The sequence below is a fragment of the Chenopodium album genome, chromosome 10 (assembly GCF_948465745.1).
Source record: "Chenopodium album chromosome 10, dcCheAlbu1.1, whole genome shotgun sequence".
NCBI classification, from domain to species: domain Eukaryota; kingdom Viridiplantae; phylum Streptophyta; class Magnoliopsida; order Caryophyllales; family Amaranthaceae; genus Chenopodium; species Chenopodium album.
In genome coordinates, this window is record NC_137843.1 from 389140 (window position 1) to 442879 (window position 53740).

The following is a 53740-nucleotide window of genomic DNA, read 5'->3' on the forward strand; positions in this document are numbered from 1 at the left end:
CATCATTACTAATTACTCAAATTATCAAAACTAAATCACAACAACAATTAAAAAAAAAAATAATTAACTAAAAAAAAAAAAACTGAATAATGGGACATCCGCCCAAAATTTCTGGATGTCCCATGGTGGATCCGCCTAAAATTTCCGGATCCACCATGGAACATCCGGAAATTTTGGGCGAATCTATACTTCCGCCTAAAATTTCCGGATGTTCCATGGTGGATCCGGAAATTTCAGGCGGATCCACCATGGGACATCCGGAAATTTTGGGCGGATGTCCCATTATCAGAAAATTAAAAAAAAATTACAGAATGTTCCGATGCATTCTCCGGCGTACGAATGTTCCAGTCGTCCATCATCCAAGACCCGTCGGAAAAAACTTGATGATTAATTTTTTTTTAAAAAAAGATTTAAGGTGGTCGTGGGGACTGATTTGGTTTGAAGGTTGTGGGGACCGATGTGGTGGGCTCGGGATTCACGGTGTACTACTTTGAGGGGACCGTTAGTATGTAAAATGTGCTTGAAGGGAACAAAATCCTTTTTAAATATTACAACTTGCATAAAGGGCATCTTTGTCAATTGAAATTAAAATGGGAGCGTTACTATGTAAAATGGGAGCGACCAATAGCAATTCACTAGATTATTAATGTCAGATATTAAATTATTAATGTCATACATTAGAATATTATTGTTAGACATATTAGACTCTCGATGAGCCCAGTCTCACGCAAAACCTTCTAAGGAAAATATAATTTGTGAATCTCATTAAATTCGTTTCAATTTATACTGTCGTAATATGAAGGTTTAATAATTTTTACATATTGATTAAAATAATATATTAACTAGTGTAAAATGAGAAGTAATCACAACGAAGTGACTAGTGAGTAAGTTGTCAAATTTGGAGTATCTTAGGGTATGTTCCGATTTATTGAAAATAACTAAAATGAAGTGATTTGAGCTGAACTGAACTGAATAGAGATGAAATGAATTGTTTATGAGGGAAGGAAATTAGGAACTGAAATGAATTGAAATGATTGGAGCTCAACTGAAAGGCCCTTATACTCCGTATTATCATTTCCTACCAAAACACCAATGTAAGAGTATTACTCACATTAGTCACATAGTCAAATACTCAAATGAGTTTTTTTTTTTTTTTTGAAAACAACTCAAATGAGTGATTGCATCAAAATTATTCAAAAAAACAGTCATATGACTCATGCAGGCAGCTCAGCAGGTGCCGTGTTTCATTATCAACGCAACGCTAATAATACAAGTGACAGAAAATGGAGAAACGACGAGCTTACGCGCTGCTATGGCAATGGCGTGCTTCTTCAAGGCCTCTTTCCTCCAATCATCGTTCTTTACTTCCCAACTCCCGATCTTCCGTTTCAGGTTTCTTCTCTCTCCATTGATCCTTGCTTCTTTTCCTACTATTGCTGTTCAAATTGCTCAAAATTGTGAAATTATATTTTGCTAATCAATTTTTGTTGAAATGATTCAAATTTTGAACTGAAATCAAGTAGTATAACAATGATTATTCTTTAATTTATCGCTTACTCAATTAATTTTGTGTGTTTTTTGGAATTATGATGTTTAAATTCAGTAGCAACTATTGGAGAAAAGAGGGGAAAAAAGAGGGCGGGTAAGAAGAGGGTCAAGGGTCTGCGTTTTATGGTTAGGCAGTGGTGTGGACGAGATTCGATTTCATGTCTCGGGTTTTGCCCTCGATACTTTTGATCAATTAAGCAAGTTGACCTTCATTGTCCACAACTCCACTCTAGGTGTTGTGTTTGTCAAACTTTTTATTAATTAATACGAAGGATGAAGTATTGTATAATGTATACCAATATTTGAAACACTTGTATGACTATTAAAAGGTATTGTTAAATGGAGGGTGATCCATAATAGCCAACTTTATTCCACAAATTAAAAAGAGAGGCATTGAGGATTGGAGGGAGTAATTTTTGTAAATGGTACTTGCTTTCATTGCCAATATGACAAGGACAAGGGAAATGCCTAACAGGCCAAAAGATTCCGGGCTTTTACTAATATGACTTAGTGCTGATCTTCTAAATGGTTTGATGCTACACCGGTTTGAATTTTAATGATTGTTGCTCTTTTCTTAATTTCAATTCATGTCCATAAGGCTTTGTTGTTGTTGCTCTTTTTGCACTCAATGGGCAACACATGCTTCTACCTTAGTAGAGGTTTTGTATAATGAAGATGTGGGGTTTTTAGTGGATAAATATCATCATAGACTCATAGTAGAAGAAGTACCTTGGTGGATCATTCATTCCACTTAGCATAAATAACATTTTGTATGCACTTTCATAAGATGACATCAAACTTTTACAGGCTCTATGTTTAACTTTGGTAGAAGTTTCACACCATTAAGCTCATTCACTGAACAACAGAGGCAGAGTTTTCAGCAATTACACAACATATTGATAGATCGCAGAGTGCTTCATCAGGGTACTTTTCTTAGAAGCTCAAATCTTCCGGTAAGATTTTATGGATCTGCACCAGTTGAGAGAAGTGCATCATTCTCAGAAATAAATACCAAGGATATCACCTACTTTAAGAGTATTTTGGGGGAGAACAATGTAATACAAGACCCAGATAGGCTTCAGCCTGCAAACTCAGATTGGATGCATAAGTACCAAGGCTCAAGCAAGCTTATGCTACTACCCAGGACCACTGAAGAGGTAATTGTCCATTTTTTCTTGTCTAATTCTAGTGCCAACTTAAGAAAGCAACTATGTTATGAATCATGGTCTCGGCATGGAAGAATCATTTGCTCATCAAAGTGGTACTTGTAATGTGGATTGTGGATACTTCTGGTTCATTGTCAAAATGGAAATAGGATTCAATCTCCGTGGAACACTAGGTTCTATAGATAAAACTGTTCACCATTTAAGTAAAACTATGATTCTTTGTTTTGTACCCATACAAATGAATTATAACTAAGTTGTTCATAAGAAAATGAAGCTTTAAGACTCATATATATGCCCAAAGCCCCAAAGAGCTTTCCAGGTTATTGTGAGAAATGGATTATGATGATTCTACTCATGCTATTTTGTTTCACTTTCCAGGTTTCTCATATAATGAGATATTGCAACTCTAGACATTTGGCTATCGTCCCTCAAGGGGGTAATACTGGTCTTGTTGGTGGAAGTGTGCCTGTCTTTGATGAGGTAAAATAATATTTTTTAAAGGTACTAGGATGTTAACCCTTTTAATTATGCCAAGGAGGCAAGGAACTATTCTTTTAATAAACGCTGTAAAATATATGAAAATGTTACTTGTGTGTTATCATTATTTTGTTTAATCCATCATTTTGTCAAAGTATTGACTTGTAGGCTGTGTGCTTTATGTCAAACACAACATTTTCACATCCCACTGGCAACGACTGTTAGAAAATTTTGTTGTGTGTGCCAGTCCTGGTAATATGTGCTGCAGATTTGAGCAGTTGATTGTAGCTTGATTGAACCAAATTCTGATTTCATAATGACGCTGTTTAAGCTGTTAATACATGATTTATACAGTTGTCTCTGTGTTTCTGGACTTTGTTAAACTGTCCTTAGCAGAGTTAGTACTTGAGTCCTTGTTTTTGGTCTGTATGGAGCTATAAAGGCAAAACCATATATACTCCCTCCGTCCCATAATTTGGTGCCTATTTCTCAAAAAACACGGTAATTATGGAGAATGGTGGAACTAGAGGAATATTCTATTGAAAATATAAAAACTAGAGAATCTTGTATGGGAATAATAAAAAGTAAAGAATATTGTATGAAAAAGAGAAAAAGTAATGATTTTTTGGGTATATGTGCATTTTGTATGGAAAAGAAAAAAAAAGTAAGTAATGATTATAGGTTATTTTTAGAAACACGCACAACATTTTGGGACACCCAAAAAGGAATACAAGGCACGAAATTATGGGACGGAGGGAGTATATAATATAATGTATCAAGGTCTTGGATACCATTCCTTACAGACCTTACCAATTGAGTTAGTTTATATCTACGTATGCTGGTCCTTTTAAGCTGTAAAGAATAAAAAATCAACTTTAATATGTGGAATGATTGCTTCCCTTCTTTTTCTTTTGTAGGTTATTGTCAACGTGAGTCAAATGAACAAGATCATATCTTTCGATAAGGTATGCCTTCTATCATACTTAGTTAGCCTATCATGTAGTAGTAGTTAACTACTCTAAAAATCATGTAGGAATGCTTGCAAAAGTTGTAGGTAACTGTTTGAACTCTTATAGATTTTATGGAATTAGTGGCAAAAGGGACATATAGTCTTAACAGACCTTATAGCTTTTGTTCTTCATATTTATCATTTTCCCTCTATCAATGGATGATGAGTAACCCTGTGCTATTCATTAACTTTGGTATGCCTTCTAAAATGAATGATTAGATAAGATCATAAGAGTATTTTAGCTCCATTTTTGTAATGCTTCCAACTTCCAATTGTAAAAACTTGTAGTATTTTTTAGGTCAGTGGTATACTGGTTTGCGAAGCAGGATGCATATTGGAAAATCTGGAATATTTTTTGGACAATGAAGGGTAAGCTCTGTTATGTTAATTCGTGTTTCATATGTATGGTATCTTAAGTGCCTAACTGTGCTACTAGGTCATATAAAAATGAGCGCGATATGAAATTTGATAATTTGAGGTTGTGAAAGATCTTTCGGTTTTATTATTCTATTATGTGTTCAAATATTGTATCAACTTGTTCTTTTATGAATACTTATGCTCTTTTATCTTGCATTTCCAAATGTCTATTGTATATTAGTATGTATGATTGTGTGATACTAAAGTGACAGCTTTAGAAAAGTAGTATAATCCTTACTTCAAGGTTTTTTTTTTTTTTGCAGTGCTATTTCAGATGTTGTTGTATGTAATACTTATGCTGAATTTTTTTATTCTTTAGATTTGTGATGCCTCTTGATTTGGGAGCCAAAGGAAGCTGTCAGATAGGTGGAAATGTTTCTACCAATGCTGGTGGCTTACGCTTGGTTCGTTACGGATCTTTGCATGGAAATGTTTTAGGTAGTGTATCTTTGCATTTAGGTTTCCCTTATCCCAAATTCCATGTATTAATTATGTTAACATGTAATACCTTTGCAGATGTTTAAAATTATTTAAATGACAATATCATAAAATTTAAGCTATAAGCAAAAGAAATGTAAAATAGTGGTGTTTCAAGCCTACATATTTATTGTTTGCTTGGATGAGTTGTATCTATATCTGATAAATGGAAAATCAAATAGGATGCTTGTCTTTGAATTTCTTCATTGTAATGAATGATGAACTTCAAATGGAGGTTAGACATAGACTAGTACTCTGATGCAACTTTCAAACAATTTTTTTAGCTGAAATAAAAATGCTTAGATTGACTCTCAGATGAAATAATTATTGGCGTTCTTAGTCTACAAGTGAGAAAGAGTGACTGATTAAGTCTAGAGACAGGTGGGGAGTTATGGGAAGATTGACTCAGGACAAACATTAGGTAGGACTAGGATGGATTGGAACCTTGTGCATGGCTAGACTGATTTTACTTTAAGCTTAATGCATGTGATAGCTTGTATCTTTGTTGCCTTGTGTTGACAGTACTGCTTCATGTTCTTCGCCTATGGATGGCAAGGCTACACATGTGTGCGTGTAGACCACATATATGCGTGGTCCACATTCTGCTGAATCTGGTTTATTGTGAAAAGCATGGACTTTGTGGAGCAATGCCCCTAAGGAGACATCTCTTTTTGCTTTAGTGTGTGGCTTATCCAAGTAACTGCCTGATATCTGCCATTGGCATGTTGGTAGACAACAGCTAAGCATGGATAAGGATGAGAGCATTGGCAACTGTGACAGACCAAGAGACATTATGTGGTTTACCTTGCAAAATGCCCAATTGTAATTGCTGCTAACCACCTTCTATGTATGAAGAGGCACATCATTGGATATAGCTTGGAGACCTATAGTGCTGGGTAGTATTCCAAGGCCAAAAAGGCAAAAAACATGTTGGTTGGCTAAAGGCACATGCCATTTCACACAGGGAAGTAGGTTTGTCATTGGTAATTTATAAATGAAAGACCAAGGTGAATGGCCTTACTCATATCATCATATGTCTCTGTGCATGTACACTGACCCTATTGCTGTTCGTATGTCATTTCTTTTGAGTAAGCTACCGTGATGAACTGAAGTGGCATTATGTGACTAGCCTTCTCGATGTGACTTTATGCAAGATAAACAAGAAAAACATATGTAGAGTACTTTATTTGTGTAGGTTATTTCTTTAGACACACCACTACTCAATTGGGTTTTAAGTTGTTAAAGAAAAATTTATACACTGTTTAATGAGAAGCTTTTTCAATTTTAGGTTGCTTTTTTTTTTTTTTCATTTTGACATCAGAAATGATTTTATCAGCTACTAGTACAGCAGTTACATGAGAATTCTTCTGTAGGCCTTGAAGCTGTTTCAGCCAATGGTACTGTGATGGACATGCTGGGTACCTTACGCAAAGATAACACTGGGTATGACTTGAAGCATTTGTTTATAGGTATGTGACTAAACTTTGATTTTGTTGTTGTTTTTTTTTTTTTTTTTTTTTTTTTTTTTTGCAAGTCTTAAGTAAGTGAATGATAACATGCAATCTTCGCCCCCGATAGTAATGTATATATGCTTCTCTGGTTGCAGGAAGTGAAGGATCACTTGGTATTGTGACTAAAGTTTCCATTCTTACTCCCCCAAAGCTGTCTGCTACTAACCTTGCCTTTTTGGCATGTAAAGACTATCTCAGCTGTCAGGTACCTTGCTAGTATCCAGCATGTAATGCCTATCATATTTATGTATGATCATAAGTTGTGTTCTTATTTTAAGTCTGAGTAGTGAACAGTGAAATTTTCTTACTGTGAACAGTCAGTATCCAGTGGTGCCACCGAATAGATTTATGCTGTAGCTTGGAACCTGGTGGAGAGTTTATTTTCAATAAAGGCTTAGTTTGGACTCCAAGTTGAGTTAATTATCTAATCCTAGATTTAAATGTTTCCTTATTCCTATTGAGAGTGAGAAAATGTATTGTTTTTGGCTACAAAAAAAGAGATCCATAGGTCCACACCACTGGAGAATTTAGAAATAAACTTATATTCAGAGTTAAGAGTTTTGTCTCTCCATCGGAGATTCAAAGGGTTATGGAATGTTTTGTCTCTCCATCACAGATTTAAAGGGTTATGCAACTTTCATCTTTTATCTTCATTTGCTTCACAACATTGAGCAGACCTGTTATGATAGCTTGTGAGAATGTTTCCTTTGAGTCTTGCTTGTTCAGCAAACCAATCCAAGTGTTAACCAACTTGTAGGATTCAGTGTGTGGATTCTCTAACTGGAAATTTCATCTGTTGCCCAGAAAGGTGAATGGAATGAAAACCATATTTGTATTTGTGCACTTATCTGCTTAACTTGATCAACTAATATATTTTGAGTCTTCTACTACATATACTATCTAGTATAAACATAGTGCCTTGAAACTTGCATCCCAAGCCTACTACACTGTAAACTCAAGAGTATGTTTTCTGGCATGTAGTTATTACTCTATCTGGAATCTAAAAATTTGAGTTAAAGATGGTTTGAACCTTGCCTTTAATCATTTAACTTCTGGGTCCAGTCAAGTCTCTGAGGTGGTTATTTATTTTCCCGTGTCTACAGAAAATAAAGTCTGTTACCATGGAGAAACTTTTATTTAAACCAATTAATCTTTCCTATGTAATTCTTACAGAAACTTTTATTTAAAGCCAGAAGGAAACTTGGTGAGGTCTTATCAGCGTTCGAGTTCTTGGATAGTCATGCAATGGACGCGGTAAGCTTTTTCTTGATAGATATGGTTTTAAGCTGCATTGTGTTGCGAATCCACATACACATGCTTGATATCTGAAAAATTGATTTTTGAACATTGCATCTCTGGCTGCACTGCTACCTTATGTTAAAATAAAGCAAGATTTGTTAAGCAGATTTGTGTCTATGGTGTCTAAGTTTTATTCAAATAGCTAAATTTGAAAATTCGGAAATTAAATCATTTAGTTTGTTAACTGATGTGTAGGTGCTAGAAGCCTAGAACGTAACTTGTGATGGTATTTTTGGTCACTTAAACGTTCTATGCCCTAACATTATAACATATCTTGCAATTGCTTCCACAAAATTTTGTTATTTTAAAGTATAACTGGGGATTCTGTGGTTAAACCATCAATGATTGGTTCTATTTGTTTTGGTAATTTGTTTTCTTTTTTAACGCGAGTTTTAGGCATTTCAGAATGTCTAGAACATAATTGTGTGGGGAACGTGTCTTTCTCTCTTGCAAATGACTCTCCTGATAATTTCTTCAATACTTTCTTTGGATGCACAAGCACAACTCTGTCACATATATTGCTACTCCCCTTATTTCAGAGACAAATATACTACTGTAGTTAACTCCTGTCCTTGCATTATAGCGGCTATAGTAAAGTATGAAAAAAGTTCAATTTATTCTATTCTTTCCTTCCCATTCAAACATCCAGTTAGGGTTTTGATGACTAATTTCTACCTTTGTGGCATACTGGATTACTGGCATTCTCTTCATATTATTCTAGCTTGCTATATAACCATATAAAACTTCAGGTTTCTCTAGTCTCTTTATAATTTTATTTTATTTTTTATTTTTTGGAGAATACACTAGTTTGTTTGTCATTTTTATTAATATTCAGTTAGGTATTTGATGACTTATTTCTACCTTGATGACTAATTTCAATGAACATTACAGAATGACCTGGCTGATTCTGTTACAGGTGTTGAATAATCTAGAAGGTGTTAGAAATCCATTGCCTCCTGCAGTGCACAACTTCTATGTTCTGATTGAGACCACAGGGAGTGATGAATCTTATGATAGGTATGTATCTGAAGTTATTAAATCAGTTGTTGGTTTGCTGCTGTCTTGTGTCTAACAAGGCACACAACAGTTGGCATGTTTTAATGTCGGTGTTTCTCTTCCATCAACGATATCTAGATTGGGGGTACTTATAAGATTTATAACACATATATACTTGTATATTTATCTTTGATCAAGTAGCTAAGGGCTGTACCAAGCATAGACTCCCCCCCCCCCCCCCTCTCTCTCTCTCTCTCTCTCTCTCTCTGTGTTGCTAGGTTTTCTGTTTGAGCTGGTCTCCTTTTCTCTAGCCTGACTCCTAACTGAGGCCCATCTTGCTAACTTGAAAGAAAAGTATGTGTAGTTTGCTTACATATTGTTTTATTGGTTGCCAACAGGATATTGTTATAAATAATGTTTAGTAATTCATAGATCTGAAATTTGATGATGGTTATGTATCCAGAGAGAGGCTTGAGACGTTCTTGTTTGGCTTGATGGAAAGTGGTTTAATATTAGATGGTGTGGTTGCACAAGACATTAATCAAGTATCTTCATTTTGGCGTATCCGTGAGGTTTCAACCTTAACCTTTCTTTTGTTTTTCCCATAATATGTAATGATGATTGCCCATTTTATATGTCTTTTTCCACAAATCATGAATTCTAAGAGGGAATCCATTGTGTATTCATATAGCTAAGATTTATCTTCACTAGTGCATTATTTCTAATTCTGGGATTCTTGGTCCCCCTATTACGACAACTATCCATCTTTCTATTTTAGATTCTGATTTCATATGCTGCAGATTGAGTCACAAATTGTGTAAGAACAAGCCATAACCTTGCTAGTTGTATTCAATTCTCTTATTTGTTGCCATGAAATTCATGCCTACTTTCTTATATGTTCTCATAATGTTTTTGTACATAATTCGTTGCACTTTTCACCTAACCTTTTCCATTTCTGCTTATTTCCTTGTATTATGGGTGTCTTGCATTATATATGTCGTTGGATCTTGCCATTCATATTCTTTTATTTCATTGGGCTTGTAGCATCAGATTTTTTTACTATATTTGCAGGGTATACCAGAAGCGTTGATGAAGTTTGGGGCTGTATACAAGTATGATTTGTCTTTACCTTTGGAGAAAATGTATGATCTTGTTGACGAAATGCGAGCACGCCTAGGTAAAGCCCTCTGTTTTCTTTGCATCTTGGTGTATCATGCTTTTCTTTGTTTTCTTTTAGCCTTAGGTTAGGTACTATGATTCATTATTTAGTGTCATTTCTGGAGTAGTGGGCATATTACCAGATGGAGATATGGAATTATGGATAAGAAAGCATTTCTTTCATAGGGAGGCCTTTCTCTATGATGGATGAGCAGCCTATCATGATGCTTAAAGTGAGGAGGAAATGTTTATGACTTACAGCCGTATGGAGCAACCTGAGAGAAGTTTGGTTAGAGTGAGGTTCGTCACCCATATTTGTGTTTGGGGTGTTTTTTTTTTTTTTTTTTTTTTTTTTTTTTTTTTTTTTGGGGGGGGGGGGGGGGGGGGGGGAAGGGAACAGGGTGTTCATACTCTGGAAAGTCTGTAAATTACAATGTTATGGTGACATGTTTTCCAAAATTTGAATTACCCTATGTCTAAGTAGGTTTCAGTGAAACCCATGAAGATGCTCAAGAAAAGGTACAATATCCATGTGAATCATTATTTTTGACTAAACTGGAAGAGTGGAAGATATGGTACAAATTACATTGAGAAAATGGGAAAAAAAAAAAAAAAAAAAAAAACAAAAAGGATTATGTAATTGCTGGACCAATTTAATTATGTCATGTATCTGCACTTCATTGTGGTCATCAAACCAATTTGGAGTTTCTCTTGTTTAACCAAATTGGTAAGATGTGGGAATCTAGCTCTCCCAGATTTCAGTCTTAGCATTAGCTTGGCCCCGTTTGTAGGTAATCCTGTCAAAGTTGTGGGGTACGGCCACCTGGGAGACAGCAACTTGCACCTCAATATAACATCTCCTCAGTATGATGATGATGTAAGTTCTTCTATCTTTTGGGATGGGTTGAACAGCATGCTGAATACTGTTCCTCAAATAAGTGTGAGTGTTGCAGATTTTAGCACAAATTGAGCCCTTTGTCTATGAGTGGACATCTAAGCATCGTGGGAGTATCAGCGCTGAGCATGGGATTGGATTGATGAAAGCAAATAAACTCTACTACAGCAAGTCGCCTGAAGTGGTAATGGTTGACTTTATCATTTGCATTATTTTTTTTCTTTGCAAGCTGCTCCCCCTCCCCAAGGAGAATTGGATAAAAAATGTTCTGTTAAAATGTTTCTCCATTACAAATTTCAGGTCCTTAGCTTGCTTGCATGTCTTCTCTCTTTTCTTTTTTTTTTTTTCACAGTATATTTTCTACTAACAATTTGCATTGAATCATGGCTTGTTTCTGATATCCGTATATCACTCGGATATGCATTTGATTTTGTGGTTGATAAGATACCCATTCTGCAAACTTGAATTTTATGGTAACTGAAACAGGACAGATAAACCTGTTGGATAGTTTTCATGTCAACTGTATGCTCCCATTTCTTGCCTTTCTCATACATCATATTTCCCTATTTTAGTCTGAAATCTGGCAAATTTCACACAGGTACAACTAATGGTTTCTATCAAGAGGTTAATGGACCCGAATGGCATACTTAATCCCTATAAAGTTCTTCCACATTGTCTGATTGCCAACAACTAAGGTAATGCATGGTTTCAACTAATTTAATTTATCACTCATGGCGTCAATTCTTCAAAATGAGACTTTTCTTTTGAAGTTGATGCAGGCTACAAGAACAACTTAGCCAGTTATAATCGAGAGAAGTCCACATCTTACATATTACTGAATATCACAAGCCAGCAGAAGAGGGGATAATTGATACCAATAAGAACCTAAAACAACATTCAAAAGCTATAACACAGAGAAGTCCACTTCTTCAACAAACGTTAGCAAATTCCTGCTTACTGTATATCTTGTATGCAAAATATGTCACTGCTAACTTGAAGACACTACTTCACAGGGCGACAAATCTAAATCAGGCTAAGTTGTTTACTTCACTGGTCACTGCATAAAGTCACTATGTGGCACACTTGACTATTATTTTACATCTTCAGTGAAAAGTTCTCTTACTGAGTATTGTGCTAAGGATCCTGCCATTTATGTGATTCCTGTAAATCTTTTGACCTCTGATGATTATGTTACTGTTATGTTGAGAGATCATAAATTTGTGTCGTTGAAAATGGAGGGTAAGTTTGATCTTTCTGGTTTGACAATGGACTGAAGTTCATGTTATTAGTGTTAGTGATTACTGGTAAAACACTTGCTACTTGCTACTTGCCGAAGAGTTCTCAGTCGTGATTGTGAATTTGCTGCCCTGATTTTCATTTATTCTCCTACAACTAAAAAGCTTCTCTAACCTTTTGTAGACAAATAAGCTCCTCATGTATGAAGTATATATGCTTTAGCCTTCACATCACTTGAACCTAAAGCAAGTTGTGTCTATGGCTGGATTTGGTGCTTGGAATCCCAGGTTGGGATTAGATTGATACCATATTCTTCATGCACTAGTATTCGTCGAGTTATTATGTTCAATGTATCAAATTTATGTATCCTAGAATATTCTATAATCTATATCATGGTATAATATTATGCATTTGGAATTTTGAATATATATGATGGTATGTGTATTTCGCATTTAAGATAGAAGTGGGCATAAAGTGGACATATGCTAGTTGCTGATTTGACAAGGTCCTTTCTCTCATTAGGTTGAAGATAATATTTGAAATTTGTTTCAAGTATAGATGCCGATGTTTTTAGTTTGCTACTCCGTACTTAGTATTTTTGTAAGTATTTCAACAAGTTAACAACTCAATGGGTTTATTTTACATACCATTGAAGTGTTGGCTACTTGGCAAGTTTTTTTTACCTAAAATCTTAAAGGTATGGAGTTCAAATCCTACCAAATGAGGATGTTTGAGGGTAGAGATTCCCTTACTCTCCCCTCTACTCTACAGTGTTTAGCCCGTAAACACAAAACCAAGATACTGTTAGGGTTGAGGTTTAATTAATTTTCTCCTTACCAAAAAAAAAAGGTGTTGATTTATTTAATTTTGTCTATTATGTGGCCCTAATAGGACCGTGAAATGCATAGTTGGTAATTGAAATAATCCCTTGTATCTCTTGGCTACCACTACAATATACGGAGTACATTTGAAAAAATCATATCATGGAGACAAATTCATTCTCGGGGCTTTAGAGGCCTATTAGTAGGCCTTTTATGATTCCAAAAGCAATTTTTCTAACATCAAGAGACACTCAATATCCAAAAGTATACAAATTGAAATTTATAAAGCCTATCATTCGTATGATAAAATAAAGAATAAATATAATTATAAGATAATTTATCGCACAAAATTTAATATAGTTAGCCTATATATAGATAAAAAATATTTACAGTGAATCTAGTATGTAAAAGGAAAAGTTAAACAATCAATAAATGAACTGTTTAAGAAAATCAATCGAATATAACACAAATTATTGTATATTAGGTCACATTTACAATAGTTTAATTAAGAATTAACATAGGGAAATTCTCTTTGGTGAACTCCAAGTTTTTAAAATTCTAAGTGGTAAACAAAGTTTTTTAAAATTATCTTTGGTACTCCTAAACTTTTTATAATTATTAATGGTGCCATTAATTATTATATTTTATAAAAAATTTAACTATAGTTAGTATTTTTTATTTTTTTAACAATAACATTTAACTATAGTTAGGTTTTGAAGTATTTAATAATTATACTAAAATTTTAAAAAAAAAAATTAAACCACCCCTTCCCCCCACCCACTGCCAGCTCCCCCTCCCCTGCACCCACCCACGCTGGCGGCCAACCCCCAGTCGGAACGCCTGGCCTCCCCACCTCCGATCGGCGACGCCCAGCCTCCCTCACCTCTCGCACCTCATCTCTTTCTCCTTTCCCCCACCGTCGCCCACCCCGCACCTCTCTCTTTCCCATTTCCCCCACCACCGCCGGCAGATATTCGACCAAAAAACACCCTGAAATTCGACCCAAAACCCCCAGAAACTCGACCAACAAACCCCCATCAAATTCGACCCGAAATCCCCTCCTCGTAATCTCAAATCCTCAATCTCTCCTCCCATCATATTATAAGGATTTCGGGATGAAGGTCAAAATCATGGGTTTCGTCAATATTTGAAGCTTTAGGGTTTATTTTGCTCGATTTTAGGGTTGATTTTGCTCGATCTTAGGGTTGAAGAAGGCTATGTTGCTGGTAATGTGGGGTCACCGGCGGTTGCTTGTTAGAGGAGAGAGAGAGAGGGGGGGATCACCGGCGGTGGGAGGAGAGTGCTCGTGGGGTGGTGTGTTTGCGAATTGAAGGAGGAGCAGCAGTAGAAGCACTGCTATTTCATTGGTGATGGGGTTTGTGGTTGCTGAATTCGAGGAGGAAAGGGGAGGGGAAGGCCAGAACTGGGGAGGAGAAGGGAGTGGGTGGTCGAATCGAGGTGGGGTTAGGGGAGGGGGGCCGATTCCGACAGGGAGAGGGTGGTGTCGGGGAGATTCGTCGGTTTCCGGCCGCTGGGTTGGGGGAAGGGGATGGGCAGTAGGTTGGGGGAGGGGTTGGTGTTTTTTTTTTTTTTTTTAATTTTAATATAATTAAAATATAAAAAACTAACTATAGTTAAGGAAATAACACTTATCAATGGTAATCAAAAAGTTAAGTTTACCATTGATAATAAAATTTAAGAATGTTTACCACTTAGAAAAGTAAAAAGTTGAAGTTCACCAAAGAGAATTTTCCATTAACATAAAAACTAAATTCTATAAAATACTTACTCCTTTGATTTCCTTTTATTGCGTCTTACTTTCTCGAGGAAGAGTATTAGGAGATGACATTCTTGAAAGTAATTCAAATAATAGAAGCATCATGAAGTTCATATTACATGGAAAACACCTCTTATAGGGTGCGCTAAAAAAAATGTTGAGGCTGCTAAAGGGTTGTTGGGTCCCAACTGATGTGGTTCATGATCCTTTTTCCAAGATGTATGAGATAGACTTGGTTTTGTGCTTAGACTTTAGAGATTCGGAAGGTAATGTATATGAATAATTAACGTGTGATTTTAATTTCCATGGGCAGAGAACCATATGGAAGATAATATGTAAATATTACGCTTTTAATGTTGTTTCGTGTTTCTCTTTTAAAGCTGATTTCAAAGTCGTGATATATGGAATAGACTTTACTTATGTGTATAGAGATAGAAAAATCAATATATACATGACAAATAAACTTGCAGTTTTAGCTTTATAAGCAAAGAATTGACTACCAAGCAAAGCTTGGTGGGGTGGGGAACCCATCTTGTGACTTTGAGGTCACAAATCGAACCCCACCAAACTACAAAAATGCTTGGGAGTAGGGGGATTTCCTTACCTCTTTTAAGGTAGAAAAAAGAAAAATAATTAGAAAATTGTTGACTAAAATACAAGTTGATTAACAAAAATCAACAGGAGTAGAGTATAATACAAATTGTCCTATATCGGGCCATAATTACATACAAGTAGTACAATTAGGGACAAATAAATACTTAGTCCCTTTTTTTCTTTTTTTTTTTTTTTTTGATGCACAATACTTAGTCCTTTCGTTTCATTTTGTATTTTATAATATTTCTCCGACAATTGAAATTCTCTCTTTCTTCCTGCCCCTCCGTTTACTCTTTCTCTCTCAATCAATCGCTGCTAACCAAGATGACCACCTCCTCCGCCACCTCTCGGAAGGTTTTTTTCCTTCCCTCTTCTTCTTCTTCCTTCTTATAATCCGATTTTAAATTACCCCAATTTCAATTTCTGTAAATTTTAATTTATATTGGATTTTTAATCTGGAAAAAAAAACTGATCTTTTTTTTTTTTTTCGATGTTTAAAAGACACTTAGCAAAATAGCAAGCAATAGACTCCAAAAGGAACTCGCTGAGTGGCAGCTCAATCCTCCTACTGGTTTCAAGCACAAAGTCACTGATAATCTTCAAAGGTATTACCTTTTTTCAATTTTGATTTCAATTTTTTTTTCTAGGGTTTTGATCCAATGATCAAAATTTAAATTCTGGGTATTATTCCTTTTATGATTTCGGGGTCTGGGTGTTCATTTATCTTTCTTAAATTTGATTGGATTATGAATAAAAAAGGTGGATAATTGAAGTGAATGGAGCACCAGGAACACTGTATGCAAATGAGATATACCAACTTCAAGTTGATTTTCCTGAGCATTACCCCATGGAAGCTCCTCAGGTCTCTTTCTATTCTTTTCAATTTGTTGATTTTCATATTAACTTTTCTTTTCTTTTAAATTTTTTCAATTATATGTAATTTTTTTTAAAAAATTGTTGTTTTTATTGTTGTTGGTATAGGTGATCTTTTTATCCCCGGCGCCAATTCATCCCCATATATACAGTAATGGCCATATATGCTTAGGTAAACTCTTCATTTTCACTTGTAATGTCAAAATTGTTACGTTTGTAATTCCTGCATACTCTTGTACTTGTTTGTACTACTCATGGCAGTGAATGTCCCATTATATTGTTTTCGGAACGATCTGGCTCCGTCGGGTTTTATCAATGGCTTTATTTTATCTCAACTTTGGCTGTTATTGGTATAAGTTGAGTAGAGTTATCCCTTGACCATGTGTGTGATCACTTGCTGTTTTATGTTGAAACACTCTTTAGTTTATTTGTCTTACTGTGTTATATTTGTCTCTACCAAGTTTATACTTGGTGCTTGTGGTTCTTTCCATACCAAGACTTAGATTTGATATTTTATGCTGCAAATTTAATAGGTAATCACCTGGATTAGTCTTAACTGTTAAACCTTTTTTATTTCCTATGAGTTCATAATTCTGTTATGTTCTGTGTTAAGATGGTCTTTAATTAATTATGTGTCATTCAACTCGATTAGGTTATGTGTCTCATTGGGTGGGTTGATCCATTTATCTTATAGTTCTTTTCACTTGAATGGCTTCATAGTATCATTTTGCAGTAATTGCGCTTATGGCTTTAGGTATAATCTGCTTGATTACATTTTTGCATAGAACAGACGTCCTATGGCTTCTCCCATGGCATGCCCCTTTATCTGTTACCTGGTGAAATTTTCAGTAATGAGGAATTTCTTATATATGTTGCTCTGAGAATACAATTTTTTTATCCCACTGATTTGCTGATGTTATCAGATCTGTGACTGGGGGCTAATTATTTTTCAAAATGACATGCTGCATACTAGCTCCTTCTGTTTAACACTTGATTAAATTTTCTTAAAATCCGTTTCTAAACACTTGGATTTCCTTAAAATCCGTTTATTAACACTTGGATTTACTTCCCTGATGGCACTTTATTAAGATTTTATAATTATGGCTTGGTTATTGTTGCAGATATTCTGTATGACTCATGGTCCCCGGCTATGACAGTGAGTTCTATCTGCATTAGCATTCTCTCAATGCTATCAAGTTCTACAGTGAAGGTGTGTCATCTGTTTCTCTTTGTACTTGTGTAATATTTGTATCATTGAAGAGAGGAAGGCTACTCCTAATGCTGTCTCTGCGATGATCATCCGATTTGAATCCTATTTGTTATGTTAAATTCCTTTTCTGGTCTAAATCTGAACTCAGCAACTTACAATTAGAGAAATCTTCTAACTTTAAATTTTAACCTTGCAGGAAAGGCCTGAGGATAATGATCGCTATGTGAAGAACTGTAGAAATGGAAGATCTCCGAAGGAGACTAGGTGGTGGTTTCACGATGACAAAGTATGAAGATGTAAACAAATCTCTGTCATACTTGTTCATGACATCAGATTAGTCTTCTAACTCTTTTAAGATTATAATGAAAGAAAGCTTTCTTGGCAACCAGATTAATAGTTGTCCTTCTGTTTCATAGTAAATCAGGAAGGCTTTGTTTTTTGTATAGGATTAGACCTTGGTACTATTTCATAATGTGTGATGTTGATTGAGCTGGGTCTTCAATGGGTGGTTTGAGGTTGCTCAAATACTCGAATTGTTTGCTCATACAAATAATCCCTTCCTCATCAACACCCCCCCCCCCCCCCCCTCCAAAAAAAAAAAAGGATATGAAAAGAGGAGAATTGTAATCTTCTCATATATGTACTCAAGGGAGTGCAATATGTTTCGCGTACCATCTTTATGTTCAGTGTTGTTTATTTGGCTTCACACTCCAGTATCTTTCATCATAACACTATGATTGGTGTACTTTCACATTCATTAGGGTAAAAAAAAAAAAGTGGAACATGGCTCTCCGACTAAATGCGTTGGGTACTGTCGTGGGTCACGTGTAGTGAATGATAGATTTATGGAAGTCCAAACTAAAGTTCCTGACACAACAGCATGTGACATTCATATTGGGAGATATAGCTCTCAAATTATTGGTGCATTTTATTGCTCAAGCAGATCCCAAAGTATGAGAATTGTAATAGCTAAATTACTATTGTCGGAGCTGTCTTTGCTCTGAGGCCCATGATTATGTTAGTTTTTCATGAACTTGTATTTGGCGCTTTGGATAGTTGTTCCGAGGTCATGTAGTAACACATTATGCTAGTAGATTCATTTAGGTGCATTGCCCGTTTTAGTCCGATCTTTAGCTATGTCGATATCCTCCATTATGTGATGATTGGTCTGTTTGAACGTTGATGTAACTAGATTATCCAAAGAAACAAATATGGGGCATGGATGTTGGTCAATGACGAAAGGTCAATGGGTCGTCTCTTGGCTTTTGGAGTCCGGAAGAATCACGGATCCACGCACGCTATAAATAATGCAAAACTTTGCGCATACTTCTTTTTTTTTGTTTTTTTTTTAGCGTGATCTACGCTATAAATTTCCACTTGTAAATGGTAGAGAAGCCTTAAGACATCTGTATTTTGAAAAATTAAATGTCTATTTATTTTCTTCTCAAGGAGCAAAGTAAAAGCTATTCCACATGCTAAAGATCTTAATGTTGACATCTTTATTGTGTACATCTACTCTATATAGAAGATGATAATAATAATAAGAAATAAATAATTTCTTACTCTTTATTGACAAGGTTAATTTAGGGTTTGTTTGGTTCACCTTATTTTTGCTTATTTGATATGATTTGGTCTGGTCTGATTTGACCTGATCTGGTCTGGTCTAATCTGATCTAAATGACAGATTTGACAAAACTTTGACCTTAAATATACGATAATTACGAAATTAAAGATAAACTGCACATAAAACGATCTGATCTTATTTTTTTTGTCCTAATTTGAACTTATTTTTCTGAAATAAGTAAAAATTAGGTGAACTAAACAAGGCCTTACTCTACTCGTGTAAAGTTAATAGAATGTCTATAGGACAGTTTTTGTGGATATTCCATGTAATACCCAAAATTAAAAAGTTTCATATTGTTATCCTAAACAAGCCCAAAGGTGGTTTTATTCCAAAATTTTATTTAGAAATGGGTGGAGAAGCTAGGTTGATGACATTATAGCATAGTAGCAAATGGTGAAATAAAAGAGTTAAAACCTCATTGTGAAGTATTGTATAGCATAGAAATTTTTTGTTTTTTTAAGCAATAAAATGGCAACATTTTGACTTTTTCTTTCAAGTTGGGCTTATTGACAAAATGAAATGTGATGAAACGATGATGAATACTAGAGTGGACACTGTGGCACAATCAAGCTTTCAAGGAGGTGACCTACCTTCTAATTAATAAAAGCATTTAAAAGACGAAAGTTGCAATACTTTGTTTTTTAATTTTTACATTAAAATTCACTTGTGAACATTCTCAATTATTGAATCTCCAATTCTCCATCACTAAATGGGCATATGAGTTTATGAAATATATACTCATACTTTGTAACTTATTATAGAATCTGCGTATGAATGACACTTAAAGTCAAACAAAAAGAAAATACATACTTGGATATTGGATGAAAACTTACACCAAAAATATAAGGAGTATATAATTTTTTTGTTCAAAAGACATCCTTAACGGCAAAGTTGAAAACACAAGGCTAGGTTGGCAATTAGTTCCTCTCATTTCTACTAACATCATTTGTTTATTTTATTTACTCAAATAAATGTACTAACTTAAAGCCATGAATATGTATAAACTTGTTATAGGCTTCATCTTTTCTCAACCTCTAAGTCAGTCAATCACCATGCCAAGTCACTCTCTATATGTGTTTCAACAAACTGATTCGTTTATTCTACCTCCCTCTATTTGTTCGTTCATCACACCTATATATTTGTTCCACTCTTCTATCTCCTCACTCATCTATCTCTTTATCTCTGCCTTTCTCGTGCTTTCAATTGATCAAGAAGCTAGCTCTGAGCTAATATAATGGCTGGTTCGTGTAGCTCGAGTAATACTTCTCACCATGTTTATAAATGTCTTGTTTTTGTCTTTCTTGCTATACAATTCCTCCCATCGGATGCAGCTGTGAAGAAGTATCAATTTGACGTGAGTTTATAAATGTCTCATTTCCATCTTCCTTGCTACATATGCATGTGTGTATGCAATGTTAAGATCAATTATGTTTACATTTGAGTCTTTTGTCATTGTGTTTTTAGGTTCAAGTGAAGAATGTGAGCAGGCTATGCCATGCAAAGCCTATAGTGACTGTGAATGGAATGTATCCTGGACCAACTATTTATGTTAGAGAAGGGGATAGAGTTATGGTTAAGGTTACTAACCATGCACAATATAACATGTCTATTCACTGGTAAGTTTATACCAAGTATACATTAAGTAAAATATTGCATTATTGCCCCCTTTTTCTTATTCTTTTGCTTGAGGTTTTCTTCTGTGTAAAAATTCTAGGCATGGACTGAAACAATATAGAAATGGTTGGGCTGACGGACCAGCATACATAACTCAATGTCCAATTCAGACCGGGAATAGCTACACCTATGACTTCAATGTTACAGGACAAAGAGGAACACTATGGTGGCATGCACATATTTCATGGCTAAGGGCCACTGTTTATGGTGCCATTGTCATCATGCCAAAAGAAGGGACTCCATATCCATTTCCTCAACCTTTCATGGAAGCAAACCTGGTCTTAGGTGGAGATCATTAAACTTAGGTCAGGGACTTAATTAAGACTTAAGATATTCGCGCTTTTGTTAATTTGGTGATTGATTGTGCAGGGGAATGGTGGAATGCTGATGTTGAGACGCTTCTTAAACAAGGGGATCAAATGGGTTTGCCACCAAACATATCAGATGCTCACACTATTAATGGAAAGCCAGGACCTTTATTCCCTTGCTCAGAGAAGAGTAAGCTTGTATTCTAGCAAGTGAATGACTACTTAGTCACTACTATTAATCTTTTTTTTTTGATAATCCCTTCCTTTTAATTGTTTGTAGACACTTATGCCTTGGAGGTTGAACAAGGAAAGACGTACCTCCTTCGAATCATCAATGCTGCCCTCAACGATGAGCTATTCTTTGGAATTGCAGGCCACTCCATGACTGTGGTGGAAATAGATGCTGTCTATGTCAAACCATTCACAACTAAGTCCATCCTCATTGCTCCAGGCCAAACCACTAACGTGTTAGTCCGAGCAAACCAAAAACCTAACCGTTACTTTATGGCCACAAGAACCTTCATGGACGTACCCATCCCAGTAGACAACAAGACTGCCACAGCAATCTTCCAATACAAAGGCGTCCCAAACACCATCATCCCGTCCTTACCTCAACTTCCCTCACCAAATGACACCTCGTTTGCATTATCCTATAACAGGAAGCTTAGAAGCCTAAACACCCCTCAGTTTCCTGCCAAGGTACCTTTGAAAGTTGACCGAAAGCTCTTCTTTACAATCGGATTAGGGGTGAACCCATGCCCTACTTGTGTAAATGGGACTCGTTTTACGGCCTCATTGAACAACGTTACCTTTGTCATGCCAAAGACCGCGCTCTTACAAGCACACTACTTCAACATGTCCGGAGTGTTCAGGACTGACTTCCCAGACAAGCCTCCTACCTCATTTAACTACACTGGAGCTCCACTGACTGCTAATCTTAGGACGGTCCAATCAGCAATCCCAAGGATTAGCAAGATTGCTTTCAACTCTACAGTAGAGCTGGTTTTGCAGGACACCAATTTGCTTTCAGTAGAGTCTCATCCTTTCCATCTTCATGGATACAACTTCTTTGTGGTTGGTACCGGGGTTGGTAACTTTGATCCCATTAAGGACCCGGCTAAATTTAACTTGGTTGATCCCCCAGAGAGGAATACTGTAGGAGTTCCTACCGGAGGTTGGACAGCTATCAGATTCAGAGCCGATAACCCAGGTAATAGCATATGTGACATTGAATAGTTTGGTGTGTTAAAGAGTACAATATCAACTTTACATACAATATTTACTAATAATTGACTTTGAGTGCAGGAGTATGGTTCATGCATTGTCATTTGGAGCTTCATACGGGTTGGGGACTAAAAATTGCGTTTATGGTTGAAGACGGACCAGGGCCAGAGTACTCTGTATTGCCTCCACCTATAGATCTTCCACATTGCTAATTCTTCAACTTCTTAAAATGGCTTATGGTTGTAAATAATACATGCATTTTTTCATTCAATTCATTTCTCTTCTTTCCTGGTAGTAAAAATTGTATGAGGAACGGGAAAATAGTTGAGGATAGATTGAGCTTTAAGGAAAATTTGAATTGATATAAGTGGAATATTACTTACAGGAATTTGTAACATACGCTCAAATGTAATAAAACTTTCTAAGTTGGAAATGAGTACATATTATACAGTATAATTTTCCACATAGCTTGACTAGTTTACATAAATAGTTAATTTTCGTTCTGAATACAGTAGTCTAGTCATATAATCATATTGTTTTATCCCTCATGGGTAATGGTTTAGAATAAGTCATAGTTTTACAAATTCGTGTAGAAAACCATAGTTGGCTACCTCTATCCTTCTCACACCACAATATTAATACAGATCATAAATCAAAATTTACCTCTAGTACTATATATGTAATTATAATCTACCTATGTAATGACATCATGATTTGAGTACAAAATTTTCTATGTATATACTGAGTTTATGTATCCATGATGACCATAACCATATCTTCTTTGTCAAAAATGCTTATCGACGATAACGAAGGTTATATCTTCTTTCTGTGCTTATAGCAACAGAGTTCCCACCCGTTTCCTCACCTGCAATAATTGGTAGCATATAATCTGGGTCTTCCATAACACTTATGTCTTCAGGCAACTCAGCCTCTACCCAAGATATCCAGTCAACTTCACTATCCACATCGTCGTTGTCTTCCCATGAAAAGTCATCTCCTTTCTTCATCCCATTTACCTTGTCTAGGAGGGAGACCAACATATTATAGTTCAATGTTTCATAATCCCTACAAAAATTGAAACGAATATCAATTTTCATAACCAAAAAATAATAATCTTCTCTGTTTTAAAAAACAAAATCTGAGTTAAAAATACACCTAAATGTAAAAATGGTGTATAGAAGTTGAATGACAGAATAAATTCCAAAAAGTGGCTTCACAGCAGTCCTTAGATGGATGTGTTGTTCGATCTCGTTGGATGTAAAACGCAGTATTACACATTCTATTGCGAATGCAATGCACAATCCTGTTATGAGCCAGAATTGTAAGTGACAATCCATAAAATTTGAAGTTAACTAAAACATGATCAGATCTTCCCTAGCAAAACTACTGATCAATCAAAAGACAGTTTATAATTCGATTCAGTGCAAGTAATCATTGGGCACATACCTATATAAAGTCTACACCTTACACCATAAGTTTGCTTTGTGCTTGTCAGCATGTAAAGTACAAGGACTAAGATGGAGTACACAAAAAAGGCTTTGATAATCCTTGACTCGAGCAACATGGCATTGTGCAGGGCAAAGAGCTTATCAATGGCAGCAAACATGCTTGCTTGTTTCGACTCAAATGCTTCCTGGAAAACATATACAACACTCGCAATTAGTCAATTAACAGAGCAATTACTGCACAGATGCGAACATCAGCTTACTTTTTACACCTTCATTGCTTGTATGTTGATAAGTCAATCACCTGAGCTGCTAATATGGATTTTGAGTTGTTAGCCAAGTGGTCATTAGCTAGCAGAAGTTGTTGCTGTTGCTTCAATAGTTCTTGGTGTTGCCCATTTGCGAAGTCTACTAGTTGTTCCAAAGAAACCCTGAAAAAAAGAAAGATAGCATTAAGAGATCAATCAAAGATCACATATTTGTATTCCTCTTTGGACTGCATAGAAATTAATTACCTGCTCTCTTGAAGTGCTTGAGATAAAAAAAGTAGTGAGAGACTTAAGACCCTCAAGAGCAATCGATTGACCTTGAAGAAGCTCTTGTTGTTTGTCTACAGAAATTTTGGCCATTTTAGTAATATCATCAGTTTTTCCTTGGAGATTCTGCATCTTTGATGACATCGCTTCTCCAACTTTGTTCACCTCCTGCTTGACATCAACAGTCTTCTTCTGTAAACCAAGTATTTCTTCACCTAAATTCTGATAAGATTCTTGAATTTTCAACATATCTTCCTCCAATTTGTCTTTCATCCGTCCCTGTCCCTCTAGCAACTCTACCTGAGACATTGCAATTCCCTTAGCTGTCTCGTTGAGCTCTTTCGAGTGATTCAAAACAGCACCCAAGTATCCAAACATTTTCTTCAAAGTCTCCCCAACAACTTGAGTTTGTGCATCAATCGATGTTGTAGATTCATGTATTCCATTCGAACTATGCAGAAGATTATCCGATTTTTCTTCAATGTTCTTCAATTTGTCTTCAGCAACCAGTGCTGAATCTTTCAGGTCATTCACTAAACCTTCTAGCTGAGACTTGAAAGCCTTTGACCTGTAGCACAAATGTGTCAAAATTTTTAAAGAGAAAAGGGGTAATAAAAATGGTTTAAATTTATAAATCATAGTAGTATACTACTTACTGTAACTGATGGCAAATGGAATTCGTCTGAAGGTAAAATTCAAGGTAAGTCTTATGATCATCATTATTCAACTTCCTTAAACAATCAACCATGGCAGATTTTCCGGCACAAGAAGGGAAGGGAGTCCTCCCTGTATCCTTCTGAAAACAATCACTCAGATGCCAAGCAAGCCTTTTTCTCTTTTCTTCTGCAGCAAATAGTTCAGAACAAGTCGAAAATAAATCTTGGTATGCTCTGAACCAACAAGGATTTGTCCCTCCCAACTTTCTCTTGGCATTTTCAAGCAATTCAGCAGCTTTTGGATTATCAAGGGCATCAACAGAAAACTCAGCAACCAAACCTTTGGACACAATATCCTTATTTTCTGATTGGTTTTCGCTGGAATGGGCGTCTGCAGAAGATGAGAACCAACCCCATGACTGACTTGTTGGTGAAAATGAAAGAAAAATCAGCAGAAAGAGAAAAAGGTTATAATTTCCCATCTTCGATTTTACCTATACAACCTGCATTGGCATAATATCAATATGAATAATCTGTTATATAAAACAACTTAGGTAATGTAAAAATCACATATTTAAATGTGTGTGCATGAAATACTATATTTGCATGATTTATTTTACGGAAACAACTACTACTATGCTCCGTATTATTTGGCCTTTACAAAAAAAAAAAAAAAAATACAGGAAAGACGAAATAATATACAGAACAATTAACCAATAGATTACCTATCCGAAAGAATAAATATAGAATACCCTATTACTCTGTATGTAAAGTGCTTATGATTAAGCATGCTGGTTTTCTAGATCATTATGAATGAAGGATGTTTCTAGTATGTTCATCATTATTCTTAAATCTTATTGGTTGGTTTTTTTTTTTTTTTTTTAAAAAAAAATGTTTGGTCAAAATCTTTTAATAATTTTTTTCTTTATTAAAGTAATTTTCTTTTTTCTAAAAAATTTTCCGATTTTTGGAAAATCAAATTTTTTTTTTTTTTTAATTGTCTTCATATTTAATTATTAAAGCCAGTTTAAATTAAAAATTAAAAAAATGTTCGTTAAATTTAAGATTTTCGAAATCGTGGTTCTAGCAAATATAAATTGGATTTTAATCCTAGAATAATACTTTATTATATTTTAATTGGACAATCTCAATCAAGGGATATTAGACTCAAACTTTAAAAACAATTAAAGATACTAACACAATTAATTAACCACCAAATTCCCCAAAAGGTTTAAATTTAATTGTTTCAAACTTTAACTACGAACCCAGAAAAACCCGAAAAGTAGTTATATATACCCGGGTGTACCATATACGCACGAGTATTTATTTTGAGCAAAAACTAACCTTAGGTTAATAGGGTGTACGGTACTCCCACGTGAATATAACAAATTCTACAAAAATCGTAGATATTGGGTGAAATTAAGGATGAAAGAGAAAAAATTGTCTGCGGCACGAAGGCTTCAGAGAAGAATCAGGTACTAATGTTCCACCAATGTGACATAAATCAGCGTTACGGAGCTCGGTTCCAAGGTAGTAATGGAGAAAGAATCACCTTTGATGGCGGAATGATGAACTAACGTTGTTAAACAACGTTTTGATTTTGATTTTTTAAAATTATAAAGTATTTGACCCGTGCAATACACAGGTTAAATTTTTTGATACCTTTTATTTTTATTTTTTTTTAAAAAAAAATATTGTTCATATGTATATTGGTAGTAAAATGAAATTTAACATAATATGTATTACGAGGAAACAATCAAAACAATTTACATCTACATAAATTTACAAAATATACATCTTTTACGGTAGCAAATATACATCTTTTACGGTAGCAAACATACATCATATGGTACCGGTCACCATTCATTATGTACTTGGCTGCATTGTGGTCAATTGGGCATGGTACTCTACTGGGGGTATCCGGGTAAGTCCTGATCACATATGAAAATAAAGGGGGTATCCGGGTAAGTCCTGATCACATATGAAAATAAAAGACGTATCTAGAGTTAAATGAAAATTTTTGAAAAAATTTAACAAAATTAACCCCAATAATACGCATCATTAGAAAAGTGTTGTCCAATCAATATTTTGCATATTTTTCTTTCATGTCCTTAAACCTTCAAAATTCCGGGTAAGTCCTGATCACATATGAAAATAAAAGACGTATCTAGAGTTAAATGAAAATTTTTGAAAAAATTTAACAAAATTAACCCCAATAATACCCATCATTAGAAAAGTGTTGTCCAATCAATATTTTGCATATTTTTCTTTCACGTCCTTAAACCTTCAAAATTTTGTTTGATCTATACAAACAACACCAGGCCCGTCCCTGAGGCAGGGCAGGAGGGGCGGCAGCCCTGGGCCCAGGGAAAAGAGCTCTGATTTCATAGTTAAATCCTAACATTAAAGTGTTGTGCAATACATTAGCAACCAAATTTGATTCATAATTATAGGGATATTTGATTCAATTATCGATCTCATAATTTTAGGGATATTTGATATGATGATAACAAATACAAACAACTTACCTCAGAAGTTGCTTCAATGGGGGATACAAGAACTAGCTTCAACGGAGAGCGCTAACTGCGCTTCAATGGAGAACGTTGAGTGCGCTTCAATGGATATCTGACTAATCTGAGAGAGAGCAATTCTATGGATCCCTATAACCGTCAGTCCGTCACAGTTATTAAAGGAATATATCTGTCTAATAAAGTAATAAAAAAATGGGGCTGATTCTTTATACGATCATCCAATTATAGGGCAGACTATTTAAGGGTTTAGAGTAAATCTGTTTTAAAAAGTACGGAGTATTAGGTTTTTTTTAAATAGTATGGAGTATTAGTTTAAATTTACACCTTCTTTTCCCAAATGCTATCTTCACACACCAAACCTTGTATTATTTTTCTCGTAAAAAAAAAAAAACTTGTATAAATTGTTTGTAATTTTTTTTTTGTTTTTTTTTTTTTATTTTGAAAACGACTGAAATTACATTAATTAAACTGAGTTTACAACAAACGAAAGGAAAGTATGGTAACATAAGTCAATTACAATTTATCATGTGTTTAATGTGTTTAGGATGAGTTTTCTTAAAAAAAAAATGAGGTTAGGATGACTCTTTTGCCATGGCCATTATGGCAAACTAATAGTGTGTGAAGTGTGAACTATGCAATTGTATAGGTAGTGTTACATTTGCGGTTTTAACATCAGCTGACGGTCACCTACATTTTATTATATATGCAATTGCAGACTAGCAAATGTAGAATTCACTTAGTTAATTGTATGAGTTGGTTAGTGTTCTGTGTAAAACGGAAATTGTTAGTGAATAACTTTGGAAATGGACAAACTTTTAATAAAATCGGGTTTTCACTAATTTACTGAAAATCACAACAAGGAAGTGCAAATTGGGTTGCCCAATTTGGGCTCACACGTGTAAAAGAAAAAAGAACAAAAAAACTTTCTTATTTTCTCTTTCCTCTTCATTCTGCTTCTCTTTCTCTGATCTTTTTCTCTCTCTTCTACTTCTCTTCTTCTCTTGCTTTTGGCGATTTGCAGAAATTCGTTGTTGCTACTTCAATTTCTCTCTCTTCAATCTTTAATTTCTTCACTTTGAAGTTGATTGTTGCTGATTTCAGGTTTGTTTACTCAATTTTATTTCATTTTATATAGTTTTAAGTGTTTTGATTTTTAGGTTTTCGTTGTTTTGGATTTTTTGTAGTTTTTGCAATGGTGAAGAAGAAGAGTTTAGTTTCTGGTGATGATAATGTTGCTCTAGGTTAGTATTTGTTCTCCTTTTCGCAATTTTTTTTTTGTTCAGTTTGTGCTATGTTTGTTTGATTGTGCGTTTTAATCACTTGCTTTTGCTTAGATTAGGTTTATTTTGAGAATTGCCTACTAGGTGTTTGTAAAAATGTCCAAATGAAAAACTACATGTTCATAGTAGTACAATTAGTCATTTATTGTGAGGGCTTGAAGAATCATGTTGAAATGTGAGGGCTCGTTAATGCTCTTATGTTGCTGTGTTGCTAGCTATTTAGCCTTTTGAGCTATATTGTAGGCTATTTACTGATTTGGCAATAGACAACCTTAATCATTTTGAGCTACTCGTATAGATTGTGAAGAGTAGCATTTATTGTGATCAAACACAAATTCAAGAGTCATGGCCCATGAACTCCCTTCTTGTGTTCACATCTCAGACTTTAGAGTGAAATATTAGTAAGTGTATCCATATAATATGGCTTCTTTGTTATAGAGTTTATGTTGGGTATCTCTCCCCACTCTACATCCCCTGACACATCCATCATTTACCCTGAAACCTTTCTCTCAGCCGGATTAGCATTACTTAACTTATAGCTATTTTCTTTGAAGCACTCTCCCTAATTTTTGTGTGTCTATACACATTAGTGTGTCTTAGTAATTGTATTATGCCAGATTAAAAAAATTTCTGTTGTGATGTTTTTTTTAATTAATTGGTAGGATCTATCAAAGGTTTTCGTTATAGTAGAGCTGAGAAAACAGTAAATAAAATGGATGCAGGAGGAAAAAAGAAGTTGAAAGGTGAAGGAAGTACATCCAAGGGAAATAAAAGGAAGAGGCATGAAAAAAAGGATGACGAGTAAGATTTTATGTTTTAGAATATTGTATATTTGCTATACTTTTGTGAATGGAATTGTGACTTTTGTAAGAGTATAGGTAACTTTGATTAATTATGTTTTTATGTGATTTTTGTGTCAATATATTAAGTGTTACTTTTGTGAGTATATCTTTCACTTTTGTATGTATCAATGTCACTTTTGTGAGTGCAAGTATCATTTTGTGAAAGTTTTGATAGTAATCACTTTTTTTGAGTATTATATCCCTTTAATGAGTGTCATGAGTATCATTTTTTGTGATTATGATTGTCACTTTTGTGAGAATAAGTATAAAAATTTGTATAAATGTTCATAATTCATGTTTAATTTTATATGATAATTTAAATTTCAGTATATAAGTATGTTATAATAATTTTTTTTTGTTTTTTCAGGCCTGATAGGAAAATTACATGTCGTTGTAGACCTTCTTCATTAGTTAAGGTTGTAAGTGGGCTTTCTCCGACTCAAAAAAAACATGTAGAAGAGGTTGGATTTGGTGGTTTGTTGTCTTTACGTGTGGAGAGTATGGTTGGAGGTATACTTCCTTGGCTTGTTGAGAGTTTTAATGGATATACTTGTATGTTTTGTGTGGCTGAAGGTAAGGAGTTTGTTGTGACTAAGGATGATGTGTGTGATGTTTTTGGTTTGCCTAAGGTAGAAGGTCGTGAGGTTCCTGAAATGAAGGGTAGTTACAAAGGTCAATCTCAAGATGATAGTGCGTTGAAAAATAAATGGAGAGCTGCTTTTGATGTTGGTGTTAAGGAGTTGATACCTTTGGCTAGATTAGAAACTAGGATCAAGGAGTTGGTAAATGGAGGTGATGAATTTAAGAGGTTATTTGTTATGCATGCTCTTAGTAGTATGCTTGTTCCTACCGCTAATAGGACGGTTAATTTTAGGTTAGTTAATGCTGTGGATGATGTTGATCAGATTAAAAATCTTGATTGGTGTTCATTTGTTTTGAGAAAGTTGATGAATTCTGTTGTTAGTTACAAAAATTCTGAGGCTAAAGATAGTATTAGTGGATGTTTGTTGTTGCTTAAGATTATGTATTTTCATCGTTTGAATTTCCAAGGTGTAGTAGAGAACTCCACTATTCCTCTTATCCAACACTGGACAGATAAAAAAGTGAGAAACAGGGTGTCCTTGGAGTTGAAGGCCGGTGGATTTGGTCAAGGGGTTTTGAATGAATTGACTTATCCAGTTTTTGCTAAGGGTGTTGATTCAAATGTTAACAACTTAAGTAAGGGTGAAGTTGGTGCAGCTCCTATTGATGATGGTAGAAGATGTGTGACTTTCAACTTGCCTGAAGGAGTATTAACTGATTCTGAGATCAAAAGTGCTGCAACTGATGTATGTTCTTTTTTTTTTTTTTTTTTTTGGCAGGACTCTATCTTGCATTTTAGTTTTAATGTACTGTCGGATATGAGATCGTATAAATAGCTCAAGAATGAAGCATCCGTCAGTAAGGAGAATTTATGCCAGATGGTAGTCATCGTATGGGATACTACCAGCATAGCAGTTTCGAGCTTCAGCTTCAAGGTCAAAAACTGCAGCTCTGCAGGCACTAAGAGCTCGCGACTTGTCTCCTGTTCTCATCAGAAGAGATAGCATGTATTGCCTCTTCTGATCATCCATTGCTGACAGGTTACTCCTGCTGTGATGAAAAGGGCCAATGGAAACAAGGTGGGGAGTGTATGCATCAAGATTAGCACGGCGCAATCTGTGTGGAACTTTATAGATGCTCCATTTTGGTGCAGACTGAGCTGCTGGATCGAACTCAGTGTCGAAGAATTTCACCATCTTATCGATTTGAGAGTGTCTTGTTGACTTATTAATATGTCTTCTTGATGCCTTTCGGTTCAGCATTGTTTTGCTTTTTTCTACGGAAGGAATCACCATTCTTCAACAAAACTTAGCATTTAATTTTTAATTATTTTTTTTTTGTTTTATTCTGATATAATTGTTTGTTAACGTGTAGGATTTGCATGAGGCGTTTCTTTTTATGAAAAGGAACATGGAGCTGTTTTCATCTGTGAATTCCAATTGTTTTAGTACTTTGCAACGGTTGGTGCATAGTCGTTTTGTTGAACATTCTGTTTCTTTGGATGTTGATTCTATTGAGTTGTCTCAAACACAACAACTTTTGTCTAACCCGTATTATCATAAGCTTCTTGATGGCTTAATTGATGAGTTTATAAAAATGAAGTCAGTGGATGAGTTGTTTAAAGTTGATGCAAGTACTTCATCAAAGTCTACCCTACGAGATGATGGAGATGGTGGAGGTGGTGGAGATGGTGGTGGTGGAGATGGTGGTGGAGGTGGTGGTGGTGGAGATGGTGGTGGCAGAGGTGGTCCAGTCATGAGAACGAATAAAAGTTTGTGTTCTTTGGACTGTGGTGAAATTGGTGGTCAGAGTGTAGTGTTTGTTACGCCATTTATGAAAAGTAATTCTCGTGCTTTTAGTGAAAAATTACCTCGATTATATATAGAAGCTCTTGATTATTGTCTGGTGGATCACTTATTTAATAATAAGTAAGTTCTTTTTTAATTGTCATATTTTTTGAAACTTTTTTTTTCTTTTTCTTTTTGTTTTGATATTAATAATATTGTTTGACCTTGCAGTGAGAATCTTGTTACTTATGGATTGCATTTTCTCATTCCAAGAGAGGATATGGTGTCTTTGGTGCATCCTAATTTGGTTCGTTGGTCAGTAGTTGATTGCTACTGCATTTATCTAAATGAATCATGTTTTTATGATACTTGTGGTCCTCACAGATTCTTTTTTGGTGCGAGGCAAAGTGTAAGCAACTTTCTGTTTTGAGTTATTTGTTTTCTTACACTTTTCATTTATTTATTTTTTCCTTTTAGTTTGCTTTTTTGCATGTATCGGAGGGGAACGAAGATAGTTCTGCTAGTTCTGCTGTCTCCGATTTGCACGAAATTTGGGATGAATGGGTTACATATGAAAATTCTGGTTGTGATGTTATTGGTGCAAACTTGGTATATATCTTAATTTTTTATATATATTAACTGTTTGATGGTTGTGCTTTATGCTTACTTTTGTTCTATTTTTTCAGGTTTATTTTCCTGTTCTTGTTGATGAACATTATGTGTTGTTTGTGATTGATCATGGCAATGAATTGGTTCATTATGTTGATAATATCATTTGGAGTGATGAGACGATTACATATTTTCAAAATTTGACTTTTTATATGGTATGTTATTGTCTATTTTAAAGCATGTTTCTATTTTAATCTGATTTTTTTGTTGTTTTCAATATTCTGTTTTTTTTTCAGTGTTCTGAATTTGGTGATTTTCTTGCACGAAGAAATCATCCAACGAGTGAAAAAGTCCCTTTTTACAAGTTCAAAATTGTCGATTTAGTGTGGCGGAAGAGTAAGGTTGATAATAATGACTGTGGTGTGTTTATGATGTGTCATATGGAGCATTTTGTTGGTGGTACATCGTTTTCTGTAGATGAACTTAGAACAGTGAGTGATCTTGAAACTGATCTGAATTAATTCATTTGTTATTGTTTATGCTAATGTTTTATACATATTAATGTGCCTTTTATTTTCTTGTTGTGAGGTTGCTGGGAGGAAATTTTTACGTGCTAAGATTTGTGCGAAACTTGTGTTGTGTGACATGAACGAATCAAGATCTGAAGTCTTAGCAGAAGTTGAAAAATTTAATGAGAAGAAGAGCGATCTTGCGTATGTTGCTGAAATTGAAGAAAGGAGGAAGGTTGCAGCAGCGGAGAAGAAAAAAAAGAAATCTGAAACTGCTCCTGCTGTTGACACTGCTCCGAAAGCAAAACGGACTACAAAGGCTACACAGAAGTACACTCCTTCTAAATTTTAGCTAATTTTGGAAGTTGTTATTAGTTAACTACTTTTGGAAGTTGTCATTAGTTAACTACTTTTGGAAGTTGAAACTAGTGATAAATATTGACACTTAAACTAGTGTTAATATTTTCAAAATGTTTGTACAAATTTTATTTTATATATATATATATATATATATATATATATATATATATATATATATATATATATATATATATATATATATTTATATATATATATATATATATATATATATATATATATATATATATATATATATATATATATGATTATAAAGTTTATCATATATATATATATATATTACCATTTTATTCATTTTAAAAACGGACACTTTTGTGATTATTATTGTCACTTTTGTGAATATAAATATCACTTTTGTGAGTGACATATTTCTTTTGTGAGTAAAAAGTATCACTTTCGTGAGCAGATGCATCACTTTTGTGAGTATTATTGTTACTTTTGCGAGTATTAGTGTTACTTTTCTGTAAATGCATCACTTTTGTAAGTGTTAGTGTCACTTTTGTTAGTAAATTCATCACTTTTGCCAGTATATGCATCACTTTTGCGAGTATATGCATTACTTTTTCAAGTATCAGTGTAACATTATATAAATGTTCATAATTCATGAGCAATTCCATATCACAAAAATAAACTCATCACTACAAAAAATTCTGTATGAAAGTCAATAGTAGCATAAAACAAAAATAAACTCACTACAAAAAAGTTTGCAATTGTGTTTCATCCAAACTCACTACAAGTTCAAAAAAGTCGTACATTAGGTGTCTTCGATCCAAACTCTGAATTTGGATCTGGTAATGGTTTTTGCTTTGATTTCTTCCCTTTTTCAAGTGCTCCTTTTGCTCTCTTGCTTCTCCCCTTTGTTACAGCTCTCTTAGGGTCTAATATAGTGGGTATGGTTGTACTTGTTGATGAAGAAGCAGTAGTATTATTGTTACTCTGAGCACTCTCTGCCACATTAGAATTGTCATCACTTGCAGCAACCTCCTCTGTAAAAGCATCAGCCGCAAGTAAGTCTTCCACCATTTTCATACAGCTTTTGAAGTTTTCCTCCATGAATGCTCTTGCCTTTTCATTTTCTTGACTCTTTAAGATTAAGTTATAATATTTTCTCATCATTGTATGTCTCCATGGTGTATATGGGAGTTTTAGATCCTTTTTTTCCATTCTATTCCATACTTCAGACTTTGCAAGCTTTGTCCATCTTTTGCTAATGTACTTCTCTGGAATTCTTGTAATAGAATGTAGATGTAAAATTCTGAGGCAGTGATAGCATAGCCAACCAGAAGCTTCGAAATTCTTGCAAGTGCACCATATAGTTTGGCTCTCATGTATGTAACTTACGTGTTGGGAAGACCATGGCTTTTCTTCTAGAGATACTTCATAAAGAATAATGTTTTCTTCAGTTCTCCCTAGAATTTGGACTGTGGTCGCCATTGAGTATCCAAATTCCTCTTCGAAGTCTCTAAACAGAGACAATGTGTAAACCTGTACATTAGAGCAATAACTTACTACCAGTCATGTTCTTTTGCATGTATCATTTTTATATTTGCTTATGTTGTTTGTTTTCAGGTCTTAGATAAATGTAATAAAGGAATATAGAATTACCTGTGCAGCATGCTTTAGCATTCCGGATAGTGGCAATGAAGTAAAGGCTATTGATTTGCTGCAGGTAAACTCATTATACTTCTCATCACTTCTCCATCTTTTTATGGTTCTTACAAAGATGCCATAGAATTCTGTCAGTGTTGTTGATTTATTAGCTCTGAATCCTACTGCATGGTTCGTACTTTCACTTCTTTGTGATGAAAGAATTCCTGCCGAGAAGAAATCTTTACTGAGTGCTGGACATCACTTTTCCTTTAGATCGTACACCCTTTGGTACCATGCATGATTAACCAAATCAAATTTTTGTATCATTTCTTTCCATCTTTCTTCAAATTATGTTTCTGTCACACATCCCTTCAAGCATTTGTTGAATATTTTTTTGAACTCATTATCCCTTTTAAGGGCTCCAAATCGTGTTATTGCATTTTGTTCTAAGTGCCATATGCATAGCCTATGCCTTGTGTGTGGCAATACCTGCATTCAGAATGTGATATGTCACTAAACTTGAACACTTATTCTCACAACAATGATATTTTTACTCACAAAAGTAACATTTATACTCACATAAGTGATACTTATATTCATAAAAGTTATGAACACAAAAATGACTCAAAATGAGACTTGAATCAGTGAATATGATATTCAAATAGAAAAAGTAGTACCTGCTCAATTGCAAGAGCCATAGCCTGGTCTTGGTCAGTGAATGTGGAGGTTGGAATTTTATTCTCCATAGATTTTTTAAAGGTTTCAAGCAACCACACAAACGACTCTGTTTTTTCATTGCCTATGAATGCACATGCAAACATACAATTTTTCCAATGGTTATCTATTCCAACAAAAGGAGCACATATAAGGTTATACCGATTTGTTCTGTATGTTGTATCAAATACAAGAACATCTCTGTATATTTTGTAATCCTCTAACATCATTGCATCTCTCCAAAAAATGTTGGAAATTCTACCTTCTGTGTCGAATTTCACTCTAAAATAGAAGTTAGGATCTTCTTTTTGTTCTTCGATCAGAATGTTCACTAATGTCTGAGCATCTCCGGCCTCTATTTGTTCCATTCTTAGTCTTGAGCAGAAATTGAGGTGATCTACAACACTATGCCCCGAGTTTTCTTCTCCATTAGCTTCTGTACACATGTAATTATATGTGTCCATTGTTGAAAGTCCAGCAGATTTCATTGTTTTAATTGCTTCTGCCTTTTCTATTGTTACTTCTCTCTCAGATCGATGCAAATAATGCCACTGCTTTCTTGTTAGTTCATGATTATGCTGTAACACATGTGACACCACCTTAAATTTTCCATCATCATTCATTTTTGCTCTTAGGCTTGCCTTGCAGTTAGTTCTTGTAATGGAGACTTGTCGTGGTTTTCTTTGTTTTAAATCTTTGTTATCTTCATCAACCATTAGAACCATATTTGTCTTCTTTGGAGCAGTATGTATTTTTCCTTCCGCAGAACACACATAGTATTTCTCTGTGACTATACGTGTGTGTAAGCGGTACCTTGTTGTATGCTTTCTTATTGAAAATCCCACTGTAGAAGCATGTAGACTGTACAAGTCATAAATTTCTTGATAAGTGTCTCTTTCCACTCCAACTAATGATCCTTCCATATCTAAACCAGTGGTATCTATTGGTTTTGGATTTGTATCTGTGCATTAGTAGAATAAGAGATATTAGTAACTTCTGTATTAATAAAGGTAACATTTGTAAAGATATTAGTAACATTCATGAATGAATACTCTGCAGCCCACCTTGCTCAATGCTAGTGATTCAAAATCTAAAATAATGTCAACCATAGAGTTGCAATTGAATGTAATGTGACTTTTATATCTAAGCACTGTTAGTGATCTTGCATTTGAGAGAAGGCATAATATAAATCAGAGTAGCATCATTAGCATGTAATATTTGTTAAGGAAGACTTCTAAATGCAAGGATTTATCCAATGACAGAACTACAGAAGGTGTTTTCTAGAAAATAAGTTCAAGGCTGAGTGATTAATGTTCAGTTGATTCACTTGTTAGATTAATCTGTGTTGGTTGAAGGCAGCATCTTGGATCAATGTGTTTAGCTACGAGGTTCAATCCTGTCCACTGGTTGACAGTGGCTGTAATGGTGGCTTGTTTATTGTACTGAGTTCTTTTAGTCGATTTATTATTTTATAGAACACAAACTTCCAGGCCTTTGTATGGCAGACTTAGAAGTAGGGGCAGACTTAGCAGTAGAACATGAGCTAGCAATGGGAAAAATTTTCAAATCTTGGCCTTTTGTTTTATATATTTCATATTACTGCAAGGCATATACGTTGCATTTCATTGATTGTCGTTCAGAAACAACATATGTTTAAGTTTAGCTTCACACCTAGACCACATTTTGGGATAACATAACAGAATTTCTCTTATACTATATTCTTAAGAAGTTTATTGCAGCAGTGAACATCACTTAGGTAAAAGCCTGATTGAAATGATCTAGGCCTTTGATATAGTCAAATGACTTTTCAAAAGAATTTTTCTACCTTTCAGTTCAATAAGAAAATGTCATTGCTTCACATTGTGAGAATATGCATATAGTCTGTTATGCGTGATGGTTTTGCAATTATTCACAATATATGTAACTTTTGCCATAATATATGTAACTTTTGCCATAATATATGTAACATTTATAGAATTTTACCTTCATCTTCATCTATTGGTTGTCCTTCTTCATCTAATGTGTTCGGAATAACTTAATCTTCATCGTCTAATGTATTTGAAACACCTTGATTTTCAATATCTGCATTAATTATTGAAAATTAAATCAAAAATTTAAGCAAAAACAAACAATAGGTTAGTATTTGTTTAGATTTTTACCTTGTATTTGAATTTCTGGAACTTTTGAGTTTTGAATGTTATCATCATTAAACTGATCGAGATCATCAACGAAATTCTCTGCTTCACCTTCTCTGAATGTTTGATTGAGGTCGAAACTCCATGTTTTCTCTGGATGTTGCGTTAATGGTGGTTGATTTTCTCTTTGTAATTGCAGAAATTCGCGCATTAGGTTTTCGTAATTGGACGATCTGGAGGTTTTCGGCATTGTTGATCGAAAATTGGAGTTTTCTCTCTCCTCCATGGTTGCTTGGTGAAGGAGTTTTGAATCTGGAAAATTGGAGTTTTCTCTCTCCTCCATTGTTGCTTGCTGAAGGAGTTTTGAAGGAGATGTTCGTTATTTTGGAAAAAGGGAAAAAAAAAAAACACTGTTCACACGTGCGAAAATCCGTTATTCAGTATTTTACTGCACACCGGTTGTATGTAAAAGTTTTTGTTGGAAATGACATCTTTAAAAAAAAAAAAACCATCTAGATCAACCGAAAAAATTTCCAAAATGCGGGAAGAGATTACATCACTCCACACTCGTTGAAACACTGGTAAAATTTGGTACTACATTATTGCCCCCTCGCTTTACAACAGACCATGAAACACTAGTAAAATTAGAAGAAAAAAAAATCTAAAATATCCTTTATAATCAGATGAAAGGAACTAGGGTCATACAAACGCTTCCTCATTGCCTCAATCACCATCAGATTATCACTCTCGACCTCAATGAAACTCATACCCTTGTGTTTCGCAATTTTCATGCCCTAAAATACCGTTTTCACCTCTGCAATCTTAGTATTTCATTTTTCACTCCACTGCACCGTCCCCAAAGCACCACCCCCTCACTATTTTCGCAGACTGCACCCAGCCCCATCCCCACCTCCCCTAAAACACTAGCATCAACAATAATTTTAACCACGTCATATGCCGGAATAGACCCGCCAACAAAGACACTCTTTCCACCCATCAATTCCCCCTTGTTATTCAATTTTCTCACCTCACGCCCCTTCGCATTAATCTTCAAAGCATAGGCAGCAATTTGTTCAACATTCGGATATTCACCCTCAATCATTCATTTGTTCCTTGCGCCTCACATAGCCCAACATATGGTAATTAAACTCACCATATCCTCCCCAAAATTACCAAAACAGTGCTCCCACTAATCACCCATACTACAAAGAGAGTGAGACAAAACCATAGAATAATTGCACTTACTCCAAATTGTTTGGGCTAAACTGCAATCTTGACGCATGCATGACATATTCTTCTACTCTCTAGAAAACACCACAAGCTAGTAGCTAGGGCACAAAATAGCTACAAAAGAAATTAGCTTTAAAATTTTATGTAGCCTAAAAATCTATTTTCTAATTAGCTTACTATTGGAGTTGCTCTAATACTACATCGATTCCCTTAATTGGATACATTTTAACTTTACACCCTAGTTTCCCAACCAGTCTAGCGAACACCCACCCGAACCTTAACTCTAACTCTAACTCTCGAACCCCACTTATGTGGCGAAATCCCAACCAAAGTTCAACCTTTACTCTTAAACCACACTTATATGGCGAACTCCCACCTATCCCCAACCTAGCTGATCGATCGAACCCATACAACTCCCACCCACCCTAGTCGGCACGAACCTATGACCACCCAACCCTCCACACCAAACCCGACACCTTAATCTTTTAAAAAATTCTTTATTATAATTAAAATTAAAAATAAATTTTTTATATAAGTTAAGATTAAGCTATATTTTGTTTAAATTAAGACAATTCTTATTTAAATGAGAGTTCATTATAGTATAAGTCAAATGATGACTTGTTTGACCGATCACAAGTAAAATCTAATACTTAAATTGTTTATGGAATATAGACATCAATGTTAGACTGATTTTTTAATTTATTAAAGTTGAATTAATATTGGAAGATCACTTAAAATTCAACTTATTGTGGTTATTTTTTTCATCATTTTACTGTATTGTATTAGATTTTCCTTTTACTTATCATATGTATATGCATTTCTATTTTACACTAGAATTTTCCACATGAAAATGACAAAAAAGGCAAAAAAAAAAAATGGTGCGTTATTAAACCAAGAACGAATTTTTTTAGTGTGTCATCAAATATATACTTATTGAAATATATATTTCTGGGTTATTAATTAGTTATTATTTATTGATAATTACTAGTTACTACCTCCGTTTTTTATTAATTGACACGTTTTGACTTTAACACTATTCACACACCTCTCTTTGACCATGTTTTGTGATTTACATATGAAGAAAAATATATTCAATTGGGATCTTGTTAGATTCGTCACAATGTATATTTTCAAAATATAAATTTTTTATAATTTTTACTTATTGGTAATTAAAGATGGTGATTTCCATTAATCAATATTTATAGGGTTACAATGAGAAACCTAATCATATTAGGTAACACAAGATATGTACAGATATCAAAGATAATCTTATACAAAATATATCCTAAACCTAAGATGAGAATATTCTATGAATATTCTCTATCACACCTCCTCAGTTGGAGCGGGAGAAAATCAGATTAAATATTAGTATTGGTACAATTTTTTTAAATTTGATAAAAAATGATTTTAATAAGATCACTAGTATTAAACTCGTGCGATGCACGACTGTTTAATATATTATAATAATCATTTTTGTATTTATATTTTTGCTTAGTATTTCAATTTCATATAAGAATTGTACTTCGTAGAAAATATTTTAATAGCAGTGCTAAATAAGTACTCCTTATTTTAAAAAAAAAAACAACTAAAAAAAGTATTTTAAAAGTTAAACATAATAAAAGTCTAGCAGAATTATTTAAAAAAAAAAATTAAACGTATGTTATATTGTGAAAAACTTTTTTCATACACCTTGTTTAAATAACGGTTAAATTTTAAGTTAGTTTAAGAATTAAAGTATTTGTAAAGGCATGAGAATTTATTTATTTATTTATTTTTATTTTTTTACTTTTTTTAACCAGAAAAAACAAGAAAAGGACACAAGTCCTTCCAGCTTTCTGTTTTAAAATAATAGTATAGACCTTCCAACATCCTGTTGTAAAATAATAGTATAGATTATGAAAATAAAAAATTGATTTTCTAAAAATTTAAAGTTAAATTTTGGAAAAATGATAATGAATTGAAAAGGAAATAAATAAAAAGGAGGTTTGACCAAGCATTTAAAAAAAAAAAACCAACCAATCAGTTTTAGAATAATGATGGTCATTTTAAGTCTGACCATAGTAGAATTTTCATATGAATAATACGTAAAACGGTAAAATTGATTATACAATTATCTCTATAATTATTATCTCTATAATTATTATTCAACAAAACTACAAAAGTGGATGAAAAATATAGATAAAAACTAGATGAAATAGTATATATTAGTTTTTGGACGTTCCCCATAACTAATTGAAGGCCGACCTAATGCTGTAACCACCACATTTGACATACACATATAAATTCTCATCGAAGACATTCCCTTCAATAATCGAAATCGAGTAATTTTAATCAATTAATATGATCAAATAGTTTATAATGTATTTCCTAATTTCTATATGCGTTTTGTTTGAAAAAACTAAACATGACTTTTGGACTTATGAAATGTAAAAGTTGATTAAAGTATTGCTTGGCGCCCAAATACATGACTTCTGGACTTTTTTTTTCTTTATTGTAAGTTTTGTCCCCACTATTATAACAAGTTTAAAGGTGAATGCAAAATTTAACAATAAAAAAGTCATTAATAATAGTAATACTATATTTATAAAAGCTTATTTAGATACATTTCTAAATATTATAATCCTTTACAATTTGCTAAGTTAATGTAATGAAATCGTCTCATATACATGGAAAACTTGCTTTAATTTTAATCCGAAAAATAAAAGAATAAAATAAGAGACAAACTTGAGAAATTTGAGACTCTTGTGAAAATCCGTATGAATCACTTATGATGGTAATGGGATCAAATGAACTCATTTAATTTTGTAAAATAAATATTGTCACAAATAATAAGTTATTTAACATTGAATTGTTCAATAAAAAAGTGATATAAATTTATTATTAATTTATCAATATCAATAATTTTATGTGACCATAATGTCTCTGTTTTTTTGAAAATGTGTCTAAAATTATCTATACGTGTTTCATGTAATTTGTTAATTTATAAATAAATATAATAAAATTTATTTATTTATTATTTTATATGAATCCAATTGAATAAAATGTAAATTCGCCATTAACAATAATTTAAGGCTAATGTAAATGTAAATAATTAAGGTCTAAAAGCAGAAAGGGAGGGAGACAAAAGTTCACGCCTGAAACGGTGTAATATTATTGATATAAATGCTGTGGAGTAAATAAGTAGCATGCATATCGAATAAGACTTTTATTTTTCATTTTGTTTTGCATTCAATTCACTTCATATTTCTAATTTTGTATTGGTTTATGATTTAATAATTACTACTCCGTATTACAGTTATTATATCTAACTATAGGCTATACGCAATTATCTCCAATAAAATACATGTTAGTAAATCCGATGCGATAAATTTGAACAAATCTTTCATTGAAAAATGATATACACAAAAGCATATACTACCTCCGTTTCTTATTATGTGCAACAAAGGAATATTTTATGTCTCCTTTGTTGCACATAATAAGAAACAGAGGTAGTATTACATTTCGTAATATGAAATTAATATAAAAACTTATGACAAAATCACATGGCATTTGTTACAATTAATGCTTCATTATGCTTAATATCTTCATTGTTAGTTTTTTTAATTACAACCTTTAAGGTTGTTGGATCATATTGTTCTTTCTACCTGAAATTTGTTTGTGGGATAAAAAAATAAAATGAACAATATAAAACGGAAAAAATATTAGTTTCAAACGAAGTAAATTATGAGACAAGGTGTATAAAGTCAACTTTGTACAAAGTAATTTGTTACTTTGTCGAATGTGTAGAGCTTTGGCTAATGTTTGAATTGACGTACAACTCACTTGATCTCAATTTTATTATCATAAAATAATGTAATTTTATATATTAAATTAAATTTCCTAAAAATAAAAATATACTAAATTAAATGAAACAAAAAAAAATTACAAGTAGCAAATACTCCTTAGCTGACGTATCCATGCAAAGTCAGACTTTTATTTTTTATATTCAAAAGGAGAATGAAAGATTCATTATAAAATTCAGATAGCCAAGCAGCCATTGAAATCAGAGAATGAAACTGCCAGGGTAATAATATCAGATCAGAGAGCAGAGAAGTAATGGAGGGAGAAATCCAGCATAAATGGGTCAACAGTAACGGGATAAAGATGCACATAGCAGAGCAAGGCACAGGACCCCTTGTACTTTTGCTGCATGGGTTCCTGGAATTCTGGTACTATTGGCATCACCAGATCCCTGTTCTTGCTAGCCATGGTTATCATGTTGTCGCCCCAGATTTACGAGGCTATGGTGACTCTGACTCGCCCTTGAGCTCCTCTTCTTACAGCATGCTCCATATTGTTGCTGACCTTGTTGGCCTCTTGGACTACTTTGGTGAACCAAATGTAAAAACTACTCTCTAATCCAGCATTAAACTCATTTTCCCTACCCCTCATTGATAAAAATATGATACACTTTTACATAAAAGATGTATTAATTGTTTGTTAGACATCCAAACAGATGTGATTATTAATTTTGGATAGATGATGTACATACATAGATAGAATCCCTGATTTGCTATCAGCCTAATACATGTATTTAATTGTATCAAGTAATAACTTGACTGGAAAAGTTTAATTATACTTGGCTTGTTTCTCACAAAACTTGGTGATTTTGGAGAAGGCTTTTGTGGTGGGAACTGATTGGGGAGCTGAGGCAGCATGGCACTTGAGCCTCTTTAGGCCTGATAGAGTGGAAGGAGTGGTTTGTCTCTCAGTTCCTTACTTCCTCAGAGACCCAAACAACAAACCTACTGATTTTTTCCGAAGATTATTTGGAGATGACTTCTATGTGTGTCAATTTCAGGTATTGTCTCAAAAATAAAAAAGATCTATCTCATTTGAGTCATTTCGCAGCAGAAAGTTGGTACTTATTAGTTGTCTAAATATGTAGGAAACAGGACAAGCAGAGAGAGCATTTGCAAGGTATGACTATCTGACAGTTATGAAGAAATACCTGCTAGTAGACAGAACAGACAATCTGGTGGCTCCAGAGGGCATGGAGATAATAGACTATCTAGAGACTCCGTCTGTTTTGCCACCATGGATCACTGAAGAGGAACTTCAGGTTTATGCAGACAAGTTTCAGGAGTCAGGTTTCACTGGTCCATTGAACTATTACCGCGCTATGGACTTGTAAGTGTATCACTCTTGGAGATTTACCAACTTCTAGACTAGAGTAAAATCAACAGTGTATCACTTGCATTAACTTTTCTTCAAACCTTGAGAGATATTCATGAGTTCTTTCATCTCTTTCTTGATCACTAAGCAGTGCATGACTTAAGTTTCACTATCTACATCATGTGTTGCTGTGTTAGGAACTGGGAGCTGCTCGCAGCCTGGCAGGGAGCAAAGATAACAGTTCCAGGCAAGTTCATTATTGGCAATAAAGACATTGGTTTTGTAAATCTTGGTATAAGGGAATACATTGAAGGTCCCATCTTCAAGAGCCTCGTTCCTAATTTACAAGTTGCCATTCTCAATGGTCACCATTACATACAACTGGAAAAACCACAGGATGTGTCCAATGAGATATTATCCTTCCTACAAAATCTCTCTTCAGACCAATGAAGCTATTCTACTTTTCTGGACCAAACTGTTGGTCCTTTGTACAAGTAAAGGACTAATAACTGGATTAGAGATAATCTTCAACCAGTAATCTAGACAGTCTGCCTAAGTACATTCTTAGCCTGTTTTGGCCATGCTTCAGCTTTCGCTCTGAATCAGATGTAAATTTACTTGTCTATTTAAAGTTTGCTACTTTGCTAAGTACTTCAACTCTCCCCAATACTATTTCATACGAAGTTAATTTAGCTAGCCTTTTCAATTACCAAATCACTCTTGAAACTGCCCAATAAAAAGACAAATCAAACGCCATAAGGTGATCCAAGTATTCAAAGATGTTTACATGACAAAGGTTGGAACAAGAAACTATGACAAGCATAACCTCAAGGTAACCAGTTCAATAGTATTAATAACTTAAGCAACAGAAACGTGACAATAATTTCCTCATACCAGTATGCCCTGTTGACCTGTTCTATCACGGTATTGTATCTACCTGTTAAAGATGGGCGTAAAAAAGAAAGGGGATTTGAGAAGAGAGGGGGGGGGGGGTTGTAAAAAAATCAAGAAGCAGAGGTAGCAGAGAATTCAAGAAAAAATAGATGAAAGATTATAGGATTAATCTTTCTTTCTAGTCAAATTGAACACCTTTAGAACATTCTCATATACAACAAAAGTTACAGCAGATGCAGGTACATTCTTCAATAAGTTAGCTGTAATACCTTTGTAGAAACCACGAAGACCTTCAAACCTGCAAAAGATGATAATATATATATATAACTTTGATAAATAGGGGAAAAAAGGAAGAAATATCAGGTTGTAGGACACATGGGAAAGTTGTCCTCAAATTATTTAATAGATGGGAAAGATGTCCTCACACATTATATTGGTGATACATATATGTATACTTTTGGCTAGGAGAGAGGCAAGCAAGGATGCAGGGTGTATGAGCACTGATATAATTTTAAATTTTCTCAGGGAAGCATTGCATTGGGGGGCAACTGTGATATGACTTAATAAACTATTACGTGAAAGGAATAAGACAAGAATCAACACCCAATTAGGCACTGATGATTATAATACCCTCTAACGCAAATATTATTAAAGCCAGAACAACCAGTCAGACATCAAGATAGTATTACATTATCACTTAACACTACGTTGCAGGCTTAGCATACGAAGTATTAAATTTTGCAGTGATTCATTCTCACCGTGCAGTTTCTTTGATCACGTGAAAGCTATCTGCATATCTTGGAACGCCATCTTGATTTGGCCTTTGCTGCATTTACAAATTTACACAAAGACAGATGAGTGAAAAAACTACAGCTTGTTGTAAAGGTCAGCTTAAGCATCATGGAAGCAAAATTCCAGTCACACCCCCCCCCCCCTCACCTAATCAGGCATTTACCTGTAATCTTGATCGAATGACCTGCGAAGTACAGAAGATATTACCAAAAGTTGATATTACAAAATAAAGATCCATTATAATTATGAGTAAAGTTTACCTGAACTGGATATGTAAAGAGAATGGCTGCAACTTTAGAAGAAGCTCCCAAAAAGGTATAGTCTAGGGAGTTCTGTATCAGAGTGCAACATATAAGAAAATCAGCTTAAAATTCACAATGTTAATAGAATTTACTAAATGGAGTAATGGACCCTGTGGTTTAAGCAAATAGATGTCAAACCACTCCCCACCCACTTTTATGCATTAATCTCTACATTTAGCAAAAGTATTTTAAAAAGATCTTATTTTTTGCCAAAAGGGATTAATTGCTAATAGAGCTTTATGTCAGAGAGATACAGCATATAGGGTGCATAAATCGCAAACCTACCAGCACTTCAACATCTTTAGTTTTGGCATTTTCTGACTTAAAATCAACAAGAAGTTTACGCAATTCCTCATACGCAGTGAACTGTATGGCACCATGAGAGACCTGCTGAAGCAGTAAATTCAACAAGTAAGCATACCAGAGTTACACCCTAAACATCAAGTAGAATGGCAACACTCAATACTCAGTTAACCAGGGAAAAGAAGTTGAAAAGCCCAGAAAACCAAGCCCTCTGTTTTCTTAACAGTTTCACCAGATAAACATACATGAAAATTTTCCCAAATTTCCACAGTCAGTGCTCAGAAGCAACATGCAAACCATACTAGAATGATCTACAAATCTGTTATCAAGATAATGACCAAAAGCCACTCAAGATTACTACAATGGGCGAAAATTGTACAATGCAATTCAGATATAGCAAGCTGACAAAAGCTTTCACTGACTTGCTTTCTAATGTAACTAATACATCACAACATACTTTATTTACCCAAAATATTGAAGCATGAACCAACTTGATCCATCAGAAGATCAACAAGCTAGACAGAAGGCACTTTTTCGCGTCTAATTTCCATAAGACACCAAGCTAATACTTTTTCATTAACAGGGCAATCATATGCACAAAGACAACTCCAGCAAAGCACCTAGCGAGCTTAATAATAGAATGGGCTAAGCTAATTATGGTTAATAAATGAACTGGGCAAGAGAGAGGACTGCAGAGTATAGATGAGTAAAATCTAACCAGCAAAAGACTTGGCCAAATTCCTCTATAGAGTGCAGTCCACCCTTCCTCTTTTGTTATGGTTCGCAGAGCATCTGAAGTGGACACCAAAAAAAAAAAAAAAAAAAAAAAAAACCAATCAGAAACTCCTCATTCTACTGATAAAAAGAGGTCTTTTGAACAGCACTAGATAAAAGAATCAGTTTAAAGTCTTAACATATACTATGAAAAAATAAAGTCATTGGTGTAGCTTGAAAACTTTGCCAACTAGTGGGACATCCTGAAATAAGTACAACATAGAATGGGGTGCCACTTCTTCCCAAGCCCCCTCCTCCCTACACACAAACACAGGAGTAAGATTCAACCACTAGGATGGTAAAACCTTTTATGATCACACTATAGAAGTAAGAACCGACTCCCCATAAAATGTAAACCTATCCCTCATGTTAGCTTCAAAAGGTTATGGTACCTAGTGCAGAATCTTAAATAAAATATTCCATAACAATATACGTGAAATGGGTGGATTATATAAACTGCATTCTAAAAATACTGTAATATGAGTATCAACCTATCAGGTCCTACATAAACAATGAGTTTGAATTCTTGTTAATAGTAGCCAACTAGCCATAGAGAACTCTTCAACTCATGAAAATTTTCTACTGGAAAGTAAACTTTTACTAAATCCTGGAAACTAAAATGACCAGAGAATCTGACCCAATTAATTATATCCATTGCATCCGCAAGTAGTTTACGAGTTTGAAAGCTCAAAAGCAGCAAGACCAGTAAAAAGCATCCAGCATACAGTTCATGAATTAACTAAGAAGTGAAGCCAACCATAAACACCAGAATATTGACGGGTTTGATGAAGAGGATTCTGTAGCTGTAATCTTGTTTTAATGACCCAAACAGGATTTGTGAAAAATGATACCTGTAAATAGTTCATACATGTGCTAGTTAGAAATCAGTTCTAACAAAAAACATGAAAACGAAAAAATGAAAGCATGTTTCTTACATCTCCAAAGCGAGAAAGAAGCCCGTTCTAGTAGCACTGCGGCCAAATTTGAAGGAACTTAAAAATGTAAGTGGGGACATCGTAGTATCCTAAAATGTTATTCACAAATTTGATTGGGACATCTCTAATACAAACTCGTGTAAACTCCTACTTTGTTTCTTCTGAGCATTGACAAAATCAATTGAATAGTGAAATTTAGATTAAAGAATTCATTGAGATAACAAGCCTGACAGAATGAAAATTCAGGGTGACTTATGTCCATACTTAAGCTTCATACACACTCCCACCATCCCTATATAAAAGCCCCATTTCTCCTTTTAGTCCAATTTATCATTTTGGATGGGATCCACATCCACTATTTTGTTTTTTTTTTTTTTTTTTAATAATTCACTATTAATCAACAAAACCCCTCTAACACCATTACATCTTCTCTAGCTTCCCCATAAAGACATTTAAACTATGGCATTGCTGTTTCAAAAAACTGACCAGTGCACCAGCCTCTGCAGCTGCCGCCAAATGGTGTCCAGGACTCAGCTTATCCTCCTCATCAAGAGAATACCTTTTTTTAGCTCTGCTATAGCTGCAGAAAATAGCATATCCTTTCCAATTCAGATAAAACAACTAAAAAATAGGCAGCTACAATTTCAGACTTGAGAGTATTCAACTTACAAGAAGAAAAATAGCCCCCATGAAATAGATGATCCTATAACAGCTGGGGTGAAGCCAGCATAAAGCCCCCTCAAACCCTGGAAAACAAGTTAAAAACAAAATGTTGAGCAAGCAGAATTGTACTAGAATCTACAAATAGCATCTCAGCAAGACATAACTTAATTTCTTCATACTCAAAGTATTAAAGACCTTTCAGCTAGTATTGACCATCTCAAATCAAAATTTAAAGATTAAAGATGGTAATTTTCGACTGATAACAGCTTAATAAACTAAATTCACTTAAAATATGCACCCAGTACTTTTTACAAATTATAATTTCAATGAATGTATTAGGCATTTTACAAATAGTCATACATTGGCATTAGAGACCATAAATACATACAAGTAGTTAATTGAATAACAAACAATGATACAAACATGTTGCATAGAATTGGCTAAAAATATTCAATTGTAAAATAAATTAGGGTTAAAAAAGCAACAAAATAAAGCATTTTAATTTTGAAGACACCTCAGAACGGGCGATGGTGAAGATAGCATTGGGAGTATTCTTGTAGCTTGGGAGATTCGATATTCGTCCATCATTCACTGTAAAATTTCAACAAATACAAATAAAAATGAATCCCCAGAAAAAAAAATAATTAAAAAAAGAGAGAGAGAGAGGATGGTGAGAATTAGACGAAATTGATTTATTATGGTTTGACCTTGGAAGCGGGTGCGAACGACGTCAAGGGGGTGCATGATTGCCACAGTGGCGAAGCCAGCGACGGATCCGGCGGTGGCATTCTCCCATTCCCATTTCACCGCCATTAACGCCGCCGGAAACTGATTATCCGGCGAGCTTCTGGAGAGAATTTGTTAGTTTCTTTTCACTTCTGTACTCGCTTTGTCTCTCCACCTTACTTATGTTGTTCAACTGGATTTAAGAATATGGAGTAATGGATCTTTTGCAATAAGTAGGAAAGGACCGCGTGTTCGATGTCTCGCAAGAATAATTGAGAGAGGACGAAAATCTAACCACTTAGGGGGTGTTTGGTTCAAGCTTTTACGATGGAATGGAATGAATGTGATACCATTAATGATGTGATTGTTGTTTGGTTGGGGTCATTTGGGTATGAAATGTCATATTCATTAGTTATTCATCCCCTTCAATCTCATACCCATCACCCCCCTAAAGATTGATATTCCATACCTTCTCAAGTCATTAATACTATCAAAATCCATACCTTTGAATGAACCGAGCAACTTTTATAAAACAATAGATTATCAATTCATACCCTCGGGGTTGATATCCCCATATCATTCCATTCCAACATTTTGAACCAAACGACCTCTTATAAGGCTCAAACGGTGCCCCGAATCCGGATTAATTCAAAGGGTGAGCTGGATAGAACAAAAAAAAAAGTAATGGATCTTTTGCTTATGTCATCGTGTGAGTTATGTCAACGTATTCATTGAGACAACGCTGGCAAGTCCAAAGCTCCAAACTCTCTATCCACTTGCTTATTGCTTTGAAACTTGTACGTTTAAGACTTTTAGGCCTTTATCATAGAAATGACCTTCATAACAACTTACAAGTGTTAAATATTAGTAAAAGGTCATCATAGTAAGAGTTAAATTTGAATTGGAGTCATCATAGAAGGAGTTAAATAGGAGCAAGGGTCATCATGATAGGATTATAAAAACAGGATAATATAGTAGTAGGGTTATAACAGTGGGGGTTTATTTAACCTTCTACTAATATAGTAGTAGGGTTATAACAGTAGGGATTTATTTAGCCTCTACTATGATAACTCTTATTGTTCTTATAACCCCTACCGTCGTATCAAGGGATAAATTGGAGCAACGATCATCATACTAAGAGTTAAATAGTTTCAGGGGTTATAATAGTGAGGTTTATGCCAAACTATGATAACCCATGCTACTGTGAGCACTACTGATGCTATAACCCTTACTTTGAAGGCAGAATCATCATAATATGGTCTAAGTAGTATCAAGGGACACCTTAGTATGGGTATGGGGTTAATATGAGAATGAGTCATCATAAAAGAGGTTAATCGGGAGTAGGGGGTTATCATAGAAAGGGTTAAATAAGAGCGCGAGTAGTCTTCATAGTATGGTTTAAATAGGGAGTAAAGCCTTATTTAGTCTACCTTAAAAATATTGTAATAATATTAATTTAGTAAGTATAATTTTATTTCACTCTAAATCAGTAATTTTAAAGAAGAAATATACAAATATACCGTAGATAATAGTTAGTAAAAATAATTTCAATTTATAAAAAATAAGGTGATGTGATTATGTGAATAAGGGATGAGGATCATAAAAAAAAAAAAAAAAAAAAAAAAAAAAAAAAAAAAAAAAAAAACAAAACCAAGAAATGACTAATGTTGAGCAGGGCCTAAGTTTTGGGCTCATGGTATGCCAGCTTGCAAATTTGTAAGCCTGAATGACACAACTCAGATGAGTACATTATTAAAAACTAAAAACCCTACACATTCTTCCTCCAACTCCTATATATAATCGTAAAGTGACAAATCAGCAGAAGAATCGATCGAAAATGGGTTATTTTAGGGTTAGATTTCAATCATTCTATCTCCTTTAATTCATCTGTTTTTCTGCAACAATTATTTCAATCAATTCATGAACTTATTTTAATCCATAATAAATAATGTTAAATGTGTAACAGTTTCATCAGTACCAAGTTGTGGGAAGAGGCTTGCCCACTGAATCCGATGAGCATCCCAAGATCTATCGCATGAAGCTCTGGGCTACCAATGAAGTTCGAGCCAAGTCCAAATTTTGGTACCTTTTTTTTTTTTTTACTCTTTTCTAACTTGTAATTTCGATTGAGAAAACCCCTGTGATTTTGTGTTATTTTTTGCAGGTATTTTCTGAGAAAATTGAAGAAGGTGAAGAAAAGCAATGGTCAGATTCTTGCCATTAACGAGGTATATTAATCTTTCTATTTCCAAGTAATTGTTTATATGACGTTTAATTCTAGTATTACCTGGCAAACAAATTGCTTTGTGTATGTTCATGTTGTGAAATAATCCAAAAGGCCATTTTGAATTTGTTAATTATAATTTTTTTAGGTTGTTGTAAAGTAATTTCCTGTTTGGCTATCATTTTGTGTAATATTATATAATCGTAGGCTACCTCTCCTACATAATGGTACTCTGGTAGTTATAGAATTATGGCGAACCCATCGTACATCCAAGTGTAAATTTTGAAAATTTTAATCTCTGCAGACTATCGAAAATGATTCTTTTCCATCAATCTCCGTAATTGGGCAGAACTGAAAGAGTGATCTAATCTATGTTTGTTAGAAAAAGAAAGAGATTAGTGATAGTTTAAACAGGGGAGTGAGAGTCTGGACAACACTAGTCACGCTACTGTTTCAAAGGTTATAGTAGTGGAAGTAGCCTCAGACTTGGCTAGAGTATTCTGTTTGTGATTGCAATGAAAAGGAAGAGATTGTTGCAGTCAATAGAAATAGATGAGAGATAGTGATAGGCCTCCTCCCCTCACATCAAAACTCCCGTGTCTTCCATAACTAGTGTTTTCCGGACACTATAATTTTTTACTTTGGCTTAAAATTCTCATCTCACAACATATAGAGAAGAATTTTGAGTTTTTGTCCATCGTAGTGGTGTTGCCTTAATGTTAGAGATTGGATTTATTATTTATCGCTCAGTATTGATCTGCCCACAGATCTATGAGAAGAATCCTACTGTTATCAAGAACTATGGAATATGGTTGCGATACCAAAGTAGAACTGGCTACCACAACATGTACAAGGAATTCCGTGACACCACATTGAATGGTGCTGTTGAGCAAATGTATACCGAGATGGCTTCTCGCCATAGAGTCAGGGCCCCATGCATCCAGATTATCAAGACAGCAACTGTTCCTGATGAACTTTGTAAGAGGGAGAACACCAAACAGTTCCACAGCAAGGATATCAAATTTCCACTGGTTTACAAGAAGGTTAGACCACCAAATAGGAAGCTCAAGACAACATACAAAGCATCAAGGCCTAATCTGTTCATGTAAGGTGCAACTTTTGTTGGTATTGTGATTTAGAGCTTGAAATTTTTTCTTGAGAACAAATTGAGTTGTTACAAACTTACAATTTACTAGTCTTATGAGTTACGGATACCCAATTGAGGTACAATATGTGTTTTTGCTTATGGACAGATCCTATTATGAATATCGTTTATCCAACATTGGTTCTTTCTTAGCTTGTTGTTTGGTTCATTTGACTTCTTGCGAATTGAGGCTCCTTTTTCCAGCTCTTGATCGAGCTGCCTTTAATGGTTTACTCTGCTATTACGGTACCCTTATCTCTATAGTCTTCTACCTTTATAACAGAGCAAACCATTTAAGTCATACTGAGAGAAAGGGCTTTACGGTTTACAGCACCATGGTTAAAGCTTCCAATTTTATCACTTGTGGTTAGCTTAACTAAGAATGCTCCATGCTTCCAATTTTTTAATTTTAATTTGATTATTTTAAATTTTAATTTTTACTTTCTTTTATTCAGGGTTTAATATTTGTTAGATTCGTCTCAACATATAGTTTCATAAGTACGTAGTAAGTTTTTTATTTTGCGAATTAAAGATTTTTCCCAAGATTTAAATAGTGAAAAATATATCTATGAAAATATGTACTCCGTAGTATATTATGAGATGGAGGATATACATTATTCACGAGTAAGATAAGTGTGCAACATGTAAAAATAAAAAACTTTGGAAGTTGCATGTAATGGAAAAAAAAGGAAGTCCCAAAATTTAAAATTT

General features: G+C 34.4%; 6 protein-coding genes and 1 pseudogene across 9 annotated transcripts; 5 read left to right on the forward strand and 2 right to left on the reverse strand.

The window, feature by feature from the left end:
* Positions 1-1213: 1213 nt before the first annotated feature.
* Positions 1214-12599, forward strand: LOC145561801 (D-2-hydroxyglutarate dehydrogenase, mitochondrial-like). Of its 2 annotated transcripts, none has more exons than XM_081621910.1 (16): positions 1214-1392; positions 2356-2705; positions 3093-3194; positions 4109-4156; positions 4499-4569; positions 4937-5055; positions 6468-6563; positions 6701-6810; positions 7779-7859; positions 8821-8921; positions 9364-9472; positions 9972-10077; positions 10850-10935; positions 11012-11137; positions 11552-11648; positions 11724-12599. In XM_081621910.1, the coding sequence occupies exons 1-15, from the start codon at positions 1284-1286 to the stop codon at positions 11645-11647; spliced, it is 1710 nt and encodes a 569-aa protein (XP_081478036.1). In that variant the 5' UTR covers positions 1214-1283; the 3' UTR covers position 11648; positions 11724-12599. The 2 variants fall into 2 exon arrangements, with proteins under 2 accessions (XP_081478036.1, XP_081478035.1); XM_081621909.1 differs by having other exon boundaries at positions 11733-12599.
* Positions 12600-15574: 2975 nt separating this feature from the next.
* On the forward strand, positions 15575-17953 carry LOC145561804 (putative ubiquitin-conjugating enzyme E2 16). The gene is made up of 6 exons (XM_081621913.1): positions 15575-15735; positions 15883-15986; positions 16141-16243; positions 16363-16426; positions 17376-17464; positions 17661-17953. Exons 1-6 carry the CDS (start codon positions 15706-15708, stop codon positions 17754-17756), a joined length of 486 nt encoding a protein of 161 aa, XP_081478039.1. The 5' UTR covers positions 15575-15705; the 3' UTR covers positions 17757-17953.
* A 1938-nt stretch (positions 17954-19891) lies between these two features.
* Positions 19892-22727, forward strand: LOC145561803 (laccase-11-like). Its single transcript, XM_081621912.1, has 6 exons — positions 19892-20442; positions 20553-20704; positions 20803-21047; positions 21132-21260; positions 21351-22280; positions 22376-22727. The coding sequence occupies exons 1-6, from the start codon at positions 20323-20325 to the stop codon at positions 22504-22506; spliced, it is 1707 nt and encodes a 568-aa protein (XP_081478038.1). The 5' UTR covers positions 19892-20322; the 3' UTR covers positions 22507-22727.
* A 233-nt stretch (positions 22728-22960) lies between these two features.
* LOC145561802 (protein GAMETE EXPRESSED 1-like) lies at positions 22961-25433 on the reverse strand (annotated as a pseudogene). The gene is made up of 6 exons (XR_014094224.1): positions 24932-25433; positions 24255-24843; positions 24044-24170; positions 23741-23927; positions 23450-23597; positions 22961-23359 (listed from the first exon to the last, which is right to left on the reverse strand). The product of XR_014094224.1 is annotated as a protein GAMETE EXPRESSED 1-like (transcript).
* A 17765-nt stretch (positions 25434-43198) lies between these two features.
* LOC145561805 (epoxide hydrolase 1-like) lies at positions 43199-44722 on the forward strand. The gene is made up of 4 exons (XM_081621914.1): positions 43199-43498; positions 43776-43958; positions 44046-44287; positions 44470-44722. The coding sequence occupies exons 1-4, from the start codon at positions 43214-43216 to the stop codon at positions 44720-44722; spliced, it is 963 nt and encodes a 320-aa protein (XP_081478040.1). The 5' UTR covers positions 43199-43213.
* A 578-nt stretch (positions 44723-45300) lies between these two features.
* Positions 45301-49957, reverse strand: LOC145561806 (folate transporter 1, chloroplastic-like). 2 transcript variants are annotated; one of them, XM_081621915.1, is made up of 11 exons: positions 49643-49957; positions 49450-49526; positions 48942-49018; positions 48759-48852; positions 48095-48188; positions 47282-47355; positions 46546-46650; positions 46219-46290; positions 46122-46142; positions 45925-45992; positions 45301-45464 (listed from the first exon to the last, which is right to left on the reverse strand). In XM_081621915.1, exons 1-11 carry the CDS (start codon positions 49746-49748, stop codon positions 45332-45334), a joined length of 921 nt encoding a protein of 306 aa, XP_081478041.1. In that variant the 5' UTR covers positions 49749-49957; the 3' UTR covers positions 45301-45331. The 2 variants fall into 2 exon arrangements, with proteins under 2 accessions (XP_081478041.1, XP_081478042.1); XM_081621916.1 differs by having other exon boundaries at positions 46546-46647; positions 49643-49956.
* Positions 49958-51363: 1406 nt separating this feature from the next.
* Positions 51364-53181, forward strand: LOC145562990 (large ribosomal subunit protein eL20). The gene is made up of 4 exons (XM_081623399.1): positions 51364-51513; positions 51628-51743; positions 51826-51889; positions 52653-53181. Exons 1-4 carry the CDS (start codon positions 51499-51501, stop codon positions 52992-52994), a joined length of 537 nt encoding a protein of 178 aa, XP_081479525.1. The 5' UTR covers positions 51364-51498; the 3' UTR covers positions 52995-53181.
* The last annotated feature ends 559 nt before the right edge of the window (positions 53182-53740 follow it).

Bases quoted from the DNA above. Each gene is read 5' to 3' on its own strand.
- LOC145561801 (XM_081621910.1), top strand. From the start codon at position 1,284: ATGGAGAAACGACGAGCTTACGCGCTGCTATGGCAATGGCGTGCTTCT. The intron at 1,393-2,355 runs GTTTCTTCTCTC...AAACTTTTACAG, and splicing joins CTCCCGATCTTCCGTTTCAG to GCTCTATGTTTAACTTTGGT. The intron at 4,157-4,498 runs GTATGCCTTCTA...AGTATTTTTTAG, and splicing joins AGATCATATCTTTCGATAAG to GTCAGTGGTATACTGGTTTG.
- LOC145561804 (XM_081621913.1), top strand. From the start codon at position 15,706: ATGACCACCTCCTCCGCCACCTCTCGGAAG. The intron at 16,244-16,362 runs GTCTCTTTCTAT...TTGTTGGTATAG, and splicing joins ACCCCATGGAAGCTCCTCAG to GTGATCTTTTTATCCCCGGC. The intron at 16,427-17,375 runs GTAAACTCTTCA...TTATTGTTGCAG, and splicing joins TAATGGCCATATATGCTTAG to ATATTCTGTATGACTCATGG.
- LOC145561803 (XM_081621912.1), top strand. From the start codon at position 20,323: ATGGCTGGTTCGTGTAGCTCGAGTAATACTTCTCACCATGTTTATAAA. The intron at 20,443-20,552 runs GTGAGTTTATAA...TTGTGTTTTTAG, and splicing joins TGAAGAAGTATCAATTTGAC to GTTCAAGTGAAGAATGTGAG. The intron at 21,261-21,350 runs GTAAGCTTGTAT...AATTGTTTGTAG, and splicing joins ATTCCCTTGCTCAGAGAAGA to ACACTTATGCCTTGGAGGTT.
- LOC145561805 (XM_081621914.1), top strand. From the start codon at position 43,214: ATGGAGGGAGAAATCCAGCATAAATGGGTCAACAGTAACGGGATAAAG. The intron at 43,499-43,775 runs GTAAAAACTACT...ATTTTGGAGAAG, and splicing joins ACTACTTTGGTGAACCAAAT to GCTTTTGTGGTGGGAACTGA. The intron at 43,959-44,045 runs GTATTGTCTCAA...CTAAATATGTAG, and splicing joins TCTATGTGTGTCAATTTCAG to GAAACAGGACAAGCAGAGAG.
- LOC145561806 (XM_081621915.1), bottom strand. From the start codon at position 49,748: ATGGCGGTGAAATGGGAATGGGAGAATGCCACCGCCGGATCCGTCGCT. The intron at 49,019-49,449 runs GTGTCTTCAAAA...CTTGTTTTCCAG, and splicing joins TCACCATCGCCCGTTCTGAG to GGTTTGAGGGGGCTTTATGC. The intron at 46,143-46,218 runs GTAAACTTTACT...TGTACTTCGCAG, and splicing joins TCTTTACATATCCAGTTCAG to GTCATTCGATCAAGATTACA.
- LOC145562990 (XM_081623399.1), top strand. The intron at 51,744-51,825 runs GTACCTTTTTTT...TATTTTTTGCAG, and splicing joins CGAGCCAAGTCCAAATTTTG to GTATTTTCTGAGAAAATTGA. The intron at 51,890-52,652 runs GTATATTAATCT...ATCTGCCCACAG, and splicing joins AGATTCTTGCCATTAACGAG to ATCTATGAGAAGAATCCTAC.